Here is a 72,089-nt window from a genome sequence, read left to right as displayed (position 1 = left end):
ACCCTCTCCTTCAGGTCTGGGAAACAGAGTGTCACAGCTAAATACAAAGTAGAACAGATTGTTTAGCCTAAGTAGTTAAGTATCTGAAGGTGAACATGAACATAGGTGCCGACTCTGTGGGGGCTCAGGGTCTGAAGTGCCCCTGGGGAAAAAATGTTGGGTGCTGAGCACCCATTGGCAGCCTTCCTATCAGATCCCCCCCACCTCCCCCAGCGTCTCCTGCCCGCTGGTGGATCCTGCCAATCAGCCCCTCCCTCCCCACACTCCTGCTTGCCATGAACAACTGTTTTCTGGCATGCAGGAGGCTGGGGGAGCAGGGGGGAGAAGCGAGGATGCAACGTGCTTGAGGGAGGGGCGGAACTGGGCAGGAAGAGGTGAGGTGGGGCAGGGGTGGGATGGCAAGAGGTGGGGCATGGGTGGGGCCTTGGGGGGAAGAGTGGCGTGGGGGTGGAGTCTGGGGTGGAACCAGAGGGTTAAGAATGCCCCGGCCCGTAAAAAGTCAGCACCTGTGAACATGAGGACAATGAATAGGCTCTGGCTGGCAAAGAATGCAGTTGTCCTGCTTTGTTATGGTTTTGGCTGCTGTGAGCACATCAAGCCCATGTTCAAGTCCCTCCACTGGCTCCCAGTCAACTTCTGATACCAATTTAAAGCCTTGGTCCTAATTTTCAAAGCAATTAATTGATCAAGCCCCAGCTACGTCAAAGGGTCTGTCAACACTGCAAATAAAGGTGTGATTGCAGCAGGTGTAGACATGTCTGAGCCAGCTTTGATGTAGCCAGATTCAATAACAATAGTAGTTAAGCCAAAACAGCATAGGTGGTAGCTTGGACTGTACAGCCCTACCCCTCAAGCCCCTCGGAGACCTGGGTATGTACTCGCATGGCTAGTTGGTATTGTTACTGGAGCTACCTAGATCAAAGCTAGCATGGGTAGGTCTACACATGCTGCAGTGCAGGCATACTCAAAGTCTGAATTTTGATCTATGAACCACTGCAGCAGATTTGCTTCTTTGGGACAATGCAGGTCACAAAGCCCAGGACAAAGGGTATGAGAGCGGGGGACAAAGCAGGTTCAGCCTGAGGGAGCTGGCTATGAAACAATCCCATGGTAGATTTACCCACACCAAATTGATGCTCCACTGACCGGTACAGTCTGGTGTTGCAAGCTTCCACAGAGCGATTGCTAATCACTTCTCCACTGCCAGAGCAGCTCTCATTTTAGTACTGCTGCACTTCATGGCTGGGGAAAGCTCTTCACACAGTTCCTGGAAAGTGGCCATACATATTCGAAAGTTCTGCAGCCACTGATTGTCATCCCATAGCTGTGTAATGACCTGGTCCCACCAGTCAGTGCTTGTTTCCCTGTACCAGAAATGGTGCTCAACAGTATTTAGCTGATCTGTGACTGTCGCCAGCAACTGCGAATTGTTTCACTCTGTGGCTTGCAGCAGAGCTGCCTGCATGGCATCGCATTGTTCCATGCAGCAGTTCCTGTCTGTGCTGTGGAAATACTGCAGGATAAGGTACGAAATGTTTGTAATGCTCACAACCACAGTGTACAGCTGAGTGACGTCCATGCTTGCCGTGCTATGGTGTCCACATGGCTATCCTAAGCTTTCAAAAAAAGGCACAAAAAAGCCTTTGTTTGTTTGCCATTGATATCAGGGAGAGAGGTAAGTGCATCATGGGAAGCTAACACCATGTTCCCATAACTTCCCGTGACAATGTTTTGATCCCATGATGCATTCCAAGAACTACCCAAATCCCATTCAGCTACGTGCACTATGGGATAGCTACCCACAGTGCAGTGCTCTGTGCGTTGCTGTGCTGTAAGTGCAGCTAGTGAAGATGCTCTTCGCCAACACAACGAGTGTGATGTGCACATGCAAGATCGACTTGCTTAAATCAGAGGCTCGATGTTGACTTACATAGAGTCGACTTAACTTCGTAGCGTAGGCATGGCCTAAAAGCAAAATAAAGGAGGGGGTGCACTTGGTATACTATTGTAATTCATTCCGAATTTTTAAAAATTTATTACCCAGCTATCCCGAACACTAGGAAGAACTCAGTGACGTTTTTCCCACTGCCCTGCGTTCTTTGAATGAGGGGGCAGGAGTGGGTAATTCAAATTTGCATGGACAATATTATATTTCTAAGTTTCTTTTGGCTACAAGTCTCATAACTTCACTATCATTTCTGAAAATATACTAGGTGTCTCACAAACCCCAGCAAAAGTAGTTTGTTCCCTAGACCTTATTTGCCCAATTGGAAGATTTCAGTCCAAACTATTTCTGATTTATACAGGTGCACTAAATTGCTCTGTGCTCAGATAACACACACACAGTCGGACAGTTTTTTTTTTTAAAATGCTTTCCTGAGAGCAAGAACTAGCTCTGTAAGAATAGCTCTCCTAGCTTGTGGCTTTGCAAACAGGGCCTGCTAACAGGGAGTTCTCCAGGTGAAGGAGGAGCAAATACAGCATCTGTGGGGTAAGTGACTGTCTGTAGTGTGTGTGTGTTTGTGTTTGGGGGTTACTTTCTGTGTGCTGAGCTTATGTTTGTTTGTTTGTTTGTTTGAAGGACCGTGTGCTATGGCTGGCAGTTGGAGGCCGTGAGCTTCAAAGGAAGGTTTGAAAGCTCAAAGCCTCTGGTAATTGGCTGAGCCTCAATCAGTGGGCGGGCATTCACTCTGGCCAGGGCTTTATAAAGCTGTGCACAAGCGACCAGGCACCTTTGCGACCAGGGGCTTCCAACAGGGAATTTCACAAGAGAGCGGGGGTCACTTGTCGGTCCTATCTGTTCCCGTGTAGTCCCCTTAAAACCTATAATCCAAACCACATTTCAAAACCTCTGTCTTTAAACCACTTGTCATAAACAGATAGTTAAGGGTTAATGTCTCTTTTACCTGTAAAGAGTTAAGAAGCTCAGTAAACCTTGCTGACACCTGACCAGAGGACCAATGAGGGGACAAGATACTTTCAAATCTTGGTGGATGGAAGTCTTTGTTTGTGCTCTTTTGTTTTGGGTTGTTCGCTCTTGGAACTGAGAGGGACCAGACGTACATCCAGGCTCTCCAAATCTTTCTGAATCAGACTTTCATGTTTCAAAATTGTAAGTAATAGCCAGGCAAGGCGGATTAGTCTTATGTTTGTTTTCTAAACTTGTAAATGTTTCTTTTTGCAGGAAGGATTTTTGCCTCTGTTTGTTGTAACTTTGAATCTAAGGCTGGGGCGGGGGGTTCTTCTGGCCTATATGAATCTGAGTACCCTGTAAAGCATTTTCCATCCTGATTTTACAGAGATACTTTTTACTTTTTTCTTTCTTTAATTAAAAGCTTTCTTTTTAAGAATCTGATTGATTTTTCCTTGTTTAAGATCCAGGGGATTGGGTCTGAACTCATCAGGGATTGGTGGGGGGAAAGGAGGAGGATGGTTAATTCCCTGTTTTAAGATCCAAGAGTTTGGATCTGTGTGAAGCCTCTCAAGCAACACCCAGGGAGGGGAAAGTCATGGGGAGGAAAGGTAGGGGGATGGTTTATTTCTCCTTGTTTTAGATCCAAGGGGTTTGGATTGGGTTCCCAGAGAAGGTTTGGGGAACAGAAAGTGGGCCAGATGCTAATTCTGGCTGGTGCAGTGGTACCAGATCTAAGATAGTAATTAAGCTTAGAAGTGCTTTATCAGGTCCCCCTTTTATACTCTAAAGTTCAAAGTGAGGGGAGAAACTTGAAATCACCCTCCATTAACTAGAGACAATGAAGGCAGAAGCCCAGCAGCAGAGTGGGGGCTATCCAGTTTATTGCATGAGCGTAGCATGTATGATTACCTGCCCTGTGGAGTGTGGCATATGTGTGCAGTCGGTGCAAGGAGCTCCTGGCCCTCAGAGACCACATACGGACTTTGGAGCCAGGGTGGTGGAACTGGAGAAGCTAAGGGAGGAAGAGAGGTATGTTGATGAGGCTTTCTGGGACACTGTAGAATTGTCACCACTCCGCTCAGACAGCCCCTGCGCTGTTGAGGAGGGATAAAGGCCCAGGGAAGCAGAGCAGTCAATGGAGCAGAGGGAAACCTTCCATAGTTGGGACCCTCTCAGACGGTGCTGGGGTTGCCTCTTTGCACTGAGCTTACTTTTCAGGGAGAGAACTCCAGTTTCTAGGAAAAGGCAGTTGTTTAGTAATGGGAGATTCAATCATCTAGAAAATGGATAGCTGGGTTTGTGATTTGACCGGGAGAACTGCTAATGTGACTTGCCTCCTGGTCGAAGTTGCCGATCTCTTGAGGGCATCTAGACAACTTATGTGTAGTGCTGGAAGAGGAGCCGGGGTCGTGTACATGTAGGTACCAAAATAGGAAGGGTAGGAGAGAGATCCTGGAAGCCATTAGGCTGCAGGGGAAGGAACTGAATCCAAGACCTCTCATGGTGCATTCTCAGAAATGCTCCCGTTCCACGGCAGGGCCAGGTAGGCAGGCAGAGCTTTCAGAGTCTCAATGCGTGGATGAGACGATGGTGTAGAGGGAGGGAGTTTACCATTCATTAGGAAGTGGGGGAAACTTCTGGATGGGGGGGACCTATACTGGAGAGATGGGTCCACACTAAACCAAAGTGGAACCAGATGCTGGCGTAAACACAAAAAGGTTTAGAGCAGTTTTTAAACTAGAGAGTGGGGAAAGCCGACTCTGCAGAGGAGCATGTGATCGGACACAGACTTCTCTTAGGGGGAGAGTCTGTATGATAGAAAATCATCCAGATTAATAGTCAGGAGCAGAGGAGGGAAGAGGATAAATGTAAGGCTGGATCAGATGATAACAGTCACATAAAAAAGAATCTGGCACATCAGAAAAGGGCAGCAAATAACTGGGAGCAAATTTTTAAAGTGCTTGTACACAATGCTAGAAGTCTAAATATAAGATGGGGACCAGAGTGCCTTGATAAAGAAGGATATTGATATAAACAGGCATCACGAACAACTGGTGACCTGAGAGCAATCAATGGGCACAATCAATTCTGGGGTACAAAATAATATGGAAGGACAGAAACAGGTCATCGCACGGGGGAGAGTCGGCACTGATGTGTGAAAGAAAATGTAGATTTCAAAATGAGTAAATCTTAAGGCTAATCCACATGTTCATAAAATGCTCTATGGGATAGAAATTTTCAGCTCTAATAAGAATATAACATTAAAGACTATATCGACCACTGACCAGGACAGTTAATAGGTGATGCAGAAATGCTAAGGGAAATTAGAGAGGCTATCAAAATTAAGGAACCCAATAAGTGAGGGATTTAATTATCCCCATTATTAGCTGGGACTTTCACTTCAAGGATAATGCAGAAGATAACATTTTCTCGTACTTTAAATGACTGCTCATGGAGCAGCGGTACGAACCCACAAGGGGAGAGGCAACTCTAGATTTAACCTGGGTGGAGGCAGAGTGTCCAAGAGGTAAAATATAGCAGGACCGCCTTGGAAATAGTGACCATAATACAATAGCATTCAACACATCCCTGTGGTGGAAGAACACCTCAACAGCCCGAACATTGGATTTAATTTCAAAAGGGGAATATATTTGCAAAAATGAGGGGTTAGTTAAACAAAATTAAAAGGTACAGTGACTAAAGTGAAATCCCTGCAAGCTGCATGGGCCCTTTTTAAAGACACCCATAATAGAGGCCAACTTCAATGTATACCCAAATTAAAAACACAGTAAAAGAACTAAAAAGAGCCACTATGGCTTAAAACCATGTAAAAGAAGCAGTGAGAGAGTAAAAAAAGACTTCCTTTAAAAGTGGAAGTCAAATCCTAGTGAGGTAAATAGAAAGGAACATAAACACTGCCAAATTAAGTGCAAAGTGTAATAAGAAAAGCCAAAGAGGAGTTTGAAGAATGGCTAGCCAAAAACTCCAAAAGTAATAACAAAATGTTTTTAAGTACATCAGAAGCAGGAAAGCCTGCTAAACAACCAGTGGGGCCCCTGACGATCGAATACAAAAAGGAGCGCTTAAAGATGATAAAGTCATTGCAGGAGAAACTAAATGGATTCTTTGCTTCAGTCTTCAACTGGCTGAGGATGTTAGGGAGATTCCCAAACCTGAGCTGGCTTTGTAGGTGACAAATCTGAGGAACTGTCACAGATTGAAGTGTCACTAGAGGAGGTTTGGAATTAATTGATTAAACTTAACATTAACAAGTCACCGGGACCAGATGGCATTCACCAAGAGTTCTGAAAGAACTCAAATGTGAAGTTGTGGAACTATTAACTAAGGTTTTGTAACCTGTCCTTTAAATCGGCTTCGGTACCCCAATGACTGGAAGTTAGCTAATGTAACACCAATATTTAAAAAGGGCTCTAGAGGTGATCCCGGCAATTACAGACTGGTAAGTCTAACGTCAGTACCAGGCAAATTAGTTCAAACAATAGTTAAGAATAAAATTGTCAGACACATAGAAAAACAAACTATTGAGCAATAGTCAAGCACGGTTTCTGTAAAGGGAAATCGTGTCTTACTAATCTATTAGAGTTCTTTGAAGGGGTCAACAAACATGTGGACAAGGGGGATCCAGTGGACTAGTGTACTTAGATTTCCAGAAAAAGCCTTTGACAAGGTCCCTCACCAAAGGCTCTTACGTAAATTAAGCTGTCATGGGATAAAAGGGAAGGTCCTTTCATGGACTGAGAACTGGTTAAAAGACAGGGAACAAAGGGTAGGAATTAATGGTAAATTCTCAGAATGGAGAGGGGTAACTAGTGTGTTCCCCAAGGGTCAGTCCTAGGACCAATCCTATTCAATTTATTCATAAATGATCTGGAGAAAGGGGTAAAAGTGAGGTGGCAAAAGTTTGCAGATGATACTAAACTGCTCAAGATAGTTAAGACCAAAGCAGACCTGTGAAGAACTTCAAAAAGATCTCACAAAACTAAGTGATTGGGCAACAAAATGGCAAATGAAATTTTAATGTGGATAAATGTAAAGTAATGCACATTGGAAAAAATAACCCCAACTTACATATACAATATGATGGGGGGGCTATTTTCACTACAACAATCAGGAAAAAAGATCTTTGGGTTCCATCGTGGATAGTTCTCTGAGATGTCCACGCAAGTGCAGCAGAGCAGGTCAAAAATCTGCAAACAGGATGTTTAGGATAATCATTAAAAAAGGGGATAGAGGAATAAGACTGAGAATATATTATTTGCCCCTATATAAATCCATGGTACGCCCACATTCTGATGAATACTGCGTACAGATGTGTCTCCTCACCTCAAAAAAGTTACTGGCATTTAGAAAAGGTTCAGAGAAGGGCAACTAAAATGATTAGGGGTTTGGGGAGAGGGGCCCCAGCAAGAAGAGATTAAAGAGGCTAGGACTTTCTCTTCGGAGGAGGTCAAATAGGAGAGCAGAGACTAAGGGGGTATATGATTCTAGGGTAACTTCAGATTGAATATGAATATGTTGAGCACACTAGAGACTAAGGGGAGCGTATAGCTCTAATTCAGACTGATTTCCATAATACATTCTCTTTATAAGGAGACTTGATCTCAGTCCAAATCGATCGTCCCTACTTCTGATAATTACCACTAAGCCATACAAGAGAGATTTGTCGCGAGCAATAGTCAAACCTAAAGCGCTATTAAGTAAGAACGATCACTTCTTCTAATGCAGCTAGGTGCACAGTCTACTTTGAATGGAGCACTAACCTATAAAGCTGGAAGTTGAATCGGTTTCCTGGAGAGGGCCCCATGGACTGACGACGTGCACATAGATTCAAACATTGAGGCTAGAGAAAACTTCAGCATCTGAACCTGGAAGTACAATGATCAGGTGTTGTGGATATGAAGCTAGAGGAGTACCATAAAATTAGATGTCGTGATTTAGCTCATGAGAAAGGGATAGGACTGAGAGTTAAAAGGAAAAAGTTGGATGGTGCGATCCGCTTAAACCGCATAATAACAAGAACATAGGCAGGAAGTCATTTTGCGCAAATGAAATTGTGACTAGACAGCAGAGTTTAGAGTATACAAATAAAAGGCAAGTCTCTCCTACGCTCACGTACTATAGGTATCATTTCACGTCTCACGCTTGGGCATGGAGGGCAATGCGCATGTACCTGCGAGAAAGTGGATAAGGAAAAGTTATTCACTTATTCCCATAATACAAGAACTAGGGGTCACCAAATGAAATTAATAGACAGCAGGTTTAAAACAAATAAAAGGAAGTTCTTCTTCACGCAGTGCACAGTCAACTTGTGGAACTCCTTACCTGAGGAGGTTGTGAAAGCTGAGACTATAACAATGTTTAAAAGGGAACTGGATAAATTCATGGTGGCTAAGTCCATAAATGGCTATTAGCCAGGATGAGTAAAGAATGGCATCCCTAGCCTCTGTTCATCAGAGCATGGAGATGGATGTCAGGAGAGAGATCACTTGATCATTGCCTGATAGATTCACTCCCTCTGGGGCACCTGGCATTGGCCACTGTTGGTAGACAGATACTGGGCTAGATGGACCTTTGGTCTGACCCAGTATGGCCATTCTTATGTTCTTATAACTCACTTCATATTTCCTGTGATGAGTATTTGGCTTTGGGCTCCTGACTCAGGTCATGTGAATGGGACTGGGAAATAAAATTCAGGTGCTTGAATGTGGTTTCTTAACCGTAACATCTGTACTACTAAGGCAGTGTAATAATGAGCACAATAAAATGTCTATTTACTGGAACAAGGGCTGCTAAACTGTGATCCATATTTCAGAGTAGCAGCCGTGTTAGTCTCTATCAGCAAAAAGAATAGGAGGACTTGTGGCACCGTAGAGACTAACAAATTTGTTTGAGCATAAGCTTTCATGGGCTAAACCCCACTTCATCGGATGCGTACAGTGGAAGGTACAGTAGGAAAATATATATACACAGAAAACATGAAAAAATGGGTGTTGCCATACCAACTGAACTGAGGGTAATTAATTAAGGTGAGCTATTTGGTGATCTATTATCAGCAGAAGAAAAAAACATTTGCAGTGATAATCAGGATGGCCCATTTCCAACAGTTGACAAGAAGGTGTGAGTTAACTTTTCCCTGCTGTTAACTCACACCTTCTTGTCAACTGTTGAAAATGGGCCATCCTGATTATCACTGCAAATGCCACACTTGTTTTCAATTTTGCACAATAGGTGTGTGGCAATTCTTCAAAAAGGGCTATATTTGTGCAGTTTAATGTACCCGCCCTACACACTCCAACATCATATGTCATTTGAAAGCTGAGTTTGTGTACGTTTAGCTGAAGTATGATGTGGAGCTGTCAAGTGGTGCTGTAAGCCTGTAGATGAAGTGAAACGATGGTACCTAAAATGAGATAGTGTCATTTTTTTTTGCACAGTTCCAGGAACACTGCAACAGGACCATGGCGACTACAATTTTTATTGTTTAAGTTAATTTCAACACCTTGATGTGGTGTTTATTGGTCAAAGCTACCAAAAAACAAAGTATTAAAAGATTGTTATTGGTTTGGTGTGGGTAAGTATTTTTTTTCAGAAATGATGAGTCCGTTTCGTATGCGGTAAAAGGTGAATATCAGCATTTTGCAATATACTAACACGATGTTTTCACATCACATATTCTTACTTTCCAATGCATCTCCCAAGTAATCATAATAGTTTTCTATATTTTCAATAGAAATTTGCCAACCACATTAGTCTCACACTGAAGGCTGTTCACCAGTAGCAGTAGATTCCATGCCCATAGTTTGTACTGCATCATGGGTAGATATACATATATGTGCCTTCCTAATTTAATGCTTCTCCATTTGTAAGCTTTTGTACATAGAGTGTAGCATCTAGTCTGCCTGGTAGAAGGTTTCAATTTGTAATTGCCTATGCATGCAGTACTACAAAATATTCTAGAAACTTCTTTTTATTTCAGTGATGGTTATGCACAGGCCAATATTGGTGTCAGAGATGACAATACAGAGTTTCATATTGCGCTTCAGTCAAATTGTCACTAACCAAAAATGGCAATTTTGATGCTAACAGATAGCTCTAATTTATATCTAATTTAGCACAAGTCTGTCTACTTGTACAAAATGAAAAATGGTGGTGGGGTTGGGGTGGTAATGCTAACAATATACTCTGGGAATTTTACCTCTATAGTGAAGTCACAGTATATGAGGACATGGAGAATGCAAGGCCCTTACAGCTTACAATAAAGACTCTCCACAAAGTTTGAGAAACGTTTTACTTGTCAAGAAAATCAAAAGAATGCCAATCTGTCAAAAGCCAACAGGGCTGGATGGAATTCTGCAATGCTGGCAGCAGAAGCCAGGGGAGATTAATTGTACTGGTGGCGACTGGAAGAGTTTTCTAGTACAGATGATGTGCCACCAATACTGTATCACAGAGGCTGCTTTCAGAAATACACAAGCAAGCTGAATTTGCCGCATATGAGATTATCTGTGGGAGACTTGATTGGTAAGGATGCAGTTTATCACTCAACCTGCCTTTCTTCCTACTTGAGTACAAGAAATCTTAAAGCAAAACCACCTAGTTACTCTGCAACAATACAGTCACTTTTAACTTTGCATTTTATCAGCTCTTTGAAGAGATATACAGTAATCTTATGTACAAACAGAGAGTTCTTCTCCTGTCCGAGCTGCTCCAAATAGACAAACCTCTACTTCCCTCAGCTGTAGAAACTACAAGCTATTCCAGTGGCGAAGTACAGGCAAGGTTAGCAAAACACTATGGTTCTGGAATTTTGTTTCACACACAGCATGGACAAGGCAAGTCTACTATTGTTCTATGCAGCGCAATAACTAGCTGATGCTATCCAACCTGCTAGTAATCTGAAGTAGGAACTTAAATCACCTAAATGTTGTGCGGATAGTAGTATAAGGGCCATACCATAAATCAAATGTTAACCCCACCCCTTGACCCCTTAAGCCCAGCCACCTGTCACTGGAAGTCCCGCCCCTAGGGGTATTCATTCCGAGGTCAAGCTGGACACATGATCAGAAGAAAGGTGTGTCGTGTGACCCCTCCAGGACCTCCTCCCACTGCCCTCTACCAATCAGGATGGGTTTCAGCTTCTGGGGACTACCCCCAAGAGGATATTTGACCAACTGGGGGGAGTCTGGGGAGGGTTGACCCATCCGGAAATGGGTCATATGACCCCTCTTAGAACTCCTGCCACTACCCTCTACCAATCAGGATAGGTTTCAGCTGAAGAGGACCTCTCCAAGAGCAGATTTGACCAAAATAGGTCATGTTCTGGATGGGATGAACTGCATGGAAGAGGGTCATGTGGCCCCTCTAAGAACTCCTCCCACCACTCTCTGCCAATCAGAGTGCAGCACCACCACCCCATATGTCCCAGCACCGGGCAGAAGAGACCATCTCCTATCAAGAATGCATGTTTTAGAAATCATGCAAACATTGAAAGGAAACATGGACTCCTTTATCACCCCCATGAGAACTTCAGACTTTGTTTTAGCCCTGAGGGCTTTCGACCATCCATGAAGAAAGCGCTACATCAGCGACAGTTCTGAGGACCAGGAGGGAGTGGCTGAGGGAAGTCCCTTGGCCCAGCCATAGATGGATATGCCGGAACCCAACCCTGAAACCTAACTCCTTATGAGACACCCCAATAAGCATGGCGGCCACTTGTCATCCACCCCCCTGAAGGAGAAAGGCGCAAGCAGCTCAGTGGAGTCATCAGCAGATAAGGTGAATGGAAAAAATGTCACTCAGGTAAATGAATGATTTAGAAGTAATGTTAGAGGATTTGTATGTGCGTGTAATGGGGCTAGGAACCAGGGTTGTGTAAGTCTAAAAATAAGGAGTGGGAACTTACACTTGTTTCTTTTCTGAAAATCTCTCGACAGCTTAACGATGCCTTTCTACAGGATCCAGAGGCTCTGGACAGCGTTGCATCAAATAGCGAAGATGAACTGCCCCCGCCCCTTGTTTTTGCTCAACGCCAATACAAATTGTTGAAGAGGACTCTGAGGATGACGGTGACTATGAGGAGTTTAGGAGGAGGCTTGGCATAGAACTAACTGAGCCAGTGCCATGTCGTGAGCGTAAAAAAGTCATGCAGCCTATTGTACATATTGCCGCTTATGCTGTCTTTAATCACTGCTTTAGGGAAAAGCTTTTCAAAGATTGTGAGGGCTGTGTCACAGATGCCCCAGACCCGCAGCGCCATGACTGTGTGGCTTGGATTTCAATGGATATAAACTGCAAGCTCCAGGGCCTGTGTGCTGAGCTGTGTTTGGAAAGCTTATTAAACACTGTTATTGCCATAGGTGATAGTATGCAATGTCTGTGCTTAACTCAAGAACGTTTAGCGCAAGGGTGAACTTGATAAATGCTGTGCAATTCAGTGGAGAGCCTGACCATGTTTTAAAGAAAATGACCAAACCGGAAGATGCCTGCTTACAGCATTATATTGACTGTCTGTTCTGCACAAAAAGTTAAAGACCCCTGCTTAAGAAAAAGACTATTTGTAAGAAATCTAAAAGGATTAAGTTAGAGAATGGTGAGGGGATAAACATGCGATATAAAACTTGGTAGCTGTAAATAAAAAAACATCTTTTGAAAAGGGCTTTGTGACTAACTGTGTTTCTGTTAGAAAGTCTCTGTGAACCTTAAGTGAGCTAAAAGTTTTAATGGAGCATCTTGGTTTGTTTTCAAGGAGCTGTATGTCTTTTAAATAAAAAAATAGTTTGTGAGAATCTAGCTCTTATATCTTTGTGTAAAAGAGACCCATTTACAGCAAAAAACTGAAAAGTATCTTGTAGAATCTTGTGTGTGGGGGTGGGAGGGAATAACAGTGTTTAATAAGCTTTCCAGGCTCTAGAGCTTGCAGTTTATATCCATTGAAATTCAAGCCACACAGTCATGGTGCCGCTGGTCTAGTGCCCATGTAACTCACTGGCCCTGGATAGAGGTCTACAAAATCACGACTAGTGTGGAGAAAATGAATAAGGAAGTGTTATTTACCCCTTCACATAACACACGAACCAGTGGTCACCCTCTGGAATTAATAGGCAGCCAGTTTAAAACAAACAAAAGGAAGTACTTCTTCATACTATGCACAATCAACTTTATGTAAACTGCTATTTAGCTGGGAGTCCTGCTTAATAAATTTGACCTTGTTTGTGTTTTATATCCTGTTTGCTTTGTGCTATTCCTGTGAATATCACCCCTGGTGACAGCTATGAGAGGGAGTACGAGTCTGTAAGGTGGGAGCTGGTGGCTAAATTCAGTAGCTCCCTGTTGAATACCCTTTCTGGGTTAACAATAAGGTTAATGAAATTTAAGCCAACTGCTAAATATGTTCCTGAGAAAAATCTGGGAGTAGCAGACACTCTGTCATGGAGCCAATCATTATTCTCAACTACCTGTGAGCTCAAAGATAATGTAAACATGTGTGGATGTTATGGATGCACACAGACCAGTGTCAGAAAAAAGACTACAGCAGCTAAAGAAAGCAGCCTCAACAGAGATGCAACTTCAGGAAGTTCTAAGTTACGTTTGGGTCAGCTGGCCCAAGTATCTAAAGGACACTAAGGAAGTGAGAAGAGATTACTTAGCAGTGTGTCGATAATTAGGTGAGTCAACTGGACTCATGATTAAAGACAATTGCATCTTAATTCCGAGAGAAATGAGAGGAGAAATTCTAAGCCTCATCCATGAAGAACATCAAGAATTAACTAAATGCTGCAGACAGACCAACCAGTCAGTGTAATGGTCAGGCTTCAGCAAGGACATAAAGTATTTGCATGTGAAAATTGTGAAACTAACAAACCAACACAATACAAAGAAACTTTAATAACAACACCGTTACCAGAGAGAATTTGAGACTAGCTGCAGATTTAGGCAAATTCAGAGGACATTGTTACCTGCTCTTTGTGATCTACTTTTCCAGGTATATAGAAATAATGTACTAGAAACACATAACATGTCACAGTGTTATTGAGAAATGGAAGTGCACTTTTGCTCACTTAAATATTCCAGAGCAACTAGTGATGGACAACAGACCACAATTCACTGCAGCAAATTTTAAATCATTCTGGATGAAATATTATTTTGATCATATTACTAAACAGCTCATATTATGCACAAGGAAACGGAGTGGCTGAGAGAGCTGTTCAGATAACCAAGAAAATCCTACATCAGGAAGATCCATTCCTTGCTCTTCTGAATTACAGATCGACACCAACACAGCTACTGGATATAGTCCTGCACAACTTCTGATGGGAAGACAGCTCAGAACTACTGCTCAAACTTTGGAAAATAATCTATTTCCAAAGTGGCCAGACATGAAGAGAGTAGCTAAACCAAATAAAAAGGTTTAAAGAGTTTCTGAACACTTTTACAACAGAAGTGCTTCAGTAACAGAACTGCCGGGTCTAGAATCTGGTATTTGTGTTTCATATCAAATTGGATGGAGAAAAAGGATGGACAACTCCAGCTGTCATAAAGAAAAAGAATTCAGTCCCAGGATCACGAAATATTGAGATCAACAGTGGAGATTTCAGCAGAAACCATCAACAGCTATAGTTTGTGCCTCAGAAAGAATAATCAAGAGAGCAAACTCTACAGATAACATACAGAACAAGAAGACGACGACTCAAGGATTCTAGACCAACCACAGCCAGTTGTTGCAACTAATGTATACCCAGATGACCAAGTTGTTATGAATTTGGATCATGTAGTTAGAAAACCAGTATGATTCAGAGACACTTAACAGACTGATACATACTGAACTTCAAAGACACTGTGATAGTTTAAATACTATAAATGATGGGAATGTAGAACTTAGAGGAGCTGTAATAGATGCTAAACTGTATTATATAATTCAGTCACTAGGTGGTGCTGTAAAAAGAACGAGGTGTACTTGTAGCACCTGAGAGAATAAGAAATCTTTTTGAGGAATACTTTAAGCTAACCTCAGCCATACCTGGCAGAGCATTAGAGAATCTTACGATGAATACATCTGGAGTGTACCTTGCTAAAAAGGAAACTCTGTAGCCAGTCCATATCTGGTACAGAAACATGACACTGACAGTCTTTTAGGTGTTTAATAACTGTATTTTTTGGAGAGAGAAAGAGAACTAACTGAACTAGTCCAGAGCTGCTAGTTAAAGTCGAGTCTTGTTTGCTGGAAGACAAAACAAGACAAACTCACACCAACGAGGAAAAAACAGAAAAGCAAAGATAGAAAATGTCTTTGGTGCTGACTTTTACCTGCACCCTCTCTGTCAGAGAAACACAGGCCCACTGCATGGTTTTATTAGCTACTCCAAAACAGGGCTAGCTCGTACCAGCAATGGACTATTAAGGGCATTGCTTGTAGCTGCCTTTTTGATCATAGGGTCACAGCAGTGTTGCAAAATATATGGTCTTGGCTGGCCAAGCTGGACTTTTATTAAGTATGCTTCTTTGAGATTAGCTAGCAGGTGCTGATTGTAATTAATGCTCTTGTCATTAGACAAGCCAGCCTGCACTGCTATGAATTTATGCAGTGTAATGTCCAGAATTTCTAAGAGTGCCCTTTGGGATATATGATATGTAAAATTACTAAGTTGGAAAGACTGCAAAACAAATTTCTGAATTTGGCAGGTTATTTCCTCTGTGAGACAGCCAGAAGCACAAAGAAGCAAAGCAGGCATGGAGGCGCATGACTGACATGTATGGATCATTGTACCGTCCCACCATGCTGTTGGCGCTCATCACTGAAGGCAGCAAAGCAAAATAGTTGGGGATGGGGTGGGGAAGGAATTGTCTAGCAGGCACATGTAGAATTCACTCCAGGTTTGTAGCTGTTTGAAATATGTAAGGGGAGTTGTGGCATTTGTATATGGTAGTATAAGTAGTGGTAAATAGGTGTTGGAGGGTATGTGCACTTGTTAGAGCAAGTTCAGCAGCTGCACATGAAATTAGGAAGTGTCTTGCTGCACTCGCAAACTGAAAATTGGCTCCAGTGGGTAGGTACCCACAGCAGCTCTGAACTCTGTGGTGCTTTGGATGTCCTGGGGATTGTTGTGTATGCTGTACTATTGTCTGCCGTGCAGATTTAATGAGACCAGATGATTGATGCTAACAATTAAAGCAGGGGTGGATAACCTGAGCTGAGAAGGAGCCAGAATTTACCAATGTACATTGCCAAAGAGCCACAGTAATATGTAATTATTACATACATATGTGTGTGTGTGTGTGTGTGTGTATGCACACACACAATCATTATATAAGTTGATAACGTATACTTATTATACATTTATAATGTATAGTTAATGATAATAACTTAGCCTTTTACTTAGTGGGACTTCTGGCAATCTTTGCTTTCAGCAATTCCCTTGAAGTTTGGTTTGTGTTCATTTGTGCTCACACGCAACAGTTCTCTTAAGTGGCTGTCTGTCAAAATGGATCGGTGCTTGGATTTCACATGTTTGAGTGTTGAGAAAACAGACTCAAGAAGATAGGTTGAGACAACCATCGAGATTAATTTTAGGGCTGCACCTCTGAAGTTGGGGTATTTATCCTTTGGTACAGATTTCCAGAAAGTAAGGGTCCCCTCTGTCTTCTGATCAGATTTCAATCTGTCTTCTTCAAAAAGTTCTATTATTTCCATCTGGGATGTTGCTTCATCAATGATTAAAGGGGGCTTCAGACAATCAACTTCAGCACTAAAAGGGTCAATCAGAAATCTGATTTGAGGTCTCTTCTGCTGCAAATCTTGGAATCTTTCCTCAAAATTGTCCTTAAGATCTTTAATCATATCTAGTTGTGCTTCATTTTAGGGGTTCTGCTGCATCTTTTTTTGTTCCGGCTTGAAGTTGTGACATTGAGGGGAAGTGTGTCAGTTCTCCCTCAAGCATTTGTCTGTGAAACAACTGCAGTTTATTCATGAACACAAATACTCCTTGCACTAGATCAGACAGCAACTGGAATTTTCCTTTTAAGTCCATGTTTAGTTTATCCAAATGCAGCAGCATGTCTGTAAGAAATGCCAAGTCTAGAACCCACCCAGAATCTATAAACTCGCAGTGTATTCTGTGCTTCTCCTCCATAAACAATTTAACTGGTTCCAGGAGCTCGAAAAAGCATAAAATAACTTTACTTCTCGAGAGCCATCAAACTGCACAGTGAAATGGCAAATCAACAGGCTAGTCGTCTTCATCCAGTTCTTCAATTAGATTTTGAAACTGTCTGTGATTGAGTTCATTTGAGAGAGTGAAATTCACAATGTGCAAGACAGGTTTCATGACATGATCAAATATGTGATTTTTAGATACCAGTTGCTCCCAATGAATAATACAGTGAAATGTCCAAAATTTGGGAAAGCTCTTGTCAGACTTACAAATTCCTACTAATCTATTCGCAGATCCCCCCACGGATGGAACTCCATCCGTTGCAATGGCAGTGAGCCTCTGTAAGGGCAAGTGGCTTTTCACAACTGCCAACATCAATGCTCAAATGCTCACACTACTGAAGTTGTGAGTACAGTTGTGATGCGATGTCCCTGTTCAGGTCAGAGAGTCTGCGTTCTATTGTGTGGCGTGAAAGCTGCAGGCCAGAAATTTTCTTCTATAGATTCTCATCCTCTGGTGACAGGATTGAAATCACATCAGTGAGGCACATTTTTTATAAGCTATCCTTCAGAGTAGGACTTTTTCACATGGGCTATGTGCCAGGCCACATAATAGGAGGCTAACGTTACAGTCTGCGATCAGTTGACAAATCTGAAGAAGAACTGGTCTTCTACATGTTTGTTTTTTCAATGCTTTCAGTTTTAAAGTGCGGAGTTCAGAACCTTGTGGGAATTCTTGATCCATGTATGCATGGCTCGAAGCGAAATGACACTGCAAGTTTGAAGATTTCAACTAAGAAACACATGTCTGGCAAAGAAGACACACGGCCTTATCATTACATTCAGTGAAAAAGTACTTATTCTCCCACTCCTGTTGGAAGCCTCGATTTTCATCTGTGTATTTTCTTTTCCGTTTGCACTTGCCTTCCATTGTTAGATTGTAAGAAAAATTTTGATTAAAGATTTCCACACCAGCTAGTCACTGGATGCTTTATTCAAGGAGACGATGGTGCCGGCCAGGGGGTGCTGGAGCCCTGGCTCTGTCCCAGGCCCTGCCCCCTACTCCACCCCTTTCCTCAAGTCCCCACCATCTCATGTCTAGGGCAGGAATTAGCATAGTGCTTTCATTATCTCTTTCAAGCATCATTTTATTAAAGTTATTACATGCTTTCAGTGTAGGCAGGAGACAAACAGGAGCTATTCATTGTTTGCCAAGATCTTAAAGATTTCAGCAGCTTCCATGTACACACCCATCTCAGTTTTGACAGAGCACTCCCCAATCTTACTAATGTCATTTGCTTCCAAGTTTCCAACACACACTCAATTAAAAAGGTGGCCATATTGCTCATCCTTCCATTCCAGCACATTAATTTGCAGTTCTGCTTATTTGAAAAATTTCCAAAAGTTTACATGCCTATGTGATGTTGTTGACATGAACTGTGACCATATAGATCATTGTTGCAACCAGGGTCCTAAGGTTGCAACAGGTCTTGTGCAGAGGAGGGACAGTGGGGTTTCTATGGAAAGGTTGTAGTTTGCTGGTTATGATTATGCTGTCTGTATGTGTGTATCATTTTTGTATTTGAAGTTATGAATATTGACTATGCACTTTTATCTCAATGTGTTTGATTCTAAGTAGCCTCAGTGAAGCATTTGGTCAGCTTCTTGAGAAAGGACTATTCTCAGTAAGTGCCCAATCAAGAAACACTTAACTGACAATGGACTTTGGGAGACACCAGTCCACAGCTGAGCTTTCCTGGGACTGTTCAAACTAACATGTAAACAATGGCATTGGCCTGCAAAAAGCTGAATCATTCATGTGACATGTAACTTGCCCAGGTGGCTACAAACTCCATCTTGTTGCTGTGACTTTGCACAGAAGAACAAAGGGGTTTCCACCCACAAGAGAGAGAATATTAAAGGCCCTGGAAACTCTCCATTTGTCTTCAGCTGGCTTAAGAGATGGCCTCTCCACCCCAAAGAGATGCCTGAAAGAAACTGGAACAAAAGACAGTAACTACAGGGGTGTGAGTGATTGCTGGACCCAGACTAGGAAAGAGTCCAGTCTGTGAAAGAAGCTTATTGGAACATCTCTAAGGGTGAGATTTACCTGTGTATGCAGTTTCTTAATGTATTAGGCTTAGACTTGTATGTTTTGTTTCATTTTGCTTGGTAACTTACTTTGTTCAGTCTGTTATTACTTGGAACCACATAAATCCTACTTTTTATACTTAATAAATCACTTTTGTTTATTATTAAACCCAGAGTAAGTGATTAGTACCTGGGGGAGCAAACAGCTGTGCATATCTCTCTATCAGTGTTATAGAGGGTGGACAATTTATAAGTTTACCCTGTATAAGTTTTATACAGAGTAAAACTAATTCATTTGGGGTTTGGATCCCATTGGCAGTTGGGTGTCTGGGTGCTGGAGACAGGAGAACTTCTTAAGCTGTTTTCAGTTAAGTCTGCAGCTTTGGGGCATGTGGTTCAGACCCTGGGTCTGTGTTGGAGCAGACTGAGTCTGACTCAACAAGGCAGGGTCTGGAGGCCCAAACTGTCAGAGAAAATGGGCTCAGAGGTAGTCTCAGCACATCAGGTGACAGTCCCAAGGGGGGTCTCTGTGACCCAACCCGTCCCAGCCTAATACTGTCAATAGTAATAACATGTAGTTAGTGTGTCAAATACATGTTCTGTCTGACAAGTGTCATCTACATGAGGTCTCCAAAGAGAATGACATCTTTTCCTCAAAAGAGCAGGTGCCACTCAGTTTTGAGAACCTCTTGAAACCATAGGCATATTAATGCCAACATTGAGTTGGAGACCATGCTGATTTCATCCACAATCAGAAGTTTACTTTGTTTCAGTGTTTTTCCAGCCTCTACTAAAGCTTCTCCAGTTGGCTATCTGTATTCGGATGACTTTCCATGTTTACTGGAAGCATGAGAAGGTGATGCAATGTGACAGCTAAACCTGTAGATGCAGACATCACATAGGCTAAGGGAGATCCACTTACGTCCTGTATGAATATAGAGATGGCATGGATTACAAAACTTTACCTAGAACCTGTGGGATCACTGTCATAGAGAAGAAGACTGTAATCTGTACAGGAACATTGCTCTCACAATGAAGTCTGTGCTTAAAAGTGGATGTCGCTTGTGTGACCCTAAGAACCCTTCAGTGTCAGCTGGCAAAGGTTCGCTGTTCTATAACAGCATCTCCTAGCAGCCCTGACAAACTCACTGGACCTAGCACACGGCCATCATAATATTTATCTATAAAAATGTCATGTGAGATCTCAAATGACAGTCAGGATCATACTGGTGATTAATGTCATTGTGAAATGTATGTACTGACACTATGCAAGGAGTTACATATATATACTGGAAAATATGTTTTAAGGTCTGAATCAAAGCCAAGTGGACCAATAAATTTTGCCAGACAAAGAATGAATATTCACCTGTCTGCCTCAGTTCACATGTAAATTAAGCATTGTAAGCCAACACAATGAAAGACTTATTTGTGTAAAAAGTCAGCATAAGGATGTGAAGTCAACATGAAGTCAGCACACCAGGGAATAAACCCCCAGGGGGTCATCCTGATTTTGGGGACAAAACAATGAACTTCAGGGGAATAAGGGGAAAGCAAACAGAGCATTTCCAGAAGCTGAACGCAGGATTCACCAAAACTTAGTGTGCCAAATCAGCACGGCATGCACTGAAACTCAGAATGTGTGAGATATCAATACTCCTTGGTCCTGCGCGTGATGGGGAGGATATTCCTGAAAGTAATGTAAAGACTGTCATCCTTTTGTGCCACACTGTCTAGTAACTGTTGAGCAGTTAGCTGTGTGGGCAGTGCTAGCTGATAGTACACCCAATTCCCTCTCCAGTAGCAAGTGGAATAAATATTGCACGTGTCTGCAGAATTGCAGATCTACAGAATTAATGTGACTGCTCCATTATTCACATTTGGAAATTGATACCTCCTGACTGTCATGAAATCCCCCTGCATAGTGTGGGAAATGGTCAGACATGTTGCTTCCGGTATTTTCTTTTACACACCAAGGAGTGAGTCATTGACAGGTTTCATTTCACACAGATCAGTATTGTCCCCAACTGGATCTTGACTATGTAATGGGTGTATTGTGTACTGGCTGTATAGGGGCTCCCTTAAGTGCTGCTGCATATTCTAACCATATAGTAATTCAGACTGGGAGCTTATGCAATGTAATGTACAATATATTCACTTATTTTAATTTGCAAATTGCATTCCTTACTTGTACAGAATGTATCAAGTCTTGCCAAGTGTGACGATGTGGTTCTGGTGGGACCCGACTGAGAGTGCCAAATCAGGACCAATTGCTCAAACAGGGCAGTCACAGCCCAAGGCTGGGGTTTTTCCTCCTCTAAGGCAAACCAAACCAGACAGACAAAAATGACTTCGGTTTCACCCCACTGGCTAACCACAAGTCACACACGCAATTTCCTTCACTTCCACGTTTCCAGTATCCCCACCAGTTGCCAACCGTCTGAGGTGAATGGTTGTGAAACAACACCCCAGTAAAAGAAAGAAGTTCCTCTTGATCCCAATGGGCAAGCCCCAGACCCAGGTCAATATAAAACCATCAGATCTTAACCCACAAATCACGCTGGTTCAACTCCTTTAGAATCTAACAATCTAATAGGTTTATATCATACAAAGAAAAAGTTTAGAGATGAGAGCTAGGAATTGGTTTAAATGGAATCAGTTACATTACGTAGTGATGGCCAAAGTTCTTAGTTCAGCTATGTAGCCAGTGATGGAGTAAACTGCATGTTTAAATCCAGTCTTTGTGAGAACATCTCCCTGCTGGAATGCGGTTCATCGTCTATTGTTGGCAGGAGCTTCAGATTTGTAGCAAAGTCCTCTCAGAGGTAGGGAAGCAGGATTGAAGACCAAATGGAGATGATGGCCTCTGCCCTTATACAGACTTTTCCAGGTGTAAGAACACTCCTTTGTTCCTACCTGTTTGGAAAAAGTTGCAGCAAATGGAGTCTGCAGTCACCTACTTGACCAGTTTTTGCAACCCTGCTGAGTCACAAGGAAACGTATTCGCCTCCTCTCAATGGTGTTCAGTTGTGTATGGTGATTGGTCCTTAATTGGGCCATCAAGCAGGCTAAGCTAATTGAGCTGCCAACCCCTAGCCTCCTGGTGGTTGTCACCCAGTAACAGCAGCACCATTTATGAAAGACAGCAGTAAACAGCAATATCTTTATACTTCAACTACAAACATGCAAAATGATACAGACATACAGACAGCATAATCATAACCAGTAACCCATAACCTGGTCTTAGACACCTTATATGACCCCCCTTTACATAAGATTTGGTGCCACTACAGGACCTTGGTTGCAAACCATGTTCTATATGGTCCCAGTTTATATTAATAATGTCACACCAAGTATGCTGGTTTTTAGTGGGAACCCCATTGACTAGAATCAACAAGTGCTCAGGGATATCAGTATTTTCTCCAATGATTACAAGATTCTCCCATAAAGGTAAAGCAAGATAAACTACGGAACTTTTTCTTTAATTGCATGGATTAATTGTTTGGATAGAACGTTTCCCCGTTTAGTATTTAGAAATGCCACTCTGTCACGTATTGGATGGCCCTTTAAGGGGGGGTCAGGCTTGGCTTTGCTTGTGACTATCTGCTACACTCCCTGCTGATCCTAACCAGCTGGGGATCAGGTTGCCTTGGCTAATGATTGGACCTAGCTGAGAGAGTAAAGGGATTTTCACAAAGAGCTGAGAGCTCAATTAGGGCACCCGGAGAGTGGGCCAGACCCAATTCAAGATGAGTCCTAGATGAGGGAGGATCTGGGTGGTTACTATAAAGAGAGGAAGCCCAGACTAGGAGGATGGCTGCAGAGAGAGGGGGAAAGAACTCTGCAGTACCTTTCTTGGTGGTGGAGAGTAGAGACACGGAGAAGCCACTTGGGTGTGGCAAGCCCTGATAAAGGGCAGGACCCAGACCTCCAGGGAAGAAGCCCAGGGAAACATTCAACTGAGTAATGGAGCACAGGAGAAACTGAGGGATGGACTTTCAAGCCCAAGGAGAGCAGCAATGGTTTAAATTTATATTTTCATTGGGAATTTATTGGAGGTCACTGTGGGGAGCACTGCAAACCCATGCCCTGAATGTGGGGTGAGCCTGGAGAGGCTGTAGCCTGGGAAGATAGAGGTCATGAATCCCTGAGACAAGGGCTGTAAGGAACACTGAGCACCAAGTCTATGAATTATTTGTTGGACTCTGTTACCTTGGAAAACGGGGGACTATAAGTCATTGGGCAGGAAGGCTGAGTCACAAGAAGAAGCAAACCATCACAGGGCTGGAGCTGCTGTCAGCAGGGAAACTAGAGGAGAACCTGCTATTCCATGTCTTGCCACAGGGAGGCACTCCAGCAGAGAATCTCCACTCTTCTACACACTTTTTGGAAAGGCTTAACTCTTTGCACTAATATTTTCTCATATAATTCAGACTTTTAAACTCAGAAGGTAATAGATGTTCAAATACGTTATTCAGTAGATATTATTGTTATTCAGACTTTGCATTTTATGGCTCCAGATTTTCCCAGAACGTATTTGCAGATATACATAGCATCAGTGCAATCCTCATGTTTGGCACCGTAACACACTGTGATTGCTCTTCCTAGGTCACATGCCTCAAGGTCATTCATTTCCCTCACCATTCTGACCTGGTGATAATAGAACAGAATTGTCAGACACCTAGATGAACATAATTTGTTGGGGAAGAGTTAACATGGTTTTTGTATAGGAAAACCATACCTCACCAATGTACTGGAATTCTTTGAGGGGGTCAAAAAGCATATGGACAAGGGGGATCCCTCACTAAAGACTCTTAAGCAAAGCCTTTGACAATTTCCCTCACTAAAGACTCTTAAGCAAAGTAAGCAGTCATAGGATAAGAGGGAAGATTCACTCATGGATTGGTAACCAGTTAAAAGATAGGAAACAAATGATAGGAATATATGGTCAGTTTTCAGAATGGAGAGAGGGTAAATAGTGGTATCCCCCAGGGGTCTGTATGGGGCCAGTCCTATTCAACATATTCATAAATGATCTGGAAAAAGGGGTAAACAGTGAGGTGGCAAAATTTGCAGATGATACAAAACTACTCAAGATAGTTAAGACCCAGGCAGAGTGCAAAGAGCTACAAAAGGCTCTCTCAGAACTGGGTAACTGGGCAACAAAATGGCAGATGAAATTCAGTGTTGATAAATGTAAAGTAATGCACATTGGAAAACATAATCCCAACTATACATATCAAATGATGGGGTCTAAATTAGCTTTTACCACTCAAGAAAGACATCTTGGGAGTCACTGTGGATAGTTCTCTGAAAACATCTACTCAATGTGCAGCAGCAGTCAAAAAAGTGAACAGAATGTTGGGAATCATTAAGAAAGGGATAGATAAAGACAGAAAATATCAGGTTGCTCCATCTCAAAAAAGATATATTGGACTTGGAAAAGGTTCAGAAAAGGGCAACAAAAATGATTAGGAGTATGGTATGGCTCCCGTATGAGGAGAGATTAATAAGACAGACTTTTTAGCTTGGAAAAGAGATGACTATGGAGGGATATGATAGAGGTCTATAAAATCATGACTGGTATGGAGAAAGTATATAAGGAAATGTTATTTTCTCCTTCTCGTAACACAAGAACAAGGGGCCACCAAATGAAATTAATAGGCAGCAGGTTTATAACAAACAAAAGGAAGTACTTTTTCACACAACGCACAGTCAAGCTGTGGAACTACTTGCCAGAGGATGTTGTGAAGGCCAAGACTATAACAGGGTTCAAAAAAGAACTAGATAAATTCATGGAGGACAGGTTCACCAATGGCTATGAGCCAGGTTGAGTAGGGATGGTGTCCCTAACCTCAGTTTGCCAAAAGCTAGGAATGGGTGACACGGAATGGATCACTTGATGATTACCTGTTCTGTTCATTCTCTCTGAGGCACCTGACACTGGCCACTGTCGGAAGACAGGATACTAGGCTAGATGGACCTTTGGTCTGACCCAGTATGACCATTCTTTTGTTCTCATGTCTCTATGGATGATTGAAGCAGTTTACAAGAAGTAAGCCTCAGAGTGTTTTGCGAGAATACAGGTTCCTCATAAAATTACACAGTAGTTTCCAGTGTGCAAGCCACAAGTATCAGTTAGTTTAGCAAAAGCTTTGTCTGTGGTGCTATGGAATTGGGAAATGAGGCTCATAAACACTCTTCTCAGCATTTTCTTCACAATGATAATTTTGTGCGCTACTTGTGCAGTAGTGACTTCCTGGTGCACACATTGAAACACATGCTTCAGTTTCTTAAAGGAAGTGTGTAAAAGGGTGACAATTGTCTTGTCAAGGACGGCTCTTTGATAAGAAGCTATGTGCCAGATTGTGAGCTGTCAGCCTGCAGTTTTTTGGTTTGGGTATTGTGATATCCGCTTCTAGAAGTCGGTAAGTGGGTCCCGAATGGCTTTTCAGCATGGATTGTTTGGAGATTGAATACACCGGTTTGGCGTAATGTGCACTGTGGCATCTGACTCTTTGGTATCCTACCTTGAAACTGACACAGTTTGCTGCATGGTTTTGATTAAAACATTATGTCTGCTTATCAAGGATTCTATACATGTCTCTTTCTGCCCCTTATCTTGGTTCTATCTCTGCCATTTCCTGATCTCCGCGCACAGCAATTTGGAGGTCAGGGCTGTCCTGCACCTGAAAATTTGGGGTACCCCTAGGTCTTAGTGTCCACCATCCTGCCTCTTCTATCCCTGTTCTGACCCTTCCTGCAGGCTCCCACAGCTAGCTGCTGCAGCCTGATGAGTCTTCCTCCGGAGGGGATCTAAAAACTTAAAAGTGAAAAAGCCCTCCAGCCTGCCAGACCTTAACATTGAAACTGTTAAAGAGCCATTCAAATGGTAATGAAGCTATTTAACTGGCATTTGCTAACCCCTAGGTTATATACTGTCAGTTTCTGAATTTAATCACAAACAGTTGTGCATTACTGTAAATTTACTCAGAACATGTTAGTCTACAGGACCTTTGTTTAAAATTTGCTTTAAAAATATTTCATTAGACGATTGCTGAAGATTATAAAATCACATCTCTAAAAATTCCTTGCATAGATTTTTAGATCCACAATCTGAGTATTCATCTTTAGCCTTAAATGCTTAGATTTTCAGACATATAGTTTTTTAAATAAATCCTTCAAAAGACCACTCTTATCTAAAATACACATTTTAATTTTAATTACAAAAAAACTTGCTTCCAAAGTCTTCCTGTCCATCCCTTTCTCCCTTCACCCCCTGTTGAAGAGAGGCTAACCCTTAAAGGCACAACACTCCTTTCCTTCCAGATAGCTGGACAAATGAGTTTGATGAACTAGTTTTAAGAGAACCCTCCAGCAAAATCAGTACCGTAGTAAGATATAAAATCATTTGTGATGCCTAAAATCTTTGGAAACATATTTTTTAAAGTTGGTGAAATTTCATAAACATGTCTGTTGTTATGGAGATCACACAAAGTAAATTAATGTTCCCTTTGTCTAAAAGCAATGAACGTTGTTATGAACACACTAAACCTCTGTGACTGATTAATTTAAAATAATGTCTTTGGCTCAGTGAGTTAAATACTTAGTATTCTGGAATGATTACCTTATGAAGGCTTAAGAGTACAGTTAAAATACAAAATCAGCCTAGAAATACTTATTAAGAAAATGTAAAAAATGTATTCCATAATACTGGTCTACAATTTTTGAGAAGTCATCTGCTTCAGAGATAAAATGTGCTATTTATTATGTATTTTGATGTGCTGAATTCAAATATGACAATTAAAACAACTGATTGGCTACTGTTCCTAGATAATTTAAGTTTTTACCACTTTATGTTATGTCTATTGTGTAGAGTAGAGTCTTTAATCATAAATTGTAAACCTAGGTCTTTCATGTTTTTATGTTGCTTTACATCATAATATTTCACTGTCTTGAGTTTAGTAACACTTGTAAAAAAATCAGCAAAGTTATATAAATAAATTATAAAAGGAAAAAATTATGTACATAGTTTAGTTATTCCAGTGTCTACTCGGCCTTCTGGTTGTCTCTTGTATTCATTAAATGGCAACTCTTGTCATGTCCAGCAATAGTCTGCAAGGCATTGATGGGCCCATATGCCTTGATGCGTTTTCTCCTTTTGGCAATGTCTGTGTGGAAATCGCTGCGCCGCTTCACTGCTCCGCAGATTCGGTGTGAAAAAAAATTAGATGGAGTGCCAAAAATGTATCTTTAGTGAACATGTTGCACCAAGGCTTTGATAGCCTTGAAAGAGGTTTCCCACCAACAACCTGTGTTGTCTGCCTGTTGTTTTGAGAAAACTTTATTGCACTCATGGAAGGCTTTCCATGCCATCTTTTCCTTGCTTATGCAGTGCATGAGTCAAATGATCATCTCGAAGAAGTCACAAGTCTGAGGACCAACAAAGACACCTTCCTTTATCTAGCTTCACTTAACCTTGGAAATTTTCCCACGGAGTACTATGAAAGCTGCTTGTGTTTTGTCAATGGTCTTAACAAATTCTTCATCAGGCCACCTTTATGTGTTAGAGTGGTAACAAAATTTCTTTGATTTCAACAAGTGGGTGGATGTGAACTTTTCTCCCCGGCTTAGCCAATGGACTGTGGATCTGGCCAATCTTCTTGATGTAGTGGCAAGTCTCTTGCACGACTATCCATATCGCAGAGAAAACAGCGAGTACTTTGTATCCAATCTGCAGACCAAGCAGAGGCAACAACGTCAAAATTGCCACAAGCTGCCACTGATTTATTGGTCATAGTTTATGCGATCTCAAAAGTTTTTCATGTTGTATAGGTTTCCTTCATATGGAGCATAACCACATGGAATGATGTGCAAAATCCTGGCCATTATGCAGCAAACAGCTTTAGACTTGTCTTAGATGAATCATGACAGTCTCCACTCACTGAGTCACGTAACCGGATTGTTGAGGCCGTGCCTATACAACCATCATGTTGTTGCAGGCTACAAAGTCAACCTTCCATGAAGAAGAATGGGACAAGATTTTTGACTGTCACGGCAACATGGAACCCTTAACATCACCTGCAGGAGATTCACTGCTGTAGTCTGGAGTCCCAAACAGCTAGACTAGAGCATAACATTTAATACAGCATCATATTCGTTCTCATGACCCAGATAAGTAAAGTGACTTACATTTATTTTCAGAAGCATTTTGGCTGTAGAGCGTGAATTGTGTGTGTATTAATTCACAGACAGCTGATTTGCCCTACTTGCAAGTTTTTGCAAATAATCTCTGACCAAACTTACGGATATATCAAAATACCTTACTAATTTTTTATTCCTAATTTAGTGCTTTAATTAGGTACGTTCTGCAATCATAATCTTCACCTTCTGGCATGGATGTGAAAAGCATGCTCCATTTTCTTTTGGAAAAAAACATCTTCTGCAAATTTCTTTCTAATGTCATTTGCTTATTTGGGTTCAGCGGATTTGGCTGTAAGGGGGTGCAGCGGGAGGGGGAGGGGAGGCGAAGATTAGGAAGGAGACAGTGGCTGGGGAGGGTCCTGGGCAGAGTGGGGGGCGGGGCCTGGGGCAGAGCAAGGGTGGAGTATGGGTGGGGCCACAGGCTGAAGAGGTGGGCTGGGGAGCTAGCCTCCCCAAGCAGCAGATTCGCTCGCCACCCATGACAGAAGGTAAGAGTGGGTTGGCTCCCACACACCCAGCATGTACTGCAGTGTCCTTAGGCAGCGGCCATACTCATAGGGCCAAATGCGCTGGTGCCATGCATTCTGCATGAGGGAGAGCGTATGGGGTTCTCTGTGGGGAACTGTGACTCTCCGCCACTGTGAGTGGGCCAGGCGGCTCAGTCTCTTTTGCTGCCTCGTCCCTTCCTCCTCGCCCCCCTCCTGGTGCGAGCCTAGGCTGCCGTCAAGCATAGAGGCACCAGTTTAATAATATTGTATAGGACCCCATAAATCCTAAGGATGCCCTGTTGGAGGCATTATATATGTGACACCGAGAATACATGTAAAGAATAGGAACAGTGAGCATATTTTTCTCCACATTTTCAAGCAACAGAGTAAACCAAAATTGTAGCAGTGATGGTAAGTAATGCCTGTGCAGAGATGTAGTTTGCATGGGGAATAGCTTCCTAGAGTGGTAGAATAACATGTGAAATCATGTTACTTGGGAAGCTATCCTCATGTGAGCTACATTCCTTGTGTAGACATTAACCCATAATGAAGTGGTTTATCCAGCAAGCAAGTGGTAATTAGGACAGACACTCACAAGACAGGATTTTCCTTCCAGCTAGATCCACAAGCATGCAATCCACCAATGTCAAGCAGACAGGCTGCAGCCACATGTCTAGGGCATTTGTGTACTGCATATGTTGCACATTCAATTCAGTAGCATCTTTTTCCCGCACCGGTTCTGGCCCATGATGATTTATGTTAAAAATAAATGTCCAATCAGATTTTTAGAGCCTGTTGCTGTATATATATGTCTGTCCTGTAGGGGGTCTTCACAGCCACCCAAAGACCCCATGAAGTCGAGCATTCCAACATTGCAAGTGAAAAGCAACTCATGCTTAAGCCCAAGCAGGATTCACAAACTAGACATTCTCCCGGCTGTCTTGCTTGTGAGGTCCAATCCCGGAGGTGTACTCAGAGGCTGCCTTAGAGCACGTTTACTGGGTCAGGCCCCACATAAAACACAGCTGGAGGAGGCGGCACTCTTGTACCCAATAACCCAGTGGTTACAGCACTCACTTAGGATGTTGAAGACCCAGGTTTGAATTCATACACTGCCTCAGAGGACCACCAACTTGAATCAAGGTCTCCTAGGTGAGTACCATAACCACTGGGAGAAGGGGGTACTGTGGAGTGGGGGAGAGAGAGTTGTTTTGGAGAGAACACAGGGGACTCAAGAAATACAGCCGAGGCCTCTGGGCCAAGGTTACATTCAGAAAAGGGAGATTTTGGGGCATAGGTGAAAAGAAGGGGGCAAACTCCAGGGAAGGGATAACAGTGTATAGCGAGGTTCCCACTTTACCTGTGCTACTTATGTGGCCCCTCTCAATATCTAACCTAGTTCTTCTCACAGCCCCTCGGTGAGGCAGAGCACTGCTGTTTTCCCCATTGTACAGATGGGGCACTGAAGCACACACAGACATAAGCACAGATTTTTAAAGCTATTTAGGCACCTGGTAGGATTTTGAAATGCACCTTTGTTAGGTGCTTTGCAAGTCCCACTAGATGCCCAGCTTCATCTTTGGGTGTCTGAAAGGTTTTAAAACTGTCCTTAACGCACTGGTCTGAGGTCATACAGGAAGTCCATGGGAGGAGCAGAGCCCAGGTCTTTCAGGGCTACCTCTCTATCCAGCGGACCAGCCTCTTTCTCTGGTGCATGCTGCAAAAAAAAAGAACTGTGATAGATAGGGGCAAAACCTAGGCAACCAGTTTTCTGAGACTCCAACAATCAGTCCCAAGCGCATGGGAAGGATGTTATGGTTGACAGCATGAAAAGCAGCACAGAGGATCAGGAAGGATAAAGAAAGAGAGAATGAGAGTCAGATGAGAGGGGATCACTTCAGGGGCGTAGCCATGTTCTAACATCAGAGGGACCGAACACATTAAAAAAAAGGCGCCACCCGACATATCAAATTACACCTCTACCTTGATATAACACCACCCGATATAACACGAATTTGGATATAACGCAGCAAAGCAGGGATCCGGGAGGGTGGGGCTGTGCACTCCGGTGGATCAAAGCAAGTTCAATATAATGCGGTTTCACCTATAATGCGGTAAGATTTTTTGGCTCCCAAGAACAACTCGGCACTTGGGCACACCTGGAGTGTCAGTGATCAGGCTTGCTGGCCTGGCCCCCAGTCTCCATGCTCAGCTCACGCTGCCTCGTACTCCTCAGGCCAGGGTCACCACCCAGACAGAGGCAGGGGCAGCACAGCATCTCGCTGTGAGGGGGCCATTACTCGCATGCACCTGGTGGGACAGCCCCTCTCATCAATCTTGAGGGGGATCCTCTGCAATATGTGGCCTCTGGAAGCAGGCAGTACACAGAAGCAAGAGGGGGGGCACAGTCCCCCACATCGGACAGAGGTGGGCAGGATCTGTTGAGGGTTCGCATGGAGGAGAGGGGGTGCGGGGGTTGCACTGGGAGACTCTCCAATGCAGCACCTAGCCAGCTGGCTCTATGTATCATGAGGCCACTTGGGAAAAGGAGGCAGCAAGAGAGAGAGGCCAAGGAAGAGGTGCCCTTCTGCTCCCAACTGGGTCTATGAGTCCCTGATCTCACAGAGTCTCAGCACTGCAGGCACCCAGCCCCAGGTACTGGGCTGTAGTGCAAGCTAGAGGGGCTGACACAGAGAAGTCAGGACTAGTCAGAGCACTTCCTATGTTATCATGATAACTCACTCTTGGAAAGCTGGGTGAGGTAATATGGGGGTGGGAGGTGGGAATATATATCAAGGTGGGTGAGGTAATATATTTTATTGGACTAGCTTCTGTTGGTGAGAGAGACAAGCTTTTGAGCTTTCACAGAACATTTCTTTAGGAAGAAGACACAACTCCGTGAAGGCTCCAAAGCTTGTCTCTCTTTCTCACCAACAAAAGTTGCTCCAATAAAAGATATTACCTCACCCACCTTGTGGCTCTAATTTCCTGGGACCAACAAGGCTACACCAACACAGCATACAAAAATGCGAGATTCACATGAACAGCAGAGTGACCACCTGTGACATTATTGATATAATCTGGGACCATACAGAACATGATTGCAACCAAGCTCCTGTAGTGGCACCAAATCTTATGTAAAGGGGGTCATATAAGGTGTTTAAGACCAGGTTATGAGTTGCTGGTTATGATTATGCTGTCATATTGTATGTATCATTTTGTATGAAGTCATGATATGGCTCTCTACTGTCTATATCTTCAAAATTTGTCGGCTTCTGGGAAGCCATCCCAGACAGTGTGTTAGCTCTGCTGGCTGCTGGATGCCCATAAGGCCATCAGAGTTACACAATTTGACCCATGCGAGAAAGCAGATGTGCCTTTAACTCAGCAAAGTATGCAGTTACTTGCCCATGTTGACTCCAGACCACCTTTTCGCTGTTCATTTTCCATCAGTTAAGAACAAAAGAGTTCTTAATTGGAAAAGCTTATATAGGCTGATGCCTCATCTCATCTGTCTTCAATCCTGTTTACCTCTGAGGGACTTTGTACAACTGAGCTCTGAAAAAGGACTGATTGAACCCTCCCAGCTGTGGATTACTCCAGACTTGATTAAATCATGCCAGTTTACGATCCATCAACTGCCTGGAACAAGCCTGAACTAAACTTTGCCATTACTGTATGTAATTATTCCATTTAACCAGTTCTAGCCTCTCGTCTCCTATCTTTTTCCTTTGTTATGAATAACCTTAGTTCTAAAGGATGGCAACAGCATGTTAATGTGGGTAAAATCTGATTTGTATATTGAACCTGTGTCTGGGGTATTCTTTGGAATCAAAGAAACCTTTCCTTTTATTGGGATGTTTTCATAACGATTCATCCCCAGGACGAGTGGCACTGGTGGTGATACTGAAACTGGAGTGTCCTAAGGGAATTGCTTGTGTGATTTGGTTACGCAGTGGTGGAAACCAAAGCCATCTCTGTCTGTCTGTTGTTTGCCTTAGAGGTGGAAAACCCACTAGGGCTGTAACTGGCCCTGTTTAAGCAATTGGTCCTGAACTGGCACTCTCAGTTGGTCCACCAGATCCCGGCATTCGTCACACCACAATCACACCAGGACACTATTTTCAGGATTCATTTAGGATTAATGTCATCTCAGCACCAAGGAAATCGCACTATCAGCACATGAGTAAATATAGCACATGTGCGTGCCAAATTCACAGTCACAAGCCACTGGATCCACACAGCAGGCTATTAGTGTCAGTTAGCTCTCAGACTTATGGGGGATCACTCAGGGACTGAGTCCAAGGGTGTCATAAACAGATAGCTAAGGGGTTAATGTTTCTTTGTCCCTGTTAAAAGGTATAACAAAGGAACACCAACACTGACCAGAGGACCAATCAGCAAACCGGATTTTTCAAGTTCAGAGGGAAGTTTTGGACTCTGTGGTCTTTTGTCTTCTCTCAGCTGTGAGAACGCTTCTTTCTTCTTCTAATCTTCTGTGTCCAACGCAAGTACGGTGGAAAAACAATATAGGTTTATGTTGTTTTGGGGTGTATTACTGTCGTGTAACTTGCTGGAATGTTTCAAATGGATATCTTTTTGAATCAGACTGTTGATTTCATATTTGTTTATAAGCAATCGCCCTTATTGTCATCTTGTAGAGAGATATGTTTAGGTTTTTTTCTTTTTTTTATATAATTTTCTTTGTAAGATTGTTTGAGTTTTTTCTCTCTGGAGGTTAAGGAGACAAGGAGGGAATTCTCTTTGGTTAGATCTACGGAGGTAAGCCTGCAGCACAGGATGTTGGTGGGAGGGAAGAGACGGATCATCTCTGCTTTCCTTGTATTGGGTTTGTCTCTTTGTGCGAATAATAGGAGAACATGCTGCTTTGTATTGTGATGTAAAGATAGATGCTCAATATCCTCAGGTTAGCCAAGAGGAAAGTCTGGTGGGAGAGAAGGAAGGGAAGTGGTTTATTTCCCTTTGTTGGAGACTCAAAGCATCTGAGTCTTGGGGGTTCCCCAGGGAAGGTTTTGGGGGGCTCAAGTGTACCAGGCACTGATTCCTGGTTGGTGGCAGCGAGATAAGATCCAAGCTGGTAATTAAGCTTGGAGGTTCATGCTAAGCACCCAGATTTTGGACGCTAAGGTCCAGATTTGGGAAGATGCTTATGACAAAGGGTTCAGCTAAACACAAGGGCACCTGCAAATAGCTGTACTAACAGCAGGATCTACACTGGCCCAACAGGAGGAGTTGCACATCAGGGCACTAATTCCCAATCCCAGTGCAAGGCAATATGGGCTCCAGGAACCACATCTTTAGTGCCAAAATGTGTACTCCCAGGATGGAGTTATACAAGTTACAGAAGGCAACTCCCAAGGAACAACAAGACACTTGACCAAATGGCTGGGTGGATGTTAAACAACCATCACCAGCCATTGTGCGTCAAGTGAATGACAATTAGCAATTCAATGACCATCATCACCAGAGAATTACTCAACCCTGGGACTCAGCAATGCCCCCCGCCCTCCCAACATGATCACTAGCCCTTCCTTTAGGAGACAACTCAGGTTTCCCCCTCCTACTTCCCCCTCAACATGGTGCCTGGACTTGTGTTTGCCAGAGCACATGTATTAACATATATCATTACAAGAGGAGATAGTTCCAGCCTTCTCTTGGGAGACAGTTCCATCTACACCCCCAAGGCAGATATTGCACTGCTAGGAAGGTTTCCCCTGGTTGCCTCTTAGGGGGTGAGGAGTGGAAGGGAAGAGGCAGTGGGGAAGGGATAAGGGTAGGGGGGTAGGAGAGGGGAACTGAGGCAGTCACCCACATGCCAGGGTGGGGACCAAGCGCACTACATGGACATGGCTACTGTCTCTGAGAGGCAGGCGTCTCTGCCTGAGCAGGGAGGGCAAGGAGGGGGGCACCACATCCCGCAGGAGACCAGGAGATGCCCCCCCCCCACCATGCCTATCCTGGTCCAGCTGCCCGGCAGGGGATGGTACTCTCAGTCTCTCTGTGCTGTGGGGATTCAGGGGATGTTTTTGGAGATGCCTCTGGCTGAGCCCCCTGCGAGATGCAGAGATCTGGGTGGCCGGTGGCAGCTGGTGCCCCCACCCCCATGCAGACAGCCACCCTGCCAGCAGCCAGGTGCCAGCTCTCAGCACAGCCCCCTGGAATGGGGTTTTAGTCCTCCCACCCCCAGCCACCCTCATCACAAGCCCCCCTTTGAAATACACTTACCAGCTGCTGCTGCTGGCTGCCTTTAGTTGGATGAGGAGTTAGGAGCTCAGCTGCAGATCCAGAGAAAGCACTCCTGCCACAAGAAGCAGGTAGGAGAAGGAGGTGGGGCTGCACCGCACTGGTGGGGTCGCTCATCCCAGCCCAGCCCCTGCTCCAGGAGCAGAGTTCCCCTTGCTAATTGACTGGTGGCCAAAAACCAGCTAAACAGCACTCCCCTAGCTACTCTACTGCCCCTGTCCCGGCCAAACAGCTGATGGCTCGTGGCCCCCATGGGTCCCATAAACAATTGACTGGTGGGTGGGTGGGTGCCCCTGCCCCTGCCCCTGCCCCTATGGCTGGAGGGGCATGCCCAGGGGTGGCAGGTTTGTAGAAATTTTAGTGGTGTCCATAACTCCTACCCTGAACTGCACCCCCCACCTGCCCAAGGCTCTGAAAGGGAGTTTGGGTGAGAGAGGGAGGGAGGTCTGGGATGCAGGCCCTAGGCTGGGGCAGAGGATTGGGGTGCAGGGTGCAGGCTCTGGGAGGGATTTTGGGGATGGGAGGGGTGCAGAGGGATGGGGTATGGGGTGAGGGCTGTGGGGTGTGGCTGCAGATGAGGGGTTTGGAGTGTGAGAGGGGCTCAGGGTGAGAGTAGGGGTGTAGGAGGTGAGGGCTCTGGCTGGGACTGCGGATAAAGAGATTGAGGAGCCCCCCTTTCCTGCCCCCCCAGAACCACACTCACCCCCACCATTGTCACTGCAGGTGCTCCTAGGGCCCCTCTCAGGTCCAGGAATCTCCTTTGCCTCCCCCGCTGTGGGTGCCGTGTGGTGCTGTGTGCGCCTCCGCCTCTGCTGTTGCCCCTGACTGTAGCCTTACTGTGAGTGAGGGATGGGGCTGCCTCCTTGCCCAGCATGGAGCAGAAGACTGCGGGTGTGGGGGCCCTGTGCTGGTGGAGGGTCCCTCTGGAAAATGAAAGGGTCTGAGGGAGAAGGGCAGGCTCACAGTCAGTCTGCCCTGGCAGTTGAGCTGGGGGGCACTAGGATCCAGCAGCAGCAGTTGCTGCCGGGAGGCAACATGGTGCCACACACGAGAGTCAGGGACACTGCTCTGGGGGCCCCTGAAAGGCAAGCAGGGGCCAGGGGACACTCAGGAAAGGCATGGGAGGCGCAGGTGGGGCTGGGGTGGAGGGGGACACCCGGCCCCAAGTATTGCTGGAGCTGGGTCCCCGCCTCTCCTCTTCCCAGGAGCGACCAGCTTGCTGGAGCTCAGTTCTTCCCCCTCCCGCCTCCCTGCTGCCGATCAGCTGGGGAAGAAGCTTGGGTGCTTCTGGCAAAGCCTGCCTTGCTGCAGGAGCCCAGCGCCAAGCTTCAGAGAGGAGCATGGGCCCCGCTGGCGCCATTGGCGCCATATTAACCCCTAAGGTGCCACCTTTTGACCGCATGTTTAGTGGGGTAGCGGTCGCTACCCTTGCTCCCCCCTAGCTACACTGCTGGATTACTTAACTCCCAAGGGGTGGCAGGTTCTTCCCCAGGCTGAGTTACATGGCTGCTGTGCAATTTTACATTTTGACTGAAAACTATTTTATTTTGTCATTTTTTGTTCTGAGTTTGAGAAAAAGGAAGGAAGGAGAAAGTGTTGTATGAGTATCAGAAGTGCTTATGTCTCAGATTCTTAGGGTTTCATGTATTCAGGCTAATTCCAGAACAAAGAACAGAAGTTGCATCCACAGGGTCCATAAAATCAACAATTATTGTCATGATTTGTATTATTCACTGGGCATCATCTGTGTGCTCAGCACTGTTCAAAATATGCCAGAAAATATAGTCCCTGAGCCAATGTGTATAAAATGTAACCCTGGATAAGATGGCTCAGATATGTAAGTAGGAAGTGTATAGTTATTGAGTATATTAATATCTATGAGTGGAGGCACTGATGGCAATAGACGTTTTACTGGATTAAGGATTAGAAGATTTGACCCTCCAGCTGTCTTTCAAGAGGAAGACCTGCCCACAGCTTCTGTGTCTGTTTATTTTCCTTTCCTGCCTGCAGTGGCCCTCATATACCTCAGAAGCCTCCATTTTTTCCTCGACTTTAAAATGTGGAATTTTCTTGGTGTTTGTTTTTAAATGTTCTCCTGTGAGAAATGCATCTCAATCACTGTAATAGCAGCAAATAATCCTGTGGCATCCATAGACTAACAGACATTTTGAAGCATGAGTTTTGTGGGTGAATACCCACTTCGTCGGATGCATGTAGTGGAAATTTCCAGGGGCAGATATACATACGCAAGCAAGAAGCAAGCTAGAGATAACGAGGGTAGTTCAATCAGGGAGGATGAAGCCCTGTTCTAACAGTTGAGGTGTGAAAACCAAGGGAGGAGAAACTGGTTTTGTAGTTGGCTAGCCATTCACAGTCTTTGTTTAATCCTGAGCTGATGGTGTCAAATTTGCAGATGAACTGAAGCTCAGCAGTTTCTCTTTGAAGGTTAGTCCTGAAGTTTTTTTGATCTGGCAGGATGCCACCTTAAGATCTGCTACAGTGTGGCCAGGGAGGTTGAATTGTTCTCCTACTGGTTTTGTATATTTGCCATTCCTAATATCTGATTTGTGTCCATTTCATTCCTTTTCCGTTAGATCGACTTGCCAAGTTTGGCCATGTACATAGCAGAGGACATGTCTAGCATATGATGGCCTATATTACATTGCGTGAACGTGCAGGTGAATAAACCGGTGATGGTGTGCTGATCCGGTTAGTCTGTGATGGTGTGGCCGGTGTAGATATGTGGGCAGAGTTGGCATTGAGGTTTGTTGCGTGGATTGGTTCCTGAGCTAGAGTTACTATGGTGCGGTGTGCAGTTACTGGTGAGAATATGTTTCAGGTTGGCAGGTTGTCTGTGGGTGAGGACTGGCCTGCCACCCAAGGATGTTATTAAGAACATTCTGGAAAGTACCTAGCCTTTAAATAGAAGTGAGAGCAGTGTTGCCAACTCTCATGATTTTGTCATGAGTCTCATAATAATTATTATTTTCCTTAAAGCCCAAGCTTCTGAAGTCAAGAGGATTTGTGATGATTTCAGCCTGCATTCTTAAAGAAAAAGAAAGTTTCTAGCCCTTATGGCTGTGGAGAAAGCTTCAAAATGTGATCATAGTGCACCTTAGAGCCTCAAAAAGCAGAAGACAAATGAAAAGAACACCAAATCTATTACTTTTACGTAATCTCTTGATTTTTGGTCAGCCTGTTTCATGATTTTTTAACATTTAGGGTTGGCAATACTGGAAAGTGACTTGAAAGTGTCAGTTTCACTCCTGTTTAAGATCAGTATCTAGTCTATTATTTGGAGTGAGGCAACACTCATAAGGCCCCAGACAGGTGCAGTATAAACTCATGGGGCCTTGCCCTATTAGGATGTTTCCAAAGTTAAATGACCTATTCCAAGCTTGGTGAACTGAAAGAAGTGCTAGAAGTAATTCAATTTTTCTACAATTGTTTCAATTGTTGTGGTCAAGAGTTAGTAACAAAGTCAGAATATACATTAAAATTTTAAATCTAACTGGTGTCCCTTAAGTGACTTGACAGAAGATGTGAGAACATTAGTGTTACAGCTGAGTGAGCCTAATATTTATTTAATTCTCTTTAATATAGGAATTAGATACAGTTCTCCTTTCAGCTAATTTCTAAGCTATTATGTGCAGAAAACCCTAGAGTTTTCAGGTGCCTAAGTAGCCCCTGGAATCATGGTTAAAGTTGCCCTCCTTCTCCATCTGAAATAGCACTCCTGTTATCTTGGGACAGCCTGGATCTGGTAGGGGTGTGGGGCGAGTGTCACAGCAAAGTGTCCAACCTCTCGAGGCCTGGCCTGGCCCTCAGGGAGATGGAAGGTGAAATGCTGCAGGAGGCTGGTGAAGAAGAGGAAGAGCTCCATCCTGGCCAGTTGTTCCCCCAGGCAAGCACGACGACCTGCAAGTGTGGGAGTGAGAAAAGAGGCAGAAGGCAGAGAGGAGGAGGATACAACACCACATGTAAATAACTAGTCACTGAAGGAGTAAGACCCTTACTGCACACCCACAGGTTGGAGTGAGCACAGAATCTGCCTCCATATGCAGCAGATGGTGAGTCTCCCTATTTTCGGACCCTGTGGAACAGAAACAACTAGGAAATACTTCTCCAGACCAATCAATGTTCCGTTTAATCCAATTCCCTGTGTCTGATTGTGGCCAGCACCAGAAGCTTCAGTGGAAATCATAAAACCAAGAACTCTGTCAGTTGATTTGGAGAGGGAAATTACTGCCTCATTAGCCTGATTCAAAAGAGTCAGACACTGTAATACACAGGGATAAATCCTCAGCTAGTTAAATTGGCCTAACTCCATTGATGTAAAAGGATCTGTGGTAATTTACACCGCTTGAAGATCTGTCCCATATGGTCTGTGTAGAATTCTTGCCTTCCAGAATCGAAATGGGCAAATAAATGCCTTTAGATAGAGAAATCTGAGGTGGAACAACATGCCCATGCTACCAGGCAGGAGATTCTGGTTCAAGTACAATCTGCGGACATTGGTTTCCTGGATTCGAGGCAAATACAAGTGGTGCATCTTCACCAATGACCCATGTCAAGCTAAACCACTGCAGCAAGCCTTTGCAGTACTTGTATAAACAAGGTCACCTCGCCGTCAGCCTGAAAGACATCACTGGTGCCATATCTACTCCGTAGCCACTGCAAAATCCTTCTCTTGGTCATCAGGAACCTTAATGACAATACCCTCATCATCTTCTTTGGACTGTTCTCTTTGAAGACAGTAAAATCAAACTGTGAAGTCTATGAGTTGATAACCGAAGTGAATGAGTTATGGGTCAGACCATGTTATGAGCTGGGTGAAACCTTGCTATGGGTTGACTCAAAACCTCATTCAAACTGCTGTATGAACACACCCTTCACTTAAGATAGTTGTAACCCACACCTAAAACAAGGCCTAATAGAATCTTTCCAGAAACTAGCATTAGGTGGGCACGGAGTTCCACTTGGTATTGTGACCAGATTGGGCGGGGGGGAGGGAGGGAGTTGCAAGTGTGTGAGAAAACACACAAAAACTGAGAACAGACAAGAACAGAGAGAGGTAGAGACAAAAGCAAGAAGTAACTGAAACGGTTGGCTGCATTGAAACAAACCTAAAAAGCACTAACCTGCTAAGTGTTTGTCAATTTTTGGAGGTGATCTGGTCACCGGGAAAGGTTCTGTGGCAAAGCTATAACTGCTCAGTTCATTGACCCTTCTGTCTAAGCCCTCGTGTTTCCCACTGCTAGAACTCCTGGGCTGCACTGGTACATGCCTGGCAGAGGCAGTGCCCCACCAGTTCAGGCATCCCTCTGCTGTTGATGTGGTGACCAGAGGGGTTAGGAAAGATCCTACAGCCCCTCCAGCAGCCGCAGCTGGCCTCCTTTGGTGTGTATCAGAGAATCAGTATTTCCCTCTTCCCATCTCTCTCGTGAGTTGGGAGCATACAGGAGACTGGAAACATCCATCTCCCCTTTATCCCCTACAGATCCATGTACCCCATTGCAGTGGTCTCAGAGCCTCCAGTAACAAAGGCTTCCTTTCATCAGGGTGCCTTGCAACAGATAAAGAAGCATGTGGTATACAGTTTTGATCATGCTTTAACAGAAATCCTTAACTATAACCTCATCCTTTACCCTATAATACACACTTCACCTGTGTGTGTGCACATTGCTTCTAAACCAATTCCTGGGCCTCCACCTTCAAGCAGATGTACTGAAGTATGAAGTAATTTATCTGGGGAGATACAGCATGCTTATGAAGAACAGAGCCTAATGTGACGGATGGGTGTATAGGCTTAAGGGATGGAGGTCCTCCTTAATTGGCAGTTCCGTGCTCTTGTGGGATTAGGTAGGTGGGTTTCTTACATAAGCAACCTGAACTGATTTGTAACAAGTTTATTTTCTATTTAAATAACTACAATGGTAGAAGATGAGCAATGAATTAATTAAGGTGATGGTTGCCCAGCTTACTGCAGAGTATAGAATACAGGACTGCTTCCCTTTGGCCGAGTGGTTTACACAGGCCCTGGGGCAAGCTGCTCAGGCTCTCAAGGCCTGACCTTAAATACAGAATTTCAAGGCCAGAGTTTCTGCGCTGGAGAAATAGAGAGAGGGAGTTATTATGCAGAGGTTGCGTATACTGGTACCACCAGGGCACTGTAGAATAGGCCCAGCTCAGCAGATTGCACTGATCTTCCACATAAGAAAGCTGCTCTCATGATGAGAGGGACACTTTCCTTTAGAGAAGACTCACTTTCCCATAACAGTAGTGAGTCATTTCTCATGAGACACTGTGCCTCAGTTTCAGAGGGACAGCCTCTCCCAGTTGCTCCTCCCCTTGGATTTACCTGCTGAGAAAGGCAGGAAGGCCTCTCGCTTCACAAACTGCCCATCTGCATCCAGGAAGTGCTCCGGGTAGAACTGGTGCGGCTTCTCCCAAACCATTTCATCCTTCAGCACCGAGGACAAGTTAAAGATGACTGTCATCCCCTGATCCAGAAAGAAACGGGGTACATAAGAATTGTCACATCAGAACAGTCCAGTCCCTCTGCATTCAATTTCCCAGCTCAAGTATGGCCATTGTAGGATGCTTCAGAAGAGGGCACAGAACCCATCTCTCCTGCCAACAAAGCTACTACCTCTCGCTGAGGGTGGAATTTTTTTGTTGGTGGGAGTGCTCTCTCCTGCTGACAAAGAACACAAGTGTCACTAAAAGGTGCATAGTGTAGACATAGCGTAAGAGTATGCCAGTGGTGTTTTCATGTCTAATGAAGTTCATGTGATGAAAATTACTTCTACTCTCCAATTGCTTCAAATATTTTCTCAAGTTAATTTTAGCTCTGGTAAGAGTATGCTGATTGACGACTCCAAACTACAATTCTCATTGTCTTCACAGAAAAAGCGAGATCTTTCCCTTCTCATCTGCCTTTAACCTGAGCTAGAGGAGCTTCCTCTAAGGGCGAAAGTGGAATTGAGTATTGTATGACTTTGGTCTCCCAGTGTGACTGTCATCAGGGAAGGCAATAATTGCCCTCATTGTCTCTTGTCCATTTGGAACTGGACTGAGATGCACAGTGGCCTCTAAACAGCCTTCAGATAATAGAGTTTTAGTTGCTACTGTTCTGGATTTGAACTGGTGACCTAGCAGGTAGTTTCTATATCCCATTCCAAATTCCACACAGTTAATCAGCATTACCTTTCTCCACCTTCAAGCAGATGTACTGAATGTTATAAGGTGCCCAAGACAAAATTACAGTCTCCTTTGTAATGATTGCAGTCCTTAATTGTGTTTTAGCTCAATTTATTGTTTTTTCAGATATTCAAATACTTGATGAAGATGGAGCTAACCACATAAACAAGGTTCTCTCTGAGGCCCAAGCCCTTTCAAAACTGCACATTTGATAACTTGCCAATGGTTGTGTGATTCAGAGCCTGGTGCTCCACCCCCGTGTGCACAGAACCTTGGGGAGATTCACATATGGAATGTCTGCAGCTTCAGGACATAAGTCTGCAAGGGGAGAAGATGTCTACATCCCCTGCTGGCCACAGATACCTTTGGAATGAAGAAGCCTTGGAGCTCGGTGTCCCGGTATGTCATGTGAGGCACTCCAACAGGAGCGATATCCCCATAACGTTGAATTTCATGGATCACAGCATTGGTATAAGGCATGTTCACTAGGTCCTCCATCTGGGGTGACCTGTCCCTGCCAATCACCTTGTCAATTTCCTCATGGACTTTACCTGGAAAAAAACCCTTGACATTGAGGAGGATGTAATATATTTAATGATGTACATCAACACCGTACAAGTGGGAAGCCTATGGATTTAACCTTAGGCTGTAAACTCTCTGGGGCAGGGACTGTCTGTTTATCTTTATTTGTACAATGCTGAGAACAACAAGGAACCAATCTTGATTGGAGCCTGTGGGAGCTATTATAATATAGACGTGTAATAATAATTATTAATAATGTGGGTTTATAATCTGTGAGTTTGTTAACCAGCTTCCTATCAACTATTGAGCAGTTTACAAGTGAGCCATCTCTAGGAATTGGGTGCTGTAAGTGTCTGGGAGATGTCTGGCGTCTGGGACACTTGTTCAGGGGTCAGGAAGGATATCCAGCAGTGGGGAGAGGGCGTGGACCTACTTCTGATTTCTCTCACCTCCACACAACCAGAAAGCCTCTTTGATACCCAAGACATGCACTGCTCTGCTTCCCAACAGCTAATTCCTGACCTCGCAATCAAGTCTTGTGTGTTTGTTGAGCAGGGAAATTGGTGAAAGCCTCTGGAAGCAAGAGTGCTAGGGTGGCAGAGTTTAACCAGAGATATTTATAGGAGAGTATTGGCCTTCGTTGAGGGCAAAGGCCAAAGTGAGCTCTGTAGACAGTGGGAAAGAGAGGAATGCAGAATTAGGAGCTGAAGGAGAGCACATTCATCTACTCAGCCCAACTTACATAGTCATCCTCTGTGCTATGGGCTAATAAGCTTATTGTTAGAGACATCCCACCTTACCCATACTGTATTTCACCCACTTGTGCATAGGCAAATTTTCTCTAGGGTGCTTGACCCCCCACTCTGCTCCAATCCCCACCCCCACTCCACCCCTTCCTTCAAGGCCCCACGCCTGCCCTGCCTCTTCCTGGCCCCGCTCCACTCCTCCACCCAAGTGCACCCTGCCTTTGCTCCACCCTCCTGCCCCCCCAGTGCCCACTGGCAGCCCCGCTGATCAGCTCTTCCCCGGTGCCCCCTGCACACCACTAAAAAGCTGATCTGTGGTGGGCAGGGGGCACTGGGGAAGAGCTGATCAGCGGGGCTGCCAGTGGAGCTGAGCACCCATATTTTGTTTTTCCCTGTGGGTGCTCCAACCACCCATGGAGTCGGTGCCTATGTACTTGTTCCTCCAGCGTTAGCATATTTAAGCAGGTTAGTATTTATCCCTATGGAGACCCTAATAGAAGGAAGAGTTAACAAGTAGCTACGAGGTTCTCAAAGTGCACTTGTCATGAAGAAAAGTGGTGAGTGCTCCCTCTGACACTGAAATATTTAACGGGGCTTACTCTCTCCCTTCTCCCTTGCCACAGGTCTTTGCTCTCCCCCTCAGAGAGTTTTCCAGTGGAATTATTTCCCCAATCACTGCTGTGACTGCTGCTACGGCAGCGTCATATGCCTAGAACACAAAAGTGACAGCAGATGCTAAGAAGTTTTCAGTGGAAGATGCAGGGTTGGGAGAACCAGTCACATCTCCACCAGTCCTCTTGCTTACACTGGATGTCAGGATGGAGAAGCATGTACAGCAATGCCCAGCGCAGGGTGGTGGAGGTGGTCTCAGTGCCAGCACTAAACAAGTCAAATGTTACCATACAAAGGTTGTTGTCATTGAAACTGCTCCCTGCATGCTCTTTGGCCTGAAGGGAACAAAAGAGAGTGTGATTTGACCTTAGATTTTTGCTAGGGAGAGAAGAGCAGACAGGTAGATAGTGGTAATTCATATTCTCAGACTGAAAGGTTGAATCATTTGCAGAGTGCAGCAAAACACGTGCATATGACAACACACACCGTAAAGACTCCTTGGTCACATACATTTCAAACTAATAATTTGTCCCACGCATCATGGACTTCATCAGGAAAAAGCTCAGGACCTTCTGCTCCAAAAACACAGGGTATGTCTACACTGCGATATAAGCCCAGGATTAGTGGCACTTGGCTCAGCTGACCCTGTGTTAGAGAACCCAGAGCTTGAGCATCTACACTGAGGTAGTCAGTAGGTGGATGGCAGGCCAAATCTGGTCTGCTAGATGCTTTTGAACAGATTCTGAAATCTTTTTATTTACCTATCATTATCATTATTGTCATTTTTTAAAAACTATTTTCTCTGGAGTCTGGACCTTGCCTATACCTTGACCAAGAAATCTGAACCTTGACAAAAAATTTACTACCCCTGCAGAAGTCTATGTGGAGTGTCAACCCTACATTAAGAATTTTCTAGCCCAGGCATTAACCTGAGGTTCTGGCATCCACATTGTAGCAGGCAGACCTGAGTTAAGCCAACCATATCCCAGACTCCCTAGCACCTTCCCAGAATGTGGCCGCTCTAGCCTTGACTGTGGGAAAGCTTTACTGCCCACCCTGCACATTACAGGAAGTTTGACCAGCCTGTCAAAACTGCCTACCGAGCAACATGGAAGAGGCCCCTATTCAAGAACTTTTCTTGCTTGCGCTGTCCCGCCTGTGTTAGGAATGGGGCAGAGTTTCCGTGAGACACTGGTGGACATTTCAGCTGCATTTTCTGACCCACCAAAGTCCAGGGGTGCTGGAATAATTTTTATAGTGGGGGTGCTGATGATGGAAAACCTATATCTGGTGTTTGTTATTACTGATTCAAGTCAAGGGGTGCGGTAGCACCCCCAGTTCCAGTACCACTGTCAAAGGCACCCGAAAGAATTTACAGTGGTGGAAGAGGAGTACCCAGGCATAACAGACTCACAGAGGCTGATGGTGCTCAGTACACTCAGCATACATGCTGGAAACTCTGCCCACAGTCTCTTACCACCAGAGTTAAAGGAGGGTCTCCAGTCAGTCTTAGAGTTTTGTGCCTCTGCAACCACAAAAGGTTAGTGTGATCACTCACACTTGAGTAGGTCAGAAATTCCAGGTAGTAGTGAGCAGGGTGCAGCCAACATGCCAGCCAACAAATTAACATCAGGATTCCAGAAGTTCATATATGTACCAGTGAATAATAATTTGCAGTCCCTATTCCTGCCTTGGTATCTTCTAGGAGATCATGACCTCAGTGCTACCTACTGAACCAACAATCTCATTTTCTACAAGACAGGTCTCCCCACCAAGTACTCTTCAGGGCCACCTTACTTAGGATCTGAGATATGACAGGATCACACCAGGAAGTAGTCTGGCTATCTTTTGTAATGCTGTGGATTTTGTGTGTCTGTTTTCTAAGAGTTTCTTGTCTTGGTTTTCTCAGAGCAATTCTGTAAATTTAGACATAGACTTAACATGGGCAATAACTAATAAGCCTTTAAGAGCCAATGAAAATGTAATTTGCTTTGTTTACAAATCAGAACAAGAAGTTGAAATTTAGAAATTTCCCACAAAATGAAAGTTTTTCAAAAAGGGTTTCAAGTTAATCCAAATTTTTAAAATATATAATAGATATAAAAATAAAACAAACCATAACATAAAATATTAAATGAAGTAATTTCTAAATGAAAAATTGAAATGTGCTGTTCTGACAACCTCAAAACAGAATGTTTCAGCCTATCAAAATGTTTCATTATGATTTTTTCTAAATGAAATTTTGTCAAAAGTGACACGTTTCCATGTTTCACTGTTTCAGTTTTGCAACCAGCTGTTCTAGAAAGATATAAAAACAAATCAGGTTTTTGTTCTGGAACATTTTTCCAACCAGGAATTCCCAGCAGCCTGCCTTTGTACGAAGCTGTGACTTGGAAGGATGAAGGATGAAGGAAGTCTTCACTATGACCTTTGCCAAATCTATTAAAAAGAAGTGTCTCTAAACGGTACATGGTCGGCTTATGTCAGGGCTGTTCCACGGCCAAGAGTGCTAAGGTGCCAGGCACAGCACCCACTAGAGTGGGGCACTGCCTCAGTACAAAGTTCCAACTATCAGCCTATTCTTCAGCTGATTTCTGAGCATGAACTCATTAGACTCACTAGATAAGGGAAAACCAGAAGAAATAGAACAGTGAGCTGTTCGTAGCAGTTCTATTAGCAATAGGATTTTACTTGTAAACTTTACAACAAGGGACAAGGGAAGCTAACAGGGAGTAGCAAAGAATCCTGTGGCACCTTATAGACTAACAGACGTTTTGGAGCATGAGCTTTCGTGGGTGAACACCCACTTCATCAGATGCATGTCATATTCACCCACGAAAGCTCATGCTCCAAAACGTCTGTTAGTCTATAAGGTGCCACAGGATTCTTTGCTGCTTTTACATATTCAGACTAACACGGCTACCCCTCTGATACTTAACAGGGAGTGTTCCCATCACTAATATCTTCATAGAGCCAAAGAGATCTACACCTGCCGTTCTCCTCCTACCTTCTCTATCTCCTGTAGAAAAGCATCAATGAAGTCTCTCTTTTGGGTAAGATTCCAGGTTGTCTTGTGCTCCTTTAGAAGCTCATCTATGAAGTCCAGGACCTTCTTTTGGGATCTGAAGATGCTTTGTGGCACTCCAGGGATGCGCAGCAGCAAAGGTACTACGATAAGGAGCTAAGATAACACAGTGAGAGAGAGAAAAACCCCGCCCTACGGCACCCAGAAAAGAATCACTAAACTACAGTCTTATTGATCAATCAAATGGCAGCTTCTTACTGACCAAATCATACGTGCTGAGTTACCTGGGACAGGAATCCAGTTTCTTCATTCAAGGCCTGTTCAAACAAATGCAGTAACCTCTGAAATTTCTTATTGTCATAGTCAAAGCGCTCGCCATAGATGAGGGAGCAGATCACATTGCTAACTGCGTTGTTTATAAGAAAATGTGGATCAAAAGGACAACCTGAAAAACATACAGGACCAACCAAAGACATTAGGAGGCACAACATCATTGTAGCCTGCCCCTCGCTGCATGGAACATACTGAACAAGAACCTCTAACATTTCAAGATTGCTTATGGAACAAACCAGTTTAAAGTCCATGCTCATGTAACCTGGGGAAGTTAAAGATGTCCCACATCCTAACAGGGTTGGGCCTGGTCAATACTTGGAAGAAAGAGCAGCTTGGAAAACTGAAGAATTTCAGGTTTGTGCTCCTTATTCAGTCAGTGGTACTCATCTCTTTGCCTCAGTACTGAACCGGTGCTTCCTGTGTAAAGACAAATGTCGCTATGCTGCTACAAATGTTTTTAAGTTGAGGCATAAAAGTGATGTTCTTAAAGACTTCATGACATGTTTTGGAAATGTGTTACATGTTGATGCCTTCACCAAATTACATTCTTCCAACCTAAAATTCCCCTTGCACATTTGATTGGAAATGTTGGGTTTTGTTTGTTTTTACTTCCCATCACAAACTGTCATGTTAAAACATGTCAGGTTCAACTGCAGAGGTGGCTTCAGGATAGTGCTGGATGAATGATCATTATATGTCTGATCTCCAAAGCACTTTAGTATCCTTCTGGCTATAAGGCATTATGTAGAAATGTGAGATACTGTGTTATTACTCTTTCTTTCATAATCAGTCATTTTATCCTTTCATTTCCTTATGTATGGAAGTTACACTAATCCCCCGCCTCATCTCCCTTGATGCTACAAACCTTTTTCAGAACAGATCGCAGAGCATAGAAATCCAGCTTCCTTGGTCACACGCTGCTCCAGGGATTTCTTTCCCATCCCAAAGTTCCTCAAGGTGGAGAGTGCAAATCTCCTTTGCTCCTTCCAGGTACGACTATATCTTGCAAACACCACCCCTGGAAAATATTAATAAACAAGAGACATAATAACCTCTGAGAGCACACCATGCAAAATTCACTGGACAGCCACAAAATAGGGCTGACCTGGGGGGACTGGTTTGTGAGGAAGAATAAAAGGAACTAAGTATAGCTTCACCAACTGGCAACTAATGGGAGCTATTTTTGCATCCTTCATAGTGCAGAAGGAGAAGGATTATTCAGGGAGGTCCAAGATATAGCTAGGAGTAATGGGATGAAATTCAGGGTCAGATCTGCAGCTGGTATAACTTGATGTAGTCAATACAGCTAAGCCATGCTATACTTTGAGGGAGTGAGCTTCAGGCGGGTGTGAGAAAACATTTCCCAGTGATGAGATCTGTTAAACTAATCAGTAGTCTCTCAAAGGAATTAACGGATGTCCCATCACAAGCCATTTAAAATTGGATTGGACAAAGCACTGGAAAACAGATTTAAAAATTTTATTAAAGTAAATATTTGAAATGAAGTATACACAGGTTGAGAGGGAAGGTACTGTACATCTGGGGTCAGGCTTGGGTTATGGGGGGTTACAGATACCGTGTGCAAGGACAAAAAGATACATACATATTGCATAACCGTCATAGACCCAGATTGGGATGCAAGAGTTTTAAAGTGTCAGTGAATAAGTGGGCTCGGATTCGCCACCCATGGAATGAATAAGGAATCCAAGTCAGTATCAGTGGAGCAGATAGGTACATGGGTGGGGAGCGTCCCTTGGTCCCTCAGGGAAGGAAGTGGGTTATTTCCCTGGTCATCTGTCTCAATTACTCAGTGTGGTATTGGCAGTGTCCGGTGATGTGTTCAGTATAAATGTCTCTGGACCACCTGATGGTGTAGGACTCCATGAGTTGTCTCATGAGCCGGGCGTAGCGTCGACCGAACCCACATGCTCTCAGAACCGGCTTGTTGCGTGGGTCCCATGAGCCCAGGGCTCCCACGATCAGGGCGTATACCTGGACTTCATAGCCCTGGGCTCTCAGGGTCTCGGCCAGTGAGGCATATTGCGATTCCTTCCATGCTCGGGCCTCGTGGAAAGCAGGGGACCAGTTTTCGAAAGGCACCATGACGTCTACCAGGAGGACCTTCTTCTTTTCTGCTTCCGTCCAAGGCCGGCTCCAGGCCACAGCGCGCCAAGCGTGTGCTTGGGGCTGCACGCCACGGGGGGACGCTCTGCCAGTTGCTGGGAGAGCGGCAGGCAGCTCTGGTGGAGCTGCCGCAGGCGTGCCTGCGGAGGGTCAGCCGGTCCCGCAGCTTCGGTAGACCTGCCACAGGCGTTCCTGCGGAGGGTCCGCTGGTCCTGCGACTCCAGTGTACCTCCCACAGACATGCTGCGGTAGCTCCCCCGGAGCCGTGGGACCATCGGACCCTCCGCAGGAACGCCTGCGGGAGGTCCACTGGAGCTGCAGGTCCGGCGAGTGGCAGAGCGCCCCACGTGGCGTGCCGCCATGCTTGGGGCAATGAAATTGCTAGAGCCGGCCCTGCTTCCATCATGATGATGTTGAGTCGCAGTCGGCTGTCTGTTCCGGGGATGGCGGAGTCGATGGTGATCTTCCCCAGGGACGGTGGGATGGCTTTCACTAGTCGGTTCTGGATGGCGTTGTGGCAGTGCTGCCAGGCTCCAGAGTGCTGCTTGCATCCACACAGGACATGCGGCAGGGTCTCGTTCACGTAGCTGCACTTCCTGCAGCTCTTGTCCCGGCTGCCATGATGGATGGCTCCGTTGAGGGGAACACAGTTGAGTTGGGCCCTGTGGATGAACTGCCAGTCGGCGAACCTGGTGAATCTGCCCCCGGGGAGGATGTGGTTACTGGTGTCCCACTTGCTGGACACCTCGAACACCTTGCCCTGGTCCAGCTTCCGCTTGAGGTTCTTGGCATAGTGGTAGCGGATGGTATCTTTCAGGGATCTTTCTAGCCCGGCTCTGGGGGTCGGGGTGACGATGGTGTGGTCCGGGGTCTTTATGCGTGGCACCAATATTCCCAGCTCCCTCCATTCCTCGCACCACTTCCAGCAGAAGCCGATCCTCTTACCCAGGCATCTTGAGGTGTTGCAGGCGTGGGACCAGAGAGAGGATAGGTCTCCTCCCTCTCTCCCAAACTCAGCCTCCAGGGAGCCGCTGAGGTAAGTGGCAACATCCCTCTCGGAGGGGGCCCTGGCGATGTGTTTCCTGACCACACCCTGTACGGACTCCTGTGTGATGCTCCTCATTGTTGGGTCCGGGCACGTCAGGAGGCGGAAGGCATGGGTCATCACCGCCACCTACAGGGAGCATCCCTACATTGGCCAGAGTATGGGCCAGGGCGAGGTTGAGAAGATGTGACTCTACAGATATTTTCCCTGCTCTAACCTTTGTTATAAAAGTGCTTTGGGATAACCAAAGATGACTCCAACCCAACAAGCCTCCCTTTTAGGTTGCATTTCTTTCTACCCTCCCCACTTTCACTCTTGCGTCCTGGAGGTTCCTCGGAAGGAGGTTATTTTTTTTACAAGCCAAGGAAGGTACATACGTATGGTGAGGGATAGGAATCTGCCAGTTCTGACAATGACAGCCAATTGGTATCGATTAGCATGTGCATTCTACTGAACATTTCAGAATGTCCACGTCTGCAGTTGGGAAGGAGAGTCCCCATTTTGATCTAACCTGACTTCCTCCTCATGAGAGGTAGTGTCAGAGGAAGACTCCAGCAAAAGCGACATCAGGAGATGGACAAGAAAGGGAGGCAGTTCACTCCCTAAGTCCCCTTCAATCTCTCCAGGAGCTCAGATCATAAAGCCAGTCCCCCTGCAACACTGCCAGAGAACTATGTCAGTTTCCAAGGTACTTGCCTTCCGAGTTCTCTCCAAAACCCAAGTGCTCATATATAGGAAAGTACGGTCGGTCAGCAAAGTCCTCTGATTTCTGGACCAATGCTTCCTTTACGGCTTTGAATCCATTCACTACTATCAGATTTCTCCAGCAGTTCTGAAGGCTAAAGACATTTCCATATTTTTTACTCAGCTGCCAAGAAAAAAAAGGAAAAATACATTGTTGGAAGCCAGATGACACTTAGTTTTGCTGGAAAGCAAGCCTGAAAAAATCATTTTGCATTTCTGTACTCCCTCTAACTTAGAAGGATCTCAGAGCACTCTTTTGGGCTTGTTAGCTCATCATGGATGTGCAGCCACTTCTGGAGTGGAACAACTCACAACAGTACTACACTGCCACTTACAAAGGGAGAGAAGAATACCTCCATTGTCAGCTGACGGTGCAGGAAGAGTTTATGTCAGCATAATGTAACTAACCAAGTTGAAATCTGGCCAGGGATCTTGTGAAAGTGTCACGGGGTCAAAACCTCTCTTGGAGTCTTCAAGGATAATGGACTTAAGTATACATTGTTCCTTAAAACCATGGTGTGGCACTGGTTTAACCACTGACACAGAGAGCTTTCTGCACTAAATCCTGCAACACATGGCTTTGCATAGGAGATATCCCATTCAAGTACTGACCGGGCCCAACCTTGCTTAGTTTATGAAATCTGATATTATCACAGAGGGTCTAGTAGTGCTGGCTACAGATACATACAAAATAAAAATTACTGACCTAAGGGATTGGAGGTGGGTGGGGATGGCTTTTCCTGTGATGCTGGCAAATGAGGTGCCAGCTCTTGCCCAGACTACAGGCACTAGCTAAGAACTAACAAACTCATTGTTGGAGACCGACTAGTTTACCTGTATGTTAGTTTGCTCGAACTAGGTATTAGTCTTACAAGAATATATTTAATGCTTAGGCTATGAAATGCTTGTAAATTGCTGCAGGCCTTAATCTCACTTGCAATGTCTGTGTTCCGCACCATAAGAAAATATGTAAGTTTTGCTTTATAACTTTGCAAATGTCTGCTCTGAACTTGTGAACACAGGCACAGGAATTCTTTCCCACCCCATCCAGAAGGACTATCAAAAGCAGCTGGGTCATCAAGAAATATTGCAGACAAAGGATTGGTTAATGGGCCTATCCCACCTTGGAAATGCCATGTGCAAGGAAGCTTGTCCTTGGACCTGGAAGCTGAATGAAGGAAATAAAACAAAGGCACAGGAAAATTTTCCATCTGTTTGGCTGTCAGAACAGTGACAGGGTGAGAGTTCCCCAGGGCTGCCTGCTGGATCCGCCCTGAAAGACTCTTTAAATAGACAGATCACTGCAACTCGGTCACTCTTAGGATTTAGATGATAACTCATTTGTGTGTATACGTTTGCTTGCTTGAACCTGCAAATAACTCTAATTTCTTTTTCTTAGTTAACAAACCTTCAGATCATTTATTACAGAATTGGCTATAGGTGTTGTCTTTGCTGTAAGATCTAGGCTACCAACTGATCTGGGGTAAGTGACTGGTCTCTTGGGACTGGCAGCAACCTGAATGTGGTGTGATTTTTGGTGACCATTTATCACTAAGTCCAGTTTGTCTGGGTGGCAAGTTAGACTGGAGAGTCTAAGGGGACTGTCTGTGACTCCATGGTAAGACTGTTATAGTGATCCAAGAGCACAGGTGCCGAACAAAGGGGTGAAGGGGAGGGAGAGGGGGAGGGAGAGGGAGCCATGGCCCCCTAGTTTTACAATTGGGAGGGCCAGGCCTGCCTACTTTTTAACATGGCCATAATTTTGGAGGCAGAGAGCTGCATTCCCCCACCCCTCCCATCCAACTGCAAGCCCCAGGCAGGCACAGAGTGGCACAGGCAGAAATCATCTGCTCCCACCACAAAGCGCAGCCTCTGCCTGCAGCACCAGCCTCTTCTCAGTGGCCCCACCCCAGCTCCTCCTCTTCTCCCCGATGCCCTGACTCCTGGCCAGGCTGGAAGCCAGAGCCAGGCCACCACCCAGCGAGCCTGGACCACTGTAGGGACTCCTGGACCCTCCATCTGCCCTGGGGGGCATGGCCAGGGGACTGAGGGGACAGGCTGGGGGCTCCTCTTGGGCACCCCAGCCCCGAACACGGGCTCCCTGGGTGACTCTTACTACCGCCAGGTTCTGGCTTCCAGCCTGGCCAGAGGGCCAAACCTCTGGGGAAGAGAAGGAGGAGGGGGAGGAACTAAGGGGAGGGCAGGGCCTTGGGGGAAGAGGAGGAGGAGGGAGAGGAGGAGCTATGGAAAGGGTGGGGTGGAGGGAAGAGGAAAGGTAGAGACACGGGACAGGCTAGGAGGCTCTCTGAGGCAGCAGTGGCTCTGTCCTGCTTCCTGCCCAGCTGCCAGAGAAAGCAGCTGAACATGCCGGGGGAGAGATGTAGGAGAGGACAGAGCCCCTCTTCCTCCCTGCCTCCGGCAGGCCAATCTGGGGGGGCACTTAACCCCCCATTAGGGTGACCAGACAGCAAATGTGAAAAATCGGGACGGGGTTGGGGGTAATAGGAGCCTATATAAGAAAAAGACCCCAAAATCAGGACTCGTCCTATAAAATTGGGACATCTGGTCACCCTACCCCCATGCCCCTCCTACACGTTGCTTCTGACTCCACGAGCACAAAATGTGCCTGATGTAAGGGAGGACTAGAGCCACTGTACTCTGGTGACAGACAGGCATTGCAGAGTGCATAGCAGAACAGTTTAAAGCAATTATCAAATAGTTTAAACCCCCAATTTAACCTTTTTTTCTCCTATTATTTGTGGGATTTCTTGAGGATTGTACACACGTGGGAGAAAATGCCCTTCTGGGCCAAGAATTTAGGGACAAAAAAAACACAAGTAGTTGTTTTATGTGTACGTGAAAAACACAAAAAACAATGTAGTGTGTTCCTGCTTTTCTACAGTAACTTTCCTCTAAGTCAGGGGTGGGCAATCATTTTCGCAAGGGGGCCACTCCAGGAATTTTGGTAAGTCGTCACAGGCCACAAACTTCTACTAAATTAATGGAGTCAGTGTGGGGTCTGGGACGGAGTTTGGTGCAAGGGGGGCTCCGGGATGGGAATTGAGGTGCAGGAGGGGGTGTGAGGTTTGGGTGCAGGAGGGAGCTCTGGGCTGGTACAGAGTGTAGGGGTGCAGGAGAGAGTGTGGGGTGTTTTGTGCAAGAGGGGGCTCCAGGCTGGGGTAGGGGATTGGGTTGCAGGAGGGGGTGTGAGGTCTGGGATGGAGTTTGAGGGCAGGAGGGAGCTCCAGGCTGGTACAGTGTTGGAGTGCAGGAGAGGGTGAGGGGTGTGGGCTCTAGGAGGGAGTTTGGCACAGGAGGGGGCTCTGGGCTGGGAAGAAGAATTGGAGTGCAGGGTCTGGGAGGGAGTTTGGGTGAGGAGGGAGCTCTGGGCTGGTGCAGAGTGTTGGGGTGTAGGAGAGGGTGAGGGATTTGGGCCCTGGGAGGGAGTTTTGGTCCAGGAGGGGGTTCTGACCTGAGGCAGGGGGTTGGAGTGTGGGAGGGGGGGTGCGAGGGACAGGCTCTGGCCGAGAGGTGCCTACAACAGGTGACTCCCAGCAGGCTGTGCAGAAGGGCTCAGGCAGGCTGCCTGCGTGCCATGGCCCCATGCTGCTCCTGGAAGCAGCTGCAGCCGGCTGCTGCTGGCACATCTCTGTGCACCTCTTGAGTAGAGAGGGCAGCGGGTCTCCGTGTGCTACCTGTGCCTGCAAACACTGCCCCTGCAACTCCCATTGGCTGGTTTTCAGCCAATGGGAGCTGTGAGGATGATGCTGGCAGTGGGGATAGTGCGCAGAGTTGCCTTCCCCCCATCCCTGCCAGTGGTGCACAGAGACATGCCAGCAGCAACTGGCTGTTTCCAGGAGCGATGTGGGGCCACGGCAGGCAGGTGGCCCGCCTGAGCACCCTGCTGCGCTGTGGGAGTTTTTGTGGCCTGGAGTTCTTGAGGGGGCAGCCAAAGAGCCTGGTGGGCCAGACAGAAATATTAGACGGACCAGAGGCTAGCTCTCCATCCCACCTTTTCCGTTCACGGTCCCATCCACACTCCAGCCCTGCTCCACTCCAGCTCCGCCACCTCCCCTACTCGGCTCCCATGCCACTGCTCCCTCCTCCTCCTTTTCCTGCTCTGCCCTCCCCACCATCATCCCTCCTCCCCCACCACTCAGCCCCCTCCCTGCTCACCAAGTGCAACCCTCCTCTCCTTCCCCATTCCCACTCGGCCTCCCCACTGCTGCTCACTGGTCCCTCCTACCCCACCTTCCTCTGCTTGTCCCCCTCCCTGCTCACTGCGTGCATCTCCCCTCTCCTCCCGCTCGGCCCCCCTGCTGCCCCTCGTCGTGTGTGGGTCAAGCAGTGGGAGAGGGACCAGCGAGCGGTGGCGGGGGGGTGCTGAGCAGGGTGGGAGCCAAGCAGCAATGAGAGGAGGAACAGGTGAGTGGCAGTGGGTACCTCCAGACAGGGGGTGGAGAGTGCTGGAGAAGAGCAGCCAGGCAGAGAACACTGAGCTTTTATATGTGCCATGCAGGTTCCCGGGCGGCTGAGAAGGGCAGTATCTGCTACTCTGTTTCCTGGGTTCATCAGTAACGTCTCTGGGGAGTCCAAGGGACCCAGAATGCTGAGTAGCAGATACCGCCTCCTCAGCCACCCGGGAACCTACATGGCACATAATAAATTAGCAAAAACTTCCCACGGAAGCCCATTCCCAGCAGGGAGGGGAAGAGGTGAGGCCACCACATCCCAGGTGTCCTGCGGTAGGATCAGTGATGGCTACGCTATGGAAGGTTTTTGCCTTTCCTGGACTATTATATCTGCCGCCCATGCAAATCTGTATCTGTAACAGTACCTAGCATTCTGGGCATTCACCTCATTACCAGAAAGATACTGATTAAAAAGGAGAGAATTCAGAGAAAAGCCACAAAAGAGATTAGGGAGTTGGATGGGCTGATTCATGAGGAAAGATAAAATGATCTAAATATATAGAGTGGTCGAATAGCTAAGGTGGGAGACTGATTGCTATCTGCAAGTCTTTGAAAGGTTCAAATGCAACGGATGGAGGGAAATTGTTTAGGTTTGGGTGAAGGAGTAATGGAATGAGTCTAAATAAAGGAAAATTTACTCTGGACATCAAGAAACAAATCCTCAGCGAGAGGTCTATCAGACTGGGGAATAGTTTCCTAGGGCATGTGATGAAAACCTCATTGCTGGTCATTAAAACTGGATAAAGCCCTCAGGGGCATACCACTAGAAGTTAGAGGGATGGATAAGAATAGGCCGTTTCTATCTTTGATTTCCATGATTCTGTAAGTAAAAGGAGCTGTTTTTGTTTCCGTTCTGTGAGAAATGCAAAAAAGCAAAATGAAATGGTGTGAAATGGAAATAGGGGCAGAAAAGGGAATAATATGTTGTTACTAAAAATATGGATTTAAAAGCAGCTACAGGTCAAAAGTGTTGTAGCATTGTCATCATCCGATTTGATCTGGAAACTCAAAAGCTCTTTCTACTGCATGGTGAAAACAAGAACCAGACCCAGTTTCTCTTGATAGGAATGTTGAAAGGTACCAGCCTAGAAAAGGGGCCTCTGGAGTTTGGCAACTACAATCACAAAATATGATATGATTTAGTTGCCACAAGCTACAGTGACGTTGCACTCTGTATGATTTTATGAAAATATGCTAATAAGTGAATATAATGTAACTGGAATATGCTTCATGCAAGAGGTCTCTTGTATCATTACAAAGCTTATAATCTACTGAGTGTGGTCATCCTATTTGTATAAATGTACCACTCGTGTATCTGAAACTAGAAATATGAAATATAACTCTGAGGTCTTATTGTAATTATGCAAAGTGTGGGCCATTCATTAATGTTGGTTTGGAATCTTGATGGCTCCCATCAACTAGGACAATTGACTGTGGATGGCTCTGTTTGCAGGCAAGCCTTCCCGTGAGTCAGGCTGGGAGGAATGAAGGCTTGGGGTCTTACAGTGACATGTGATCATGTCACCGGAACTGGAATCCATCTTTAATCTAGTGCTTTTTCATGGGGGGTGGGGGGACGAGGACCCAGAGGGACGAAGGATTCCCACCCTATGCAAAAGATATATAAATGGGTGGAACAAAACAAAGTGAGGAGCCATCATGAAGAATCCCCTAGCTACCAGCTGAGCTGGAACAAGAGCTATACCAGGGGAAAGAATTGTGCCCAGGCCTGGAAGGTGTCTAGTCTGAGGAAAAAATTTACTGAAGCATCTCTGAGGGTGAGATTATCTGTATTCAGTTTGATTAGACATAGATTTGCGTGTTTCATTTTATTTTGCTTGGTGACTTACTTTGTTCTGTCTGTTACTACTTGGAACCACTTAAATCCTACTTTCTGTATTTAATAAAAATCACTTTTTACTTATTAATTAACCCAGAGTATGTATTAATACTGGGGGCGGGGGACAGCTGTGCATCTCTATCAGTGTTACAGAGGGCGGACAATTTATAAGTTTACCCGGTATAAGCTTTATATAGGGTAAAACAGATTTATTTGGGTTTAGACCCCATTGAGAGTTGGGCATCTGAGTGTTAAAGATAAGAACACTTCTGTTAGTTGCTTTCAGGTAAGCCTACAGCTGCTAGGGGATGTGATTCAGACCAGGGTCTGGGTTTGCAGCAGGCTAGCGAGTCTGGCTCAAACCAGGCAGGGCACTGAAGTCCTAAGCTGACAGGCAGGAAAGCAGGAGCAGAGGTAGTCTTGGCACATCAGGTGGCAGCTCCCAAGAGTGGGGTTCTGTAATTTAACCCATCACTGCTACATCAATATTTTCCCAGACAGGAAAAAGCATTCACTTGAAACTAACCCTGCAGAGGTTGTATGTGCTCTTGTTAGGGCAGACACAGCCAGCAAACACATCCTAAAGTTTCCTGGAGATTACATAAAAGCATATCCTGGAGGTTATGGTTTTGTTCACTTTTGCTGAGACTCTTAATCATTTCTACAAGGAAGGTTGTCATCCATGCATCCACATCCCCAAACCAGAGAAACTTTTGAATTAATGGATCTGAGCAGAGACAAATGCATTTCATATAGAATAAATCTTTCACTAGCCCTTTTCATCCCAGAGGATATAGATGGTCCATAAAGGGACCAGTTCACCCACCGCTGAAGTGCAGCCATCTCTGAGATGGAACACAGCAGCTGTTTAATAGTGCTAATATTGTGTAACAGCCCAGCACATTACAATGTCTCCAGCTGAAATTACAGGGAAGAGAGAGAGAAAGAGAGAGAGTGTGTGTGTGTGTCACTTTCCTCCAGCGCTATCTACTGGACTTGGGAGTGGAATGTTGTCTAGAGCCACAACAGATAGAGGAGAACCTCGCAGCCTCTGTAACTCTGAAGAGGAGGTTAGGGACATCAGTGGGGGTGGGGGGTTGGGGCTGCAGCTGCAGGGTGGGCAGGGGTAGGGGGAATCAGGGCAGCGATGGGGAGAGTTGGAAGCTTCTGACTTTGGAGTCGGGGCCCAGGGCGGGCGGAGCGTTCAGGGCTTCTGCCCAGCAGGAGCACCAGTGCTCAGGGCTTTAGATAGGGGGAGGGGCTTCAGCCCCGCATCTCTGCTCCTCACATGTGCCATGGCCCGCGAGGGGTGTCTGGGCTCCCCACGCATCGCTGGCTCCAGGCACAGCTTAGCAAGCAGGTGCTTGAGGCAGCCACTTGGGGGGGGGGGCACGTCCAGCTATTCGGCGGCAATTCGGCAGAGGGTCCCTCACTCCCGCTTGAAGAGAAGGACCTCTCGCTGGCTGAATTGCCTCAGGTTGCAACCGTTTTTTGTTGGGTTTTTTTTGGCTGCTTGAGGCAGCAAAACCCCTGGAGCCAGCCCTGTCCCCACGGCTCCATTCCCAGCTTCAGCAGGCAGCGCCAGGACTTGGGACTTTAGCTACAGTGGGAGCTACAGCTGGGAGCGCTGAAACCGCTGCTCCCCTCTAGCTAAAGCCCTGAGCCGCACCGCCCTACCCATGGCTGATGCTAGGAGCCCCATCCCTCCTGCACCTAAAGCTCTGAGTCCCGGTGCTCCCGAGGGTCAGAAACCCCAAGTCTCCTCGGCCCTAATTCCCCCACTCTGCGGCTGCAGCATCAACCCCCTCGGCTGAAGCCCTGAGCCCCGGGCAGCATGGTGTTTGAAGGGTTTTTTTGTTTTTTGGTCTGCGCTGCTTCCTGCCTGATTGAATGAGGACTTCCAGTTCCAGACGGTGTCCGGTTGACCGGTAAGTCCACCACTCTGATGTTCCTATCTTTGAGGCGCTACTGTAATCATAGAGCCTTAAAGCCCCTCCATCCCTAGGAGGACTGACGGTTACTGTGTTGGAAAAGCCCCTGCATGTAAAATAGCCCCTCGAGCCCACACCAGCTGGATTAACGAACCACCAGCCCACACCAGCTCAGTTCCCCAGCACACTGTGCTCAGGGTGACCAGATGTCCTGATTTTATAGGGACAGTCCTGAATATATCCAGGGTTTAGTCTTATATAGACACCAATTACCTCCCACCCTGTCCCGATTTTTCACACTTGCTATCTGGCCACCTTAACTGTGCTCTCCAGCCCCTCTGGCACTGACCTGGGTAAAGGAGAGGTGCGGGTTGTGGAAATCGATCTGCAACATGGTCCCAATGAAAGGCAGAGAGGTCGGCCCTGGTGGGTAACGACTCCAGCTCTTCCTGCGCTTCAGGAAATCAAATAGCAGAGCGAAGACTGTGAGGGCTATGCCCAGTGCTGGGAGGTTGTTCCCGCAGGATCGAAGCTGGGACCAGAGCCACAGGAGCAGCTTCATGATCGTTCTCCCCTTTGACCCCCTCTGTATTTTTAACTCTCACCCCTGCCTCTTTTTCCTGCCCCTGTTCTCTCACTCTTTGCTGTTTCTGTCTTCCTAGTTTCCTCCACCTGTTCCCTTTCTCTCTCTCGCTCTCTATTTCTCAAACACGTGTCCCGCTCTTGATAATATCACAGCTTGGAGCTGCTTGGCCAGAATTTCTCTGTAGCCCCTCCTCTGCCTAGATAATACAAACTCTCAGGGGAGTGGTAATAAAGGGTGGCCCAGCCCCTGCAAAAGAGAAAGGGCATAGCTCCGTTTCCAGCATCTGTGGTATGTAATGCAGTGGTTCTCAAACTTTTGTACTGGTGACCTCTTTCACATAGCAAACCTCTGAGTGTGACCCCCCACTCTTACAAATTAAAAATATGTATTTAATTAAGTATTTATTTAATTAAAATATTTAATTAAAATTTTTAAAATATATTTAACATCATTATAAATGCTGCATGCAAAGCGGGGTTTGGGGTGCAGACTGACAGCTCATGACCACCCCCATATAACCACTTTGTGACCCTCCAGTTTGAGAACTCCTGATGTAACATGAGGGAGAAAGGCACCTCCTGATGCCAACTGGCAGAGGTGCACAGAGTTTGACAGGAATCCCCCTATATAATGTATAACAATGATGATGTATAATAATTCACTAACAGGTGGCATGTGAGGTTTGGTGTAATGTGCATTGTGGCATCTGATTCTTTGATATCCTACCTTTGAACTAATGTTCTCTGATGTTATTGGGATTAAAATCTCATGTCTGCTTACCAAATCTCATGTCTATACATGTCTCTTTCTGCCCCAGCTTGCTTGTATCCCTGACACCTTCCTGCTCTCTGTGTACAGCAATTTGGAGGCTTACATATGTGACACCAAGAATATATATAAAGAATAGGAACAGTGAGCATATTTTTCTCCATGTTTTCAAGCAAGAGCGTAAACCATAAATGTAGCACTGATGGTAAATAATGCCTATGCAGAAATGTAGTTTGCATGGGTGATAGCTTCCTAAAGTGGTAGAATAAGATGTGAAATCATGCTGCCTGGGAAGCTATCCCCAAGCGATCTACATTCCTTGTGTAAAAAGAACAGGAGTATTTGTGGTACCTTAGAGACAAACAAATTTATTTGAGCATAAGCTTTCGTGGGCTACAGCCCACTTCATCAGATGCATGCAGTGGAAAATACAGTAGGAAGATATAGAGATATATAGAGATATATATATACACACACACACAGAGAACATGAAACAATGGGTGTTACCATACTCACTCTAATGAGAGTGATCAGTTAAGGTGAGCTATTACCAGCAGGAGAGAAAAAATCTTTTTGCAGTGGTAATCAAAATTGTCCATTCGCAGCAGCTGACAAGAAAGTGTGAGGAATGGTATGTGTGGGGGAAATAAACATGGGGAAATAGTTTTACTTTGTGTACATGCACATTGGCCAAACTGGACAGTCTCTACATAAAAGAATAAATGGACACAAATCAGACGTCAAGAATTATAACATTAAAAAACCAGTCAGAGAACAATTCAATCTCCCTGGTCACTTGATTACAGGCCTAAAAGTCTCAATATTACAATAAAAAAACTTCAGAAACAGACTCCAACGAGAAACTGCTGAATTGGAATTAATTTGCAAACTGGACACCATTAAATTAGGCTTGAATAAAGACTGGGAGTGGATGGGCCATTACACAAAATAAAACTATTTCCCCATGAGAGCGGATGAAAATAATGAGATTTGGACACCCCCCCACACTCCCAAAACCCCCCTAATCCAACAACATGGAGTCATTTTGCTTGGATTCTGGATTGTGAGCTTTTGCAGTTAACATTTTCATACTTTTCTCCTAATCAGCTGGAGTCTGAATTTGATCATTAACTTCTAATTTTACCATTCAGGTAAGTTCAGCTTTTACTTGCCCTTTCAGCATCAGAGGGATTTTACTTGGTGACTTGCGGTTTTGGTAGAATAATGAGAGCCACAGCTATATGATGTATAGTATCCTTAATGCAGCCAAGTCCATTAAAAGCCTTGTCAAAATCTTTCTAAATGTTCTTTGCATGGAGACCCAGGCTTTGTCTTTCTGGGTCAGGCGAATGGTCCATCTAGTTCAACACACATTGTTCTATTTTAACTTTTCTTTTCATTCAAATTGACATTGTCCACTAGTAGGTTGCTCCTTCTGAGAACCTTTTCCAGTCCCCCCAATACTTCACTTTCAAGTGGCAGGCCCCTGCCTTCACTTCACTCTGGTGTGGGACAATGTTCCCTCTAATTTTTTCCATCCATGTGCGGAATTAATTTTGTTATGTGCACCAACATGGAGGTGATGTGTGGCGGGGCTGGGGCCAAGGGGTTCGGAGCGTGGGAGGGGCCTCAGGGCTGGGGCAGAGGGTTGGGGAATGAGGGCTCTGGCTGGGGATGAAGATGTGGTGTGTGGGAGGGGCTGAGGGCTAGTGCAGAGGCTTGGGGTATGGGGGTGAGGGCTGCGAGGTGGACCCGTGGATGAGGGGTTCACTTGTAGCAGGGGGCTCAGGGCTGGGGCAGAGGGTTGGTGTGCAGGGGATGAGGGCTCTGGCTGGGGACAGATATGAGGTGTTTGAGGTACAGGCTGCAGCGGAGAGAGACTCGTGTGATGAAATCTCCTAGAATATGTCAAACCAAAACTGACAACCCTAATGCCTCCTGTTGACACTGGGCTTACTGCCTTGAAAAAAGGTGGAAGTGGACTTGTTTAGCTTCAAGGAAAAGCAATACTTGATTATAGTGGGCTACTATTCAAACTTCTGGGAGGTCAGTGACCTGCTAGATACAAGAATCAAGTCAGTGACAGGACAACTCCATCACAGGAGTGCCAAAGCTGTTCAGTGCAGGCATAGATGGGACAAAGGACAAAACACTGCTACCTGCGAGGGGAGACCTGTTGCAGTGAAAAGGATAGGAACATCTGTCAGAGCAGATGGCCAACAATCAGAGAAAGCAGGCACTAGAGTACAACATGTCAACCAAGGATCTACTGGCCCTGGAGACAAGCATTCCTGTGGGGACCCAGCCATTACAGAGACATCTGAAGGATTGGACTATAGAACTGAGTTTTGAGGGGTGAAGCAGCACTCAGGTCATGTGAGTTGTCTATGCTAGAAGGACAAGTGATCCAAAGGAACAGGAAACAAGCCAGCAGATAACACCCAGAGAGAGCCAGCAGAGACACAAAGACCATCACAGAACGGAGGGACAGAACCATTTGGAGGCCAACCCCACAGGGCGAGAGGAGACTCCACAGAAATAGTTTGCTAGACTCAGAGACTGGTGACAGGAGCCAGAGATAGGTCACTCCCAATGTGGTTACCAGCTGTAGCTTCTCAGGCCTCTGTCCTGCTGGCACCCCAGCACTACCTTCAGTCCCTTGGGCTCCCATAAGAGCTCTCTTTAAATCTCACTTCCAGTGCAGGTGTAGCAAGGCAAGGCTAATTGGAAAGGGCTGGCTGACCCACAGCCTCCTGGCCCTTAAAGGGGCAGGCCACCCTGTTACATGTGCACTACTAAAAGGAAGGGTAGTCTAACAGAGCTGCAAAGACAAAGTTGAGGTTATTTGGGTGCTGGCTAATGAGAATTTTTCTTTATTAGTACAAGCCTGTGAACTGTGGGTTACTACACTTGGGGTCTGAATTGTTTATTTAAATTTAGATTGTGATTCCTTTATGCGTGAAGTTTGGAGTGTGTGTAATGGTGAGGGTGGTTCCGACCCACACTTAACTCTCGCTTACAGCTTCTGTGGGGGAGTTACTTATGTTTAAAAAAAAGACTTCAACATAAACCTATTATGGGCCACCACCGTGAGGAATGGGGCTGCTGTGCTGGGGGAGTGGATTGCTCAGCCCAGGCCATACACATGGAGCAGCTCCTAGAAGGAGTGCCACTGCCTAAAGCAAGATCTTGCCAAAGTTGTCTTCTAGGGGAACTTTGCTGTTCTGTGGCCGGAGTTGTTCCTGAGTCTTGCCTCCTACATTCACATTTGTGAGCTCTGAAGAAAAGGGCTGTTTGGAGTTTTTCAGCTGGGGCGTGAAAGGGCTCAGTACTGTGTTAACAAAGCTATGGGAAGAGCTTTCTCTCTCTCTCTCTCTCTCTCTTTGTGGAAGGAGGCAGCAATTTATTAAAATGCACCCCCTGATCCAGAAGTCCTCTGGTGCCCAGTAGGATCAGATTACTTCAGGGGTGGCTTTGTCGATTCACTCAATGAAACTAGATCTTCCCAGAGTGAGAATGCAGGAACATGGAGGTGGGGCCTTTTCAGAGCTAGGCTGTAGGTAGCGGAACATCCTGCTGGAGAATCAGTCTGCTGTAGTCTGGGCACCTTCAGGGCCTAGCGTGAAACCCATCTTCTGTCTGAAAGATCCGGTAAGTAGGAGAGCTGTGATGAGAAATACATTTAAAGAGCCCCACATCCTGAACCCCAGGAAGGCAGGAATGGAGTCTGCTTTTGTCTAAACCTCATGTCCTCTTACTGTGTTCAGTGCCTAGATGTTGCAGCTATTGGGTCTCTGTAAATACTTTAGACAGACAGGAGCGGCAAGGTCCAAATTACTGATGGGCAATAAAGACACATAAGCCAGAAAAAACAAATCACCCACCTGGCAGAAAATAGGCAACACCACTTAATACAAATGTGGCAAACTGCTCCTTTGTGAAGGAGATTGTTGTCCTGCAGAAAGGGAAACCTGACACATTCATGGGCAGAAATCTCTGCATCAGTGTGTTAAAGCAAGAAGGCAAGTGACACATATGTAGTAACCAGAGATCCTAGAAATCCATTTGCCATGGAAAAAAGTGGAATTTGTGTTTTTACACAGAATATTTAGTTCTTACTATCTGTGGGAAAAAAATAAAAACATATACACTGGAACCCCGATTATCTGAGCTAATTGGGACTGGGGCCAAATCAGATAGTCAAAAATGTGGATAATCAGTAGAATGGGTGGGAGGGGGTGTATTCAGGCTCTCACCTTAAAAAATTGTAAATATAATAAATAAAACATTGTGGTCAACTGATACTGATACATATTGTGGAAAGGGAAACTAATTTTCAACCTTTCATTTTAAATGCAGATTTTTATGGTTTTTTAATCGGAGAATTTGGGGGAGGTTTTATCATGGAAAACTAGGATCCCTAGTAATCACATTCAAACTCCAAGACTTCAGACAAAACACAGCCCGACAGAAGACACAGTTTCAAAAAGTTTCATTGAATAGAAGCTGACTCAGACTCTTAAGATACATCAAATGAAGATAAGGAAATTTGTAGGCTCATTTAATACAAAAATGTCAAATGGCAGGCTGCTTGGATAATCACTCCCGGCACCTTGGGCCTAATTAAAAAGTGTGGGAAACACAGTGGTTGACTGAAGCACCAGGACAGTATTACCAATCTAGTAGCAGAGTATGACACATAGCTTCAGTGAAATAAGGGAGTACACGAGGCTCGCCTACGTATGGATGCTACAATTATACTTGCAGTGTCGGAGCACTGAAGACTTTTCTTTCATGTGAGAAAAGTAGCAAAGAAGAAATTACAAAAAACTAGACAAGCAAGACATACCAAGAGGGTCAAGGGATCTGCCCCAGGGATATCTCCAACTTTTGCAGTCATCAAAGCACAAGAAACAGGTGCAACACGTATTTTTGTTTTCTAGATGTCTCCATTAAATAAAACCAGCATATTACACTAACTGTGGATGTTAGGAAGGAATCTTAATGGAGCTTCATACTCCTTAAAACTAGACCTTAACACCAGCACAAGTCCATTGCTGACTAAATATGTCAGGCATTATCATTGATAAAATTCCAAAAAAACTTTAACCATAACAGAATCTGGAAACAAGTTAACAAAAGATCTGTACTGACTGCTGTGAGATAATGCATAAGACAAAATGACTGGTGGAACTGATGAACACTTTACTTCAAAAGAAAATGAAGATGATTAATTCTGTTCTGTGGTTTTGAAGCCAAACCACCATTCATGAGGATTTCATCTTTTTAAAAGGAAGGGAGTGACCCCACAGGTCCCAGGAAAAGGGTCATGGATTGAAGTAGCATTGAGGCCCAGAGTTCAGAGGTGTATCTGCAGAGTTCATCTCCCACCCTGGGGTGGGAGTGGGGGACGGGTAAGGAGGCACCTTACTCACTCTGCTGCTCGGGCACTCACTTGCTACCCCTCTCTGCAGGCCTTCGCTTTGGCCCTCTCCACCAGCCACCCTGCTGGCCGATTGTTGCACCACTCTACCAGCTGCCCTGCTGGCCACTCGCTGTGCCTCTCCACCAGCCACCCTGTTGGCCAATCACCAAGATGTTTTCAGGGCCCAAAATTTAACACAGCTCCCAGTGATTTTAGCTTTTAGTAGGGGAGCCTCACTGCTGGTGCACACTGGGCAGTGTCTTGCATCAGAGCCATTGTTGCCAGACACTGCATGGCAACAGTGTACTTAAATTATAATATTTCCCCATATGATATTATAAACACATGTTCCCAAATTCCACAGCCCTACCCAAACTAAGGTTGGCAAACAGGTCTGTCCTAAACAAAGGAATGTGTGCTCTGCTTAATTTGCATTTAAGCCTCAAACAGAGTCATCAAGCAGGAAGGGAAACAAAGAAAGCTCAAAAAGGTGAGAAAAAACCATCAGGGAACATCCTTCCACATAAACTCTTAGTTCCTCTCTTGAAATACACATCGAACTGGGCACTTGGAGATGGAGACAGTAAAAAGGAGGGGCAAACACCCCAATGCACCCCACTCCACCAATCAAATTCACTACACCTAAAGAGATAAAGGAAGCATTCATTGGACTCTGTGGGAGGGGTTCTGACCTACAGAGTTTGGTCAGTAAAACTACTAAAAGCATACGGTAAGACATTTTGCTCAAATCTGATATAGTTTAATTTAGGTATTAGTGAAGTCATATCTTCATTTTTCTTGTAACCATTTCTGACTTTTTATGCCACATTACTGATATTCACTTAAAATGTCTTTGTAGTTAAATAAATTCATTTTATTGTTTTTGCTAAACCAGTGTATAAATTCAATTGTCTGAATAACTATTTGAGATCATAAGCTAACATATTAGTCCCTTTAAGGAATAATGGATTTGAAATATTCGGCACTGTCCAGGAGAGGTCTGCCAAGCACAGAACATACATTTCTGGGGGAAAATCGGGGACTGGGGGTGTTGGGGTCACCCTGCAATATAACCAAGGTTGGTGAGAGCCAGAGTGTAACCCAAGTGTGGCTGGCAGGCGGCAGTTGCACAATCAGCATGGGGCTTGCATGCTGGAAGGCTGTTTGTGAATGGCCTAAGTGGGAGCTACTTCAGCAAGGCATCTTAAGGCACCCAAGCTTGCAGGGCAGGTGTGACACAGTGGCTCATTGGTCTGGACTGTACCTAGTATGTCAGAATGGGGTATGATACATCATGTGATAAGCAAAAACTAGAAAACCCAATGTCCCAATTCTGGCATAGCACATTCATCTGGAGCTTCTTTTATTGACTCGCGTGCTGTGAATCTGCCAGGCAAACTTCCCTCTCTACGCTGAATGCCTTGGGAAGCTGTGACCCTGGTTCTTTGCATTAGATGATACTAATTTCACTTGTTAGGTGCCTGCTTACCTCCCAGTTACAGTAAGCCTTCACACAGTGCATCCAGACATAGCTAAAGAGTTCCTAAAGGGGAACTTCACAGGTCGCCAAACATAGCACACTTTCTCTGCAATCATCCTTGACCAAGCTCATGAGCAAAATAATGCCATAATGAAAGGGGATAGCAGGAAGTCCAGAGGCTCTTCAGCACTGGATGAGAGCAGGACCAGAGGTGGCCAGGTTGAAAGGAGTTTGGAGCCGCAGCAGAGAAAGGGTCTAATGCAAAACACCACGAGCAGGTGAAAAGTGTCCAAGATTCCTTTGCATGACCTGTCAAGGCACTGGTTGAGGTCATTGAAGACATGGGCAACCCCTTCTCCGAAAAGAGTGTAGACTTTGTTAAACTAGACATCAAAGACATTGCAAACCCTTCTGTGATTGTCTCCTTGGCTTGGTCTACACTACGAGTCTGTCTCGAATTTAGCAGCATTAAACCAAATTAACCCTGCACCCGTCCACACAACGAAGCCCTTTACTTCGATATAAAGGGCTCTTAATATCGATATCTGTACTTCTCCCAGACGAGGGGAGTAGCACTGAAATCGGTATTGCCATTTCAAATTAGGGTTAGTATGGCCGCAATTCGATGCTATTGGCATCCAGGAGCTAACCTACAGTGCACCATTGTGACCGCTCTGGACAGCAATTTGAACTCAGATGCACTGGCCAGGTAGACAGAAAAAGCCCCGTGAACTTTTGAATTTCATTTTGTGTTTGCCCAGCATGAAGAGCTGATCAACACAGGTCACCATGCCGCCCCAGACTCAAAAAAGAGCTCCAGCATGGACCATATGGGAGACACTGAATCTGATCTCTGTATGGGGAGATGAATCTGTTCTATCAGAACTCCGTTCCAATAGATGAAATGCCAAAATATTTGAAAAAATCTCCAGGGCTATGTGGACAGAGGCCACAACAGGAACTCATCACACAGTGCTGCGTGAAACTTAAGGAGCTGAGACAAGCGTACCAGAAAGCCAAAGAATCAAATGGACGCTCACGGAGGGAGGGGCAACTGACTACTGTAGCAATCCCACAGTTCCCGCACTCTCTGAAAACAATTTGAATTCTTGGCTGAGCTCCCAAAGCCTGAAGGGTCAAAAACATTGTCGCGAGTGGTTGAGGGTATATGTCATCAGCCCCTCTCCCTTCCCCTCCATGAAAGCAAAGGGGAAAAATTAGTTTCTCGCCTTTTTTCAATGTCACCGTATGTCTACTGGATGCTGCTGGCAGACGCGGTGCTGCAGCGCTACACAGTAGCATCTCCTTCCCTTGCCTTGCGGACAGCAGATGGTACAGTATGACTGGTATCCGTCATCGTCATCCAGTGGGTGCTCTTGGCTGGCCTTGGTGAGGTCAGCCGGGGGCACCTGGGCAAAAATGGGAATGACTCCAGGTCATTCTCTTCTTTAAGTTTTGTCTAATGGAGAGTCAGTCCTGCCTGGAATACCATGCCAGCTGGAAGCTTCTGTCTCAGGCTGCTTTCCCCAGTCAGCAGCACCGCGCTGTTGCGCCTACCCCTTGCTACCAGGAATCACAATCAGATACTTAGACCTCTACCTTTTGCTGCAAATAAAAAAATTAAGCTGCCATTTAGAACTGTCCCCCAACATACATATCCTGGGACATTTTGTATTTTACCAGTCTCAACCAAAGGCCCACACACAATTGGAGATTTAGTCCTGCCTGTGCTTCTATCCTAGTGCTTGTCACAGATTCCCATTTCCAGCTATAGGCTGAGCAAGTGCAGAATGGTGGTTCACTCTACTTTGCTGTAAGCCAACCGCCCTCCCCTCCCCCCTTTGATCTCTGCTTGCAGAGGTAATAAAGTCAATGATGTTTCTTATTCATGCATTCTTTATTACTTCATCACTCAAATGGGGGGATAACTGCCACGGTAGCCCGGGGGGGTGGAGGAGGAGGGAAGCAATGGGTGGGGTTGTTGCAGGGGCACCCCCTAGAATGGCATGCAGCTCATCATTTCTGCGGGATAGCTGGGGCTCTGACCCAGAGCGGCCGTTTTCCTCTCTGGTTCTTTAGTAGGATTGTCTGATATTCTAGGCAGGACTGACTCTGCATTAGACAAAACTTAAAGAAGAGAATGACCTGGGGAGTCATTCCCATTTTTGTCCAGGTGCCCCCGACCAACCTCACTGAGGCCAACCAGGAGCACTCATGATAGCAGCAGATGGTACAATATGACTGGTAACCATCTTTGTCAACTTGCAAAGCAGCAGATGGTACAGTATGGCTGGTAACCGTCTTTGCTAACTTGCAAAGGCAAGGGGATGCTGCTGTGTAGCACTGCAGTATTGCACCTGTCAGCAGCATCCAGTACACATACGGTGACAGTGACAAAAGGCTGAACGGGCTCCATGGTTACCGTGCTATGGCGTCTGCCAGGGCAATCCTGGGAAAAGGGCACGAAATGATTGTCTGCCGTTGCTTTCACGGAGGGAGGATTGACTGATGAAATTTACCCATAAGCACCCGTGACAAATTTTTGGCCCCATCAGGTACTGGGATCTCAACCCAGAATTCCAATGGGCGGGGGAGACTGTGGGAACTATGGGTTAGCTATGGGATAGCTACCCACAGTGCAATGCTCCGGAAATCGACGCTAGCCTCAGACCATGGACGCACACAGCTGAATTAATGTGCTTAGTGTGGCCGTGTGCCCTCGACCTTGTACAATCTGTTTCCAAAAATCGGTTTCTGTAAAATCGGAATAATCCCGTAATGTAGACATACCCTTAGTTACACCATATTTGTAGCAGAGATTGCAAGATAAAACTAAGCCTTTAACAGAGCCCATCAAGGAAAATAAACTCCCCTTGTTCAGCAAACCTCCTGCAATATCCTGTTATGCAGATGAAATATAATTTTCTGTTCCTAAATGGAAACTTGTAAACTTATTGTGTTATTTTTCTGTGAAAATAATACTTCACAGTGTGTCACCAGGAAGAATTTACTAGACCATGTTAATTCTTAATATTTTTATATAATCTCAAATCATCACAATTCATTGTTTTAATTGTTAGGATACCTAAAACAATGGGAATACAGAAGTACAAAATTAAAAACCCACGGGATGATTTAATACCATAAACAATCAGCATCAGAAAAACATCAGCAGACAAAAAATGGATTCTGAATTTAAAATGGCTGCCACAGCCAGCATTGCATGAGATGGCAATGGCCCCAGACCTGAAAATCTTTATTGGGTCCAGCCCTAAGAGTCTGGCAAAATTCATGCTTTTCTCATAAAAGCCATCATTCTTTCACAAATCTAATCAGTAGTTACATAGTTGTTAAGTGTAGCTACTCAGTATACCATTGCCAAACTTGTGGCAATGCACATCACCCCAACATAGTGAAATTAGATGACAGCACAACTGAAAAACAACAAGATACGATTGGAGGCTGAGCCAAACAGAATGCTTGCCACACCTGACTCAATGACAGCAGCCGTGTACAAAACAGCAAGTGTGTTGTAATAATAAAAATAATTGTTACATTTAATTACGGTAGCCTGAAAAGGCCCCAGTCAAAGCTCAGATTCCCATTGTGTTGGGCGTTCCACAGAGAGAGAGAGACGTGGTCGCCACCCCTAAGAGACCTATTGTATAATATGAAGCAAGATACAAATGTTCCTGATAAACAGTTGCAGCTCAGGGAGGACTTGAGTCACAAAACAATGAAGTCCCATAGTCACACAGATTAGTTTTTGCACAGCTTGATAGCTGTGAATGGTTCCAAATCATCCAAAGTTGCTGGGTCTTTTTAATACATAAAGTTGAAGATCCAAAGCCACTTATCACAGAGAAGAAAACAAATCTGCTTTTCAGTGAGATTGATTACACCAAAATCACCCAGAACAAGAGTCACCAACCATTTCAGACCCAAGATAACATTTCCCAAGCTTTTAGTCAAATGATGCCTAACTGACCCATGCCCGCAGAAAGCAATGCATCTGGTGAGCTCTCCGGGCATGAGAGAGACTCATCTCTGGCCATGCAGTCTGGAAGACTCCCAAATAGACTAACTAGATTGACTTGAGCAATGCCTC

General features: G+C 45.2%; 1 protein-coding gene across 1 annotated transcript; it reads right to left on the bottom strand.

Annotated features, from left to right (window-relative positions):
• Positions 1–38,864: 38,864 nt before the first annotated feature.
• Positions 38,865–60,359, bottom strand: LOC116828623 (cytochrome P450 2D15-like). Its single transcript, XM_032786994.2, has 9 exons — positions 60,072–60,359; positions 51,432–51,603; positions 48,432–48,584; positions 47,518–47,678; positions 47,216–47,389; positions 44,402–44,543; positions 42,692–42,879; positions 41,487–41,628; positions 38,865–39,043 (listed from the first exon to the last, which is right to left on the bottom strand). Exons 1-9 carry the CDS (start codon positions 60,282–60,284, stop codon positions 38,865–38,867), a joined length of 1,524 nt encoding a protein of 507 aa, XP_032642885.1. The 5' UTR covers positions 60,285–60,359.
• Positions 60,360–72,089: the final 11,730 nt, after the last annotated feature.

Source organism: Chelonoidis abingdonii, chromosome 1 (assembly GCF_003597395.2).
Source record: "Chelonoidis abingdonii isolate Lonesome George chromosome 1, CheloAbing_2.0, whole genome shotgun sequence".
Classification (NCBI taxonomy): Eukaryota; Metazoa; Chordata; order Testudines; family Testudinidae; genus Chelonoidis; species Chelonoidis abingdonii.
The sequence above is the reverse complement of the archived record's forward strand: the minus strand, read 5'-3'. Positions and strand labels throughout refer to the sequence as shown.

Bases quoted from the DNA above. Each gene is read 5' to 3' on its own strand.
- LOC116828623 (XM_032786994.2), bottom strand. From the start codon at position 60,284: ATGAAGCTGCTCCTGTGGCTCTGGTCCCAGCTTCGATCCTGCGGGAAC. The intron at 44,544-47,215 runs GTAGGAGGAGAA...TGTTCCCTTCAG, and splicing joins TTCTACAGGAGATAGAGAAG to GCCAAAGAGCATGCAGGGAG. The intron at 41,629-42,691 runs GTATCTGTGGCC...TTTCTGGATCAG, and splicing joins AAGGCTTCTTCATTCCAAAG to GGGATGACAGTCATCTTTAA.